Consider the following 72,089-nt stretch of genomic DNA (forward strand, 5'->3'; position numbering starts at 1 on the left):
CGGATCATTTACCCAGGTTCGGGCCGCAGAGATGCGTAATACCCCAGTCCTTCTTGGATGTGTATATCTGTGTTCTTGAGGAGCTCGAACTAGCTACAAGGGGCGTAAATTGTCCAAGAGTCAGAATCCTTCTCCTGGATGCCTTGGGTCTCCTTTTATAGGCGAAGGGATCACCACAGTGGCACCAGGAGGTGGCATCGGGGTACTGTGGTTAAACTTATCGCTAGCTATTACGGGACAAGGCGCATTTAATGCGCCCCTGACGTGTCCCCTCCACTTTACCGCCGCTTCGCCCCGCCTCGACACGCGCCTGGACCAGCGAGGCGGTGGTGCCATTTAGGCAGGCAAGCAGCTGAGGTGGCGCGGTGGTGGAACTTCAGGAAGATCTACATGCCACCACGTAGGCATGTGCTGAGTTGGTGGAGGAGCCTTGCGTCGACACGCAGGTGCCTGCCCGGCTGGTGGGCTGGCAGCTGCATGGGATTGGTGGCGAAAAGCTTGGCGGGTGTGGGCCTGGATACGGCCTTGCGGATGCCCTCGGCAAGGGCCTTGCCAGGGCCCCGGCAAGGGCCTTGCCGGGGCCCCGGCAAGGGTCTTGCCGTGGCGTTGTGGTCGTCCCTGGCAAGGATCTCGCCGGGGGTCTTGTGGGCGTCCTCGGCAAGGATCTCGCCGAGGCTCGCCGTCTTCCACTCTTCCTATTAAGAGTGTTGTTCTTGTCTTCACAAATATCTGCATACCACCATGGAGGTGCCTCCCGAGCCCTGGCCCAAAGTGGCTGATGGTGTTGGAAACCGTGGGCTCAAGGGTGGCCCGCTCCACTAGCGTTGGACGTGCTCCCCCGGCAAGGGTCTTGCCGGGGCTACTGAGGCTGCCTCGGCAAGGGTCTTGCCGGGGGAGCCCGCTTCATCCCTCTGCTCTTTGTGATCTCGATCCTGGTGTCGTCTCGCTTGTCTTGTGCTTTGGTTCCACCTCGGTTCACCTCCCCTGTCTTGCCAAGTGCGGCCGCGGCGCGTGGCTCCGACTGCCCGTGCACAAGTAAAGGGGTCAAAAGGAGAGCCCCTACTTTTGTACACCAACAGGAGCCCCTGGGCATGGGCCACACATAAGTGCAACACGTTGTTGGGCCAGGCCCAAAACGGTGCGCGGGCAGGCGGGGTCGGTCTTTACCGTGGTAATTTTCCGTCCGCTTCTCTTCCCCACGACCCGCGTTTGAACGCGTGACGTGGGGGTCATGCATGGGGCGGTTCCCGCATGCATGCGTCACGTCGCAGTTAATGGGAAAGGAGGCGGCCCACGCCTTCCCTGTAAAAAGGAATAACTGCAGGCGCGCTGCTCACTTTACCCCTTCTGCATCCTCTTCCGATCTCAGAGCCGCCGCCCCCTTCTCCTTCCTCCCTAAGCTTCGTTTTCGCTCGCCGTCGTTGCGTTTCCGCCTCCCTCTGTCTCTCGCGTCCCCCCTAGCCGCTATGGCACCCAAATCCGTCAAGGGCAAGGGAGTGGCCAAGGACGCCGGTGTGACGGAGCCGCCGGAGAGTGCGTTGGCGGTGCTGCGGGCGCAGCTCGCCTACTTCCCCTCGACCGTTGACATGTTCGAGCTCTGGGAGGCCTTCAAGCCCCTATGGGGGGTGAAGACGGGGGAGAGACGACAGGGCATCCAGCCACACGCGTCATCCCCGCGAACTGCGTCAAGGCTGCCCCAAATCGGTACCCCTTCTTTGTTGATTACTTCTCCTGCGGGCTCTGTCCCCCCTTCTCCGATTTCTTTTGTGATGTCATGCACACCTATGGCTTCCGCCTTCTGGATTTTACTCCAAATGCGGTGGCGTGCATGGCCCTTTTCGCGCACCTCTGTGAGGGCTTCGCCGGGGTGCACCCCAACACGGCGCTCTTTCGCCATTACTTCTCCCCTCGAATCCAAAAGGGCGGCGCCATCTCTGGTTGCATCGCCTGGATCCCGAGGTCCAAGGGGGCATACCCGGAGGGCGGCGCGAAGGAGAGGTGGGAAGAATGGCGGAGCCGGTGGTGCTGGATTGAAGAGAAGGACCCGCCTGCCTTTTGTCGGGTCTGCGACGCGCCGCCGATTCGCCGGAGCGACTGGGGCGACCTCGACGCTGACGATGCGAGGCTCACGGTCGCCACCACCAGGATCCTTCGCCTCACCGAGGCCGGGCTCACCCTTGAGATGATCGGGGCGGATTTTATCCGCCGCCGGATTGCTCCGCTGCATAACAAGGGGAGGCCGGCCTGGCTCTTCACGAACCCCACCAACATCATGCGGCCTCGCCCCGGCCTCGATCACAACTTCACGGTGCTGGGGCACGCTCATTTCTGTCAGCGGCTCTTCCAGCTCGACGTGAACAGCGACGGCGAGGTCGAGCGGACCGGCAAGGCCGCGAGGGCCGCTGCGAAGGCCGGCAAGGTCACCAAGGGGCCCCTGTTCAAGCTGCCGATGGGAGTGGTCCCGCTGTGCAATAACTCGCGCCGGACCGAGATCATCGCCATGATGCCGGACTGTAACGCGCATGGCCCTGACCCGAACTAGGTCGAGCCGGAGGACATCGAGGTGTGGCAGTTCTTCGACACCCTGCACGAGGGATACGTCAATGCCGACGCCGAGCGGCTGCTCGTCCAAGACACCACCCAGGCGGAGCTCGACTACATCGCCACCAGGGCGAGGGAGGTGCAGCTTGCCGAGGAGGCCGGCAGCGCCGGCGGCGTGGAGGACAAGGATGCGATGGCCGCGGAGGAGGAGGAGCTCGCCAGGTGGGCAGAGGCCGCCGGGGAGGCCAGCAGCGCCGGCACCGGGGCTCCTCTTGTCGAAGACGCGGCCGACGAGTCATCGGAGGAGGAGGCCGGGGCTGCCGACCCTCCAGTCTCAGGAAAAAAATGAGTCCTGTGTCGGGCCGCTTCCGGTGAGCCGGTCCGCCCCGTTAAGGCCGCACGGCGGCCAAAATCTCCAGAGGAGTCCGCGCGTCGGAAGAGAGCCGCGGCGGCAAAGAAGGTAGTGAAGGCCGCGGTGGCGAAGAAGAAAGCATCTGCTTCCTCTTCGTCCAGGCGTGCGCAGACCCCGCCTTCCTCTCCTTCCCCGGCAGATGTCGGCGCGCGTCTCTCCTTTGACCTCGAATCTCTCAGCCTGAGGAGGAAGACGAAGGCAACAGAGGAGGAGGTGGACGAGGAGTAAGCATCCCGCTCTTCCCGTCATCTCCGTCCCCTCAATCAGTACCGCTGTTCTTGACTTGTCTTCGTCTTTGCAGGGACGCTGGCCCAGAGAGTGAAGAGGGCCAAGGCCTCGGCTGGCGGCCAGCCCCCGGCTGGTACTTCAAGGGCGCCACTGGTGGTGTTAAGCAGCCCGGACAGCAACCCCCAGCACAGCCCCCAGCGTAAGTTCATTACTCTCCCCTCGTCGACATGTGTTAGGGGTATGACACTCTGGGGCTGACCTTGCCGGGTGCGCAGGAGGAGAGCAGCAGCAGGAGGAGCCGCAGAGGGCTACTCCCAACACGCCGCCCCCGTCGACCACGCCGCCCCGAGGGGTGTCTCTGGTAAGGGCGCCAAGCGCCGAGCCCACGCACATGGAGGAGGAGGAGGAGGAGAACTTGGGCGCTGGCTGCTTCGCCTTGACGCCAAATGTTGGCGTGGAGGGGACTTCTGCTTCTCAGCCTGGCACTGGTAAGTCGCTCGCCCTTCGTCCCTGCTTTTTCTCTTCTTTTTGAATCTTTGAACTTGGCTTTACCCCCACCCTCTTCGTGATATCCAGATCCTCTCTCGACGGACCGGGAGGACCTGGACACCGTCATTAAGGATGTGGCCAAGAACGCTGCGGCGGAGGCCGAGAAGATTGCCGCCGAGGAGGCTGCCAGGGGCGCTGCTGAGGACGCCGCAAAGGGGCCTGCCGGGGAGGCCGGCCAGGCCACCGCTGAGGGGGGCGGCAAGGGGCCTGCCAGGGAGGCCGGCACGGCCACTGCCGAGGAGGAGGAGGAGGTTGCTGATGACCAGACTTCTTCCTCTGCTACTTCCGGCTTTGGCAAGTACCTAAGGGTGAGTGACGACTTGTTCGTCTACCTCCCAGGCACGTTGAGCACCAGGACACCCGTCGAGGGAGAGGAGTTCGGCAACGAAGTGCTTGCCGCCGCCGGGCTCGAGGTCGTCGGCGAGCCGAGCGTTGGTGGCGACGGCCCCCAGGAGGAGCGGTTGCTCCAGGCCATGGGCGCCAGCTTCCGGAAGCTCCAGGTGCTCTAGCGCGCTCGTTTGGACAAGGTTAAGTCCAGGGCGGCGGTGGTGGAGAAGGCGGAGGCAGACCTCCAGAAGCGCGTCGCCGAGACGCAGGACTGGTTCCGCCAGGCTCGCGACGAGCTGAAGGCCGCCCAGGGCGAGCTGGCCAAGCGTGACGTGGAGCTCACCATGAAGCTGGCCGACGTCGAGAAGGCCCAAGAGACGGCGAAGAACTTGGCCGCCGCCGCCGAAGCCGCCCGGACTCAGCACGAGGCCGCACTAAACTCCCAGGAGGAGGACCTTGCCGCGCGCGAGGAGAGGCTCGCCGCCACGCTCCGCGGCAAGGATGAAGAGGTGAAGAAGCTTGTCTTGCAGCGGACCCAAGAGCTGGAGCAGAGGCACGGAGAGGCGCTCGATGCCCAGGCTCTGGTTCATGCCGGCAAGGTGAAGGAGCTGGAGACGGAGCGGGATGGGCTGAAGGAGCAGGTCCTAAAGCTGTCCCAGGAGAAGGATACGCTCAACGGCGCCCTGATACGTCTCCAACGTATCTATAATTTTTGATTGTTCCATGCTATTATATTACCTGTTCTGGTTGTTTATGGGCTTTACTTTACACATTTATATCATTTTTTGGGACTAACCTACTAACCGGAGGCCCAGCCCGTATTGTTGTTCTTTTGCCTATTTCAGTATTTCAAAGAAAAGGAATATCAAACGGAGTCCAAACGGAATGAACCCTTCGGGAGCGTGATTTTTGGAACGAACGTGATCCAGAGGACTTGGAGTGCACGTCAAGAAGCAATCGAGGAGGCCACGAGGGTGGAGGGCGCGCCCCCTGTCTCATGGGCCCCTCGGGGGTCCACCGACCTATTTCTTCCTCCTATATATACCCACGTACCCCAAAACCATCAGAGGCGACGACGAAAAACTATTTCCACCACCGTAACCTTCTGTATCCGCGAGATCCCATCTTGGAGCCTTCGTCGGCGCTCCGCCGGAGGGGGAATCGACCACCGAGGGCTTCTACATCAACACCATAGCCCTTCCGATGAGTTGTGAGTAGTTTACCACAGACCTTCGGGTCCATAGTTATTAGCTAGATGGCTTCTTCTCTCTCTTTGAATCTCAATACAAAGTTCTCCTCAATCTTCTTGGAGATCTATTCGATGTAACTCTTTTTGCGGTGTGTTTGTTGAGATCCGATGAATTATGGATTGATGATCAAGTTTATCTATGAGAAATATTTGAATATCCTCTGAATTCTTTTATGTGTGTTTAAGTTATGTTTGCAAGTCTCTTCGACTTATCAGTTTGGTTTGGCCTACTAGATTGATCTTTCTTGCAATGGGAGAAGTGCTTAACTTTGGGTTCAATCTTGCGGTGTCCTTTCCCAGTTACAGCAGGGGCAGCAAGGCACGTATTGTATTGTTGCCATCGAGGATAAAAAGATGGGGTTTATATCACATTGCATGAGTTTATCCCTCTACATCATGTCATCTTTCTTAATGCGTTACTCTGTTCTTTATGAACTTAATACTCTAGATGCATGCTGGATAGCGGTCGATGTGTGGAGTAATAGTAGTAAATGCAGGCAGGAGTTGGTCTACTTGTCACGGACGTGATGCCTATATACATGATCATGCCTAGATAATCTCATAATTATTCGCTTTTCTATCAATTGCTCGACAGTAATTTGTTCACCCACCGTAATACTTATGCTATCTTGAGAGAAGCCACTAGTGAAACCTATGGCCCCCAGGTCTATCTTTTATCATATAAGTTTGCTATTTACTTTTATTCGCATCTTTAAATTTCCAATCCATATTATAAAATACCAAGAATATATTTATCTTATCATGTTATCTCTATCAGATCTCACTTTCGCAAGTGGCCGTGAAGGGATTGACAACCCCTTTATTGTGTTGGTTGTGAGTTCTTTGTTTGTTTGTGTAGGTGTGTGGGACTTTTTGGGGAGTCTCCTACTAGATTGATACCTTGGTTCTGAAAAACTGAGGGAAATACTTACGCTACTGTGCTGCATCACCCTTTCCTCTTCAAGGAAAACCAACGCAAGCTCAAGACGTAGCAAGAAGGATTTCTGGTGTCGTTGCCGGGGAGGCTTCCATCAAGTCAAGTCAAGTCAAGATTCGATCTCCCACCAACATGCGATTTCTAGCACCGTTGGAGGTCTTCGCTCAAGTCAAGACATACCAAGTACCCATCACAAACTCATCTCCCTCGCATTTACATTATTTTCCATTTGCCTCTCGTTTTCCTCCCCCCCCCCCTACTTCACCCTTGCCGTTTTCTTCGCCCTTCTTCCGTTCAATCTTATGTTTGCTTGTGTCTCCGTGTGCCTTCTTTTTGCTTGCATCTTCGATTGCTAAAAGTTTATGGATCCTCATCCACTTGCTAATCTCTTTAAGAGATCCAATTATGATGAACCAATTGCTAGTGAATTTTGTGCACTAGATTGTCTTTATGAAGCTTTGCTTGAAATTTGTGAATCTGAAAATTATGATGAAGAAATTTATGAAGAGATTCACGATAACTCTTTAAATGAAAAGCATGATTGCAATGATGTTACTATAAATTCTCTTGATGTCAATTGTACTAATAATATGCAAAGCCCTAAGCTTGGGGATGCTAGTTTCGCTATGTCTACTACTTGTTGCAATGATCATGATTGGGGTGATTCTTCTTATGATCTTGAAAATTTATTTAAGCCCCATGATAAATATGAGATTGATAATAGTGTTTGAAATAATATTGAAAGTGGGTTTGGAAGAGTGTCAACTTTAGATCCCACATATTTGGAGTATGTTCAACCTTATGATATTTTTGATAAAAGTGGGTTTGGAGAGGTCATGACTTTAGTTAATATTAATCCCACTATTTTGGAAGAGTGTCAACTGTGCATGCATAAGGATCGTGTTGAGAATATGTTATGTGATAGCTATTTTGTTGAATTTGCTTATGATCCTACATGTAATTATTATGAGAGAGGAAAATATGGTTGCAGGAATTTTCATGTTACTAAATTACCTCTCTTCATGTTGGGATTGCTATCATCTCTTTGTTCCTCCTTGCATATGCTAGTTTTTGCTTGCCTTGATAATTTGTTTTCTTACAAGATGCCTATGCATAGGAAGTATGTTAGACTTAAGTGTGTTTGTCACATGTTTTATGATGCTCTCTTTGTGCTTCAATTCTTGTCTTTCATGTGAGCATCATTGAAATCTCAATGCCTAGCTAAAAAGGCTTTAAAGAAAAGCGCTTGTTGGGAGACAACCGAATTTTTTTTCCTTGCTGTTATTCAATAAATTTATCATCTACCTTCTGTTTAGATGTGTTTTTATGTTTTAATTAGTGTTTGTGCCAAGTAGAACCTATAGGATTTTCTTGGATGATAACTATTTGATCTTGCTGAAAATTCCAGAAACTTTCTGTTCACGAAAACAAATGTTTAAAATCACCAGAACGTGATAAAATATTGATTCCAATTGCAGTAGATCAATAAACAAATTATCTAGATCGTCCTATTTTGGTAGAATGTTTTGAGTTCCAGAAGTTTGCGTTACTTACAGATTACTACAGACTGTTCTGTTTTTGACAGATTCTGTTTTCCGTGTGTTGTTTGCTTATTTTGATGCATCTATGGCTAGTAAAATAGTTTATAAACCATAGAGAAGTTGGAATACAGTAGGTTTAACACCAATATAAATAAAGAATGAGTTCATTACAGTACCTTGAAGTGGTGTTTTGTTTTCTTTCGCTAACGGAGCTTACGAGATTTCTGTTGAGTTTTGTGTTGTGAAGTTTTCAAGTTTCGGGTAAAGATTTGATGGACTATGGAATAAGGAGTGGCAAGAGCCTAAGCTTGGGGATGCCCATGGCACCCCAAGATATTCAAGAATAGCCAAAAGCCTAAGCTTGGTGATGCCCCGGGAAGGCATCCCCTCTTTCGTCTTCGTTTATCGGTAACTTTACTTGGAGCTATATTTTTATTCACCACTTGATCTGTGTTTTGCTTGGAGCGTCTTGTATGATATTAGTATTTTCTTTATAGTTTACCACAATCATCGTTGCTGTACACACCTTTTGGTAGAAACCCGCATGATTTTAATTTATTAGAATACTCTATGAACTTCACTTATATCTTTTGAGCTAAATAGTTTTTGCTCTAGTGCTTCACTTATATTTTTTAGAGCACGGCGGTGGCTTAATTTTTAAGAAATTGTTGATCTCTCATGCTTCACTATATTATTTTGAGAGTCTTTTAGAACAGCATGGTATTTGCTATGGTTATAAAATTGGTCCTAGAATGGTAGGCATCCAAGTTGGGTATAATAAAAACTATCACAGAAAGTGAATTGGATGCTATGATCAATTTGATACTTGATAATTGTTTTGAGATATGAAGGTAGTGATATTAGAATCATGCTATTTGGGCGATTATGAATTTAAAGAATACTTGTGTTGAAGTTTGTGATTCCCGTAGCATGCATGTATGATGAACCGCTTTGTGATGAAGTCGGAGCATAATTTATTTGTTGATTGTCTTCCTTATGAGTGGCGGTCGGGGACGAGCGATGGTCTTCTCCTACCAATCTATCCCCCTAGGAGCATGCGCGTAGTGCTTGGTTTTTGATGACTTGTAGATTTTTTGCAATAAGTATATGAGTTCTTTTGACTAATGCTGAGTCCGTGGATTATACGCACTCTCACCCTTCCACCATTGCTAGCCTCTCTTGTGCCGTGCAACTTTCACCGGTACCATACACCCACCATATACCTTCCTCAAAACAGCCACCATACCTACCTATTATGGCATTTCCATAGCCATTCTGAGATATATTGCCATGCAACTTTCCACCGTTCCGTTTATATGACACGCATCATCATTGTCATATTGATCTTTGCATGATCATGTAGTTGGCATCGTATTAGTGGCAAAGCCACCTCCATAATTTTCATACATGTCACTCTTGATTCATTGCATATCCCCGGTACACCGCCGGAAGCATTCATATAGAGTCATATCTTGTTCTAAGTATTGAGTTGTAAATAAATAAAAGTGTGATGATGTTCATTATTAGAGCATTGTCCCAGTGAGGAAAGGATGATGGAGGCTATGATTCCCCCACAAGTCGGGATGAGACTCCGGACTTTAAAAAAAAAGAGGCCAAAGAAGCCCAAATAAAAAAAAGAGGCCAAAGAAGCCCACCAAAAAAATGAGAGAAAAGAGAGAAGGGACAATGCTACTATCCTTTTTACCACACTTTTGCTTCAAAGTAGCACCATGATCTTCATGATAGAGAGTCTCCTATGTTGTCACTTTCATATACTAGTGGGAATTTTCATTATAGAACTTGTCTTGTATATTCTAATGATGGGCTTCCTCAAAATGCCTTAGGTCTTCGTGAGCAAGCGAGTTGGATGCACACCCACTTAGTTTCTTTTGAGCTTTCATACATTTATAGCTCTAGTGCATTCGTTGCATGGCAATCCCTACTCACTCACATTGATATCTATTAATGGGCATCTCCATAGCCCGTTGATACGCCTAGTTGATGTGAGACTATCTTCTTTTTTTTGTCTTCTCCACAACCACCATTCTATTCCACATAAGTGCTATGTCCATGGCTCACGCTCATGTATTGCGTGAAAGAATGAAAAGGTTTGAGATTACTAAAGTATGAAACAATTGCTTGGCTTGTCATCGGGGTTATGCATGATTAAATACTTTGTGTGATGAAGATAGAGCATAGCGAGACTATATGATTTTGTAGGGATAACTTTCTTTAGCCATGCTATTTTGAGAAGACATGATTACTTTGATTAGTTGTAACACCCCGGATGTAACTTTCCATAATTGTAACTCCAACTCTTGCCATTTTCGGCCATGTGTTATGATATTCCCTCCGTGGTCGGGTTTTTTTTTTCGTTTTGCATTTTGTTCATGTCATGCATTTCATATCATGTCATCATGTGCATTGCATTTGCATACGTGTTCGTCTCTTGCATCCGAGCATTTTCCCCGTTGTCCGTTTTGCAATCCGGCACTCCCACCTCCTCCGGCGCAACCCTCTTGTTTTCTTAGTGAGCAGCTGTTGAACGTTCTCGGAATGGACTGAGGATTGTCAAGTGGCCTTGGTATACCACCGGTAGACCACCGGTCAAGTTTCGTTCCATTTGGAGGTCGTTTGGTACTCCAACGGTTAACCGGGCAACCGCAAAGTCCGTTTGTGTGTGCAGCAAAAACCCCTCTCTAACCAGCCCAAAAAACCCTCTAAATCAATTCCATACTCTAGGTCGTTCAATCACGATCGTGTGGGCGAAAACCGCACCTCATTTGGACTCTCCTAGCTCCCTCTACCTATATATTTGCACCTCCCCCTGAAATCTCGCAGTCCAAAACCCTAAAATTCGCCCTCCGGCGCCGCCGGATGAACACGCCGCTGCCCCGAGCCAATCGGCAGCCGCCACCTGTCGCCGCAGCGCCGTCCCCGCCGCCGGCCCTCCCGGGCCGTACGCCGCTGCGCGCCCTGCCCGCGCCTCCTCCGCGCCCCGAGCGCCTCCCGCGGGGGCCCCGCGCCGCCGCCGCCCTCCGCCGCCGTCGCCGTCGCCTCGCCGTGCCCCGCCGCGGCCGCCTCGCCGTGCCCCGCCGTCCCCGAGCCGCCGCCGCCCTCGACGCCGGTCGCCGCCGCCTCCCCGCGCCGCTCCGCCTGCTCGCCCGACGCCGGCATCCTCTGCTCCCGCAGCTCCGACGAGCTCCCTCGAGCCCGAGCCCCGACCTGGATCCAGAGAACGACAGAGTTGACTTTTTCTCTCCCCCCCCCCCCCCCCGAAATCTCCAAGTCCCAGTTTCTCACAATATGTGCACATGTTCATTGCATCATAACTCTCTGCATATAGATCCGTTTCGCGCGTGTGATATACCGAAATGTTCGTCTCGTGATGCTCTTCACATTGTTCCATTGCACCATGTTCATTTGAGTCCATCTTGATGCCCAAATCTCTGGTGCAAGAGTGCTAGTTGCTATTATCTGCTGTTACTTATCAGAACTTGGTGATTTGTTATTTTTGTTGCATTTAATCTGTGCATCTTATGAGTATGAGCTCTACATGTGTTTTGTTGTATGCCATGCCACCTTTACAGAGGTGTATACCATGTATTTTTGTGATCTCTGTGGTGACTAGCACAAGCATGAAAACTAGGCTTCGTGATGTTTCTGATTTCAGGGACTTAGTAATTTCTCTAAGTCTTTGTCTGCTGTTATTTTGTTGCCATGTAAACTTGATGCTACAGAGAGATCCATGCTTATTTTGGTGTTGTTCAGTAAGGATATTTTGTAGATATTGTTGTCATTGATCCATTCCTGCCCTTGTTTGAAATTATGGAGTGACATAGCATGACTCAATCTTGCTCTACTTTTGCTGTAAAATATTTCTGGCAGATTGTTTACATGTTATTCAATGTTGCCAAGCTTGTTGTAGTTGATCCATCCATGCTATATATTTGTTCTTGCCATGGTTAGCTTCATAAACATGCCATCTTGCTGTAGGTATGCTTGTTTTGTCATGTGGTGAGTGCATCAAGCTCACCAAGATGCCTTCATATTATTGTTTCTGCCATGCTCTGTTTTCTGCTAAGTCTGGAACCTGTTAACGAAACTTGCTATGTTTACATGGTTGCCATCATATCTTCTGGTCCTTTTTGGCTTATGGTCAGTAAGGTACTTTTGTCATATGCATTTGGTAGAATACTGGCATGCCTCGTTTTGCCATGTTAAGTTCCTGTAGCATGTTGATTTCGTGCTCTAAACATTGCTACCTGATGTTGTTTCAGTCATGTCCAGTAATTTCTCCGAGTCTGTGAACCTGTTATCTTTTGCACTTTTGCCATGCTTGTTTGAGCTTGTTATGTTGTGATCTAGCCGTAGCTCAGTGTTCATCTTTTGTCAAGCATCTCCTCTATATTACTACCATATGTTTCGTTGCTATGTTGGGGTGCTGTAGCATAGCTTCTTGTTGCATTCTAAGTGCTATCATGCTGTTAATCGCAGATTCGTGTCATTCTTGTTTTGCTTGCCATTTGCAAACCGTGCATCCGTTTCCGGTGATCTTTATATCGATTTCGACCGAAATCATCTCATATTTCCAGTGGCATGCTTGGTTTGCCAAGTTACTGCCTTGTTCATCACTTTCCTTCCGGAGCACGCATATGCATCGCATATCATATCTTGCATATCATTCATGTTTTGCATCATGTTGCTTGTGCATTTCTCGTGGTCGATTATGGTTCCGTTTGCTTGTGTTCTTGTTTGGGTAGAGCCGGGAGACGAGTTCGTGAACGAGGAACCTGTTGAGTACGCTTACGAGGATCAAGCTTTCGACAACTCTGAGAACCTTGCAGGCAAGATGACCATACCCTCGAAATCATTTCTATCTTTGCTTTGCTAGTTGTTCGCTCTATTGCCATGCTACGCTACCTACCACTTGCTATACCATGCCTCCCATATTGCCATGTCATCCTCTAACCATCCATTTTCCTAGCAAACCGTTGTTTGGCTAAGTTATCGCTTTTGCTCAGCCCTTCTTATAGCGTTGCTAGTTGCAGGTGAAGTTGAAGTTGTTCCATGTTGGAACATGGATATTTTGGGATATCACAATATCTCTTATTTAATTAATGCATCTATATATTTGGCAAAGGGTGGAAGGCTCGGCCTTATGCCTGGTGTTTTGTTCCACTCTTGCCGCCCTAGATTCCGTTATACCGGTATTATGTTCCTTGAGTTTGCGTTCCTTACGCGGTTGGGTGATTTATGGGACCCCCTTGACAGTTCGCCTTGAATAAAACTCCTCCAGCAAGGCCCAACCTTGGTTTTACCATTTGCCACCTAAGCCTTTTCCCCCGGGTTTTCGCGAGCTCGAGGGTCATCTTTATTTTAAACCCCCGGGCCAGTGTTCCTCTGAGTGCTGGTCCAAAATAGAGCCACTTGCAACGCCACCTTGGGGAAACTCGAGGATTGGTTTTAGTTGTACGTAGTGTTCATCCGGTGTGCCCTGAGAACGAGATATGTGCAGCTCCTATCGGGATTTGTCGGCACATTCGGGCGGCTTTGCTGGTCTTGTTTTACCATTGTCAAAATGTCTTGTAAACCGGGATTCCGAGACTGATCGGGTCTTTCCGGGAGAAGGTTTATCCTTCGTTGACCGTGAGAGCTTATGATGGGCTAAGTTGGGACACCCCTGCAGGGTATTATCTTTCGAAAGCCGTGCCCGCGGTTATGAGGCAGATGGGAATTTGTTAATGTCCGGTTGTAGAGAACTTGTCACTTGACCCAATTAAAATACATCAACTGCGTGTGTAGCCGTGATGGTCTCTTCTCGGCGGAGTCCGGGAAGTGAACACGGTTTGAGTTATGCATGAACGTAAGTAGGAGTTCAGGATCACTTCTTGGTCATTACTAAATGACGACCGTTCCGTTGCTTCTCTTCTCGCTCTCTTTTGCGTATGTTAGCCACTATATATGCTTAGTGCCTGCTGCAGCTCCACCTCATTACACCATCCTTTCCTATAAGCTTAAATAGTCTTCATCTCGCGGGTGTGAGATTGCTGAGTCCTCGTGACTCACAGATTCTACCAAAACAGTTGCAGGTGCTGACGATGCCAGTGCAGTTGATGAGATCGACCTCAAGTGGGAGTTCGATGAGGAACGTGGTCGTTACTATGTGTCTTTTCCTGATGATCTGTAGTGGAGCCCATTTGGGACGATCGGGGATCTAGCATTTGGGGTTATCTTATTTTCATTTGGATTTTCACCATAGTCGGTCTATGTGTGGATTTTGGATGATGTATGAATTATATTTATGTATTGTGTGAAGTGGCGATTGTAAGCCAACTCTTTATCCCATTCTTGTTCATTACATGGGATTGTGTGAAGATGACCCTTCTTGCGACAAAACCACAATGCGGTTATGCCTCTAAGTCGTGCCTCGACACGTGGGAGATATAGCCGCATCGTGGGCGTTACAAGTTGGTAATCAGAGCCATCCCCGACTTAGGAGCCCCTTGCTTGATCAAATCGCTGGCGTTGTTGAGTCTAGAGCAAAATTGTTTTGAGTCTTAGGATTATATATATCGGAGAGTAGGATTCTTTTTACTCCTCAGTCCCTTCGTCGCTCTGGTGAGGTCTCCTGACGTAGAAGTTTTGACTCTTCTCTCCTCAAATTTCACTAAAAAAATTTAGATCACGCGGGTATCTTGGAATCGTTCCGATGGTTTTGTGACGAGAACATTGTTCTTGGTGCCTCCTGACATTTAGGGGTTGTGGCAGTGTCCCGGGGAGTTGAGCTCCGAGGTGTTGTCGTCACAATTTTATCGTTGCAGTTCTGGAATACCTGACTTTCGCCGACATCGAAATCTCTTTTATGCATTTATTGGTGAGATCACCTCGACGCCACCCAGTACTGGGGCGGGAGTTCGGGTGTATTGCCATAACTCGTATAACGGATGTTTTTCGAAGGTTGAGATACACGATTTCCGAAGGTTTCTTGGTTATGTGTTGACGGATGGATACAGCTGGATCTAGGGATTGCTAGTTTGGGTGATATATTTTGTGTCCCCTGTATCCCCAACACCAGATTGCATAACCAGAAAGTTTCGGGAGTTTATAAGTGGGAATTCAAGTAGCTCCTAGGATATATCTTTCCGACAGACGCATGATATGAGATTGGGGTTCGACGTCTAGTGGTCCGCCTTTCCACGGTTGGTTTTACAGTGGTCTCGTAGTGTCTTAAAGAGTCCTTGGCTATGCCGACTCGGGGACGCTTCGTATGTCATGTGCACAGCCTTGTACATGATGGTGCTGTACGATCGAGCCCGTATGGGCCCCACCACGAAAACTTCGGACGAAATCTCTATCATATGGTTGTTCCGGCTTATTCTGCAAGCCAATACTTTGTTTTTGTTTTGAATTGTGGTATTCGAGTTGCTTCGAAGTCAGATGTTGATTCCATACTTTTTTTCTAAGTGGCTTCTCAACTTAATGGAAGTGTGATGATTTACTATGGAATTCATTCGTTCATCCTCGTTCGAATGTTTATTGTGAAGACTATATGTTGCAATTCTATCCGTTGATTCTACTTGCCTATTTGTCTATCAAGATGCTAACGGATGTCACCCTCTTCAGGATGGCTCCGCCAACGCGTCAGAATCCGGATCGCAATGAAGGGAGTCAAGCGAACCCTCCGCCACCACCTCCGCCTCCGGAGGCATGGCAAGCTATCATGGCAGCCACCAACGCCAATGCTCAGATGATTCTGCAACTCTTGCAAGAACGCACCCAAGGGCAAGGCAATCAAGGAAATCATGGTCAAGGCAACAATCAGCCTCACTTCGCTACCCTCAACCAGTTTCTCGCAAATCAACCCAAGTCTTTCAGCTATTGTGCCGAGGCCACGGATGCCGATGATTGGCTCGTGGACATCAACAAGCATTTTGAATGTAGCAATGTCAAGCCTGAGGACTATGTCAAGTTCGCTTCCTTTCAGCTCAAGGACCAAGCTGCTGATTGGTATCAACAATACAAAGATTCCAGAGGAGGTCGTGTGATCACTTGGACTGACTTCTGTCGGGATTTCAAAGCGCACCACATTCCACAAATGTTGTTGAGAGCAAGCGTGAGGAATTTCGCAATCTTAAGCAAGGCAACATGTCTGTGTATCAATTCAACATCCAGTTTCAGAAACTTGCTCGCTTCACTAAACAAGACGTTCCTGATGAAAAGAGCATGATCTATCACTTCAGAGGTGGCCTTAGAGAGGATCTGCAGTTAGCTCTCGTTCTTATTGAGCCTACTCAGTTTGATCAATTCTACAATATGGCACTGAAGCAAGAGGCTGCTCAGCTCAAGTGTGAGGCTTCTAAGAAGAGAGTCAGGGACACAGTTCAGTCTTCTTCTTCCTCACTTGTGGCAGCTAAGCAACAGAAGTTCTGGTTGCCTCCTCCTCCTTCGTTTCGTCAGCCTTACCAGCAGAAGAACAAAGGTGGCCATGGATCTTCCCACTCTTCCAACTCTGGCTATCAGAACAAGTCTCAGAATCAAGCTCCAAAGTCGAATGCTCCTTATCATCGTCCACTCTCAGAGGTGACTTGCAACAAGTGTCAGCAGAAAGGTCACTATGCTAACAAATGCTTCAACCAAAGGCGTCTTCCGCCTCCTCCTCCTGTTAGATCTTCCAGCAATGCAGTGGTCAAGCATAATCCCAAGTCTGCAAAGGTGAACATGATGAATGCAGCTCAAGCGGAGGAATCTACTGATGTGATAATGGGTAATCTCTCAGTTAATGATATTCCTGCAAAAGTTCTTTTTGATACTGGTGCATCTCTTTCTTTCATTTCAAGACCTTTTGTTGCCAAGCATGAGTTTGTGACGGAAAAGATTCCTATCCCGTTGAAGTTTGTGTCTCCGGGCAAGCAAATGACATCTAATAATTGTGTCCCGGATGTTTCTATCAAGATGGGGAACTATAAATTTCTATCTAAACCAATTGTTCTTGGTGACTCGGATATTGATCTTATTCTCGGGATGGACTGGCTTTCTAAGCACAAGGCTCAACTTGATTGTGCGGCCAAGGAAATTCAATTGACACACTCTTCTGAGGATGTGATTATTTATGCCGCTCGTGATGAAACCATTCGGTTGTTTTCTCTCAATGAGAAGGGCGAATTGAATGCCATCTCTCAGATTCCAGTCGTTTGTGAGTATCAAGATGTCTTTCCAGAAGAGCTTCCAGGTATGCCTCCTCACCGGCCAGTTGAGTTCGTTATCGATCTTGAGCCCGGCACTGAACGCGTTTGCAAGCGTCCATACAAGCTTGGACCCAAGGAGCTGAAGGAATTGAAGAAACAGCTCGACGAACAAGAGCGTCTGGGTTTGATTAGACCGAGTTCATCTCCATGGGGTTGTGGTGTTCTTTTTGTCCAGAAGAAGGATGGCACGGACCGACTTTGTGTCGACTACCGTCCATTGAACAAGAAGACAATCAAGAACAAGTATCCACTTCCCAACATCAATGAGCTATTCGAGCAACTCAAAGGTGCTAAAGTATTCTCCAAGCTTGACCTTCGTATGGGTTATCATCAGATTCGCATTCGTGAAGAAGATATTCCCAAGACAGCATTCAGAACAAGCTTTGGTTCTTATGAATATACTGTCATGTCTTTCGGCCTTGTCAATGCTCCTCCAACATTCTCTCGGATGATGAATTTCATCTTCAACCCCTATACCAATGAATTCGTCCTGGTGTATCTCGATGATATCTTGGTCTTCACCAAGAATAAGAAGGATCATGCCAAACATTTGAGATTGGTGCTCGACAAGCTCAGAGAGTATCAATTCTATGCGAAGTTCTCAAAATGTGAGTTTTGGTTTGATGAAGTTATTTACCTTGGTCACATCATCTCTACCAAGGGCATCGCCGTTAATCCCGAGAAGGTGTCCGCAATTGTGAGTTGGGAACCTCCTCAGAATGTCAAGCAGCTCCGCAGTTTTCTTGGTCTTGCAAGCTATTGCCGAAGATTCGTTGAGAATTTCTCTAAGATTGCAAAGCCTCTTTCCAACCTCCTCCAGAAGCATGTGAAGTATGTCTGGTCTCCTGAGTGTGACATTGCTTTCAACACTCTCAAAGAGAAACTAGTCACAGCTCCTGTCTTAACTCCTCCTTACGAATCCAAGCCATTTGAAGTTTTCTGTGATGCTTCTCTTCAAGGTCTCGGTGCTGTGTTAATGCAAGAGAAGAAAGTTGTGGCCTATACCTCTCGTCAGTTGAAGCCCAACGAAAAGAAGTACCCCACTCACGATCTTGAGTTGGCGGCAGTTGTCCATGCATTAATAACATGGAGACATCTCTTGTTGGGAAGAAAAGTGGACATATTCACCGATCACAAGAGTCTCAAGTACATCTTCACTCAGCCCAACCTCAACCTCAGGCAGACTCGATGGGTCGAAATGATTCAAGAGTACAATCCGAGTATTGAATATACTCCAGGCAAGGCCAATGTCATTGCAGATGCTTTGAGCAGGAAGGCTTAGTGCAACAGCTTAATCCTCAAGCCATTCCAACCGGATCTTTGTGAAGCTTTCCGCAAGCTGAATCTTCAAGTTGTTCCTTAAGGCTTTCTTGCCAACCTCATAGTCTCTCCTACTTTGGAAGATCAAATTTGTGAGGCGCAACTCCTGGATACAATGGTGAAGAAGGTGAAACGTGGTATCGACAAGGGTCTTTCCAAATACAAGTGCTATCGCATTGATGACAGAGACACTTTATTCTTCGAGGACCGGATTGTGGTTCCTAAAGGTGATCTAAGGAAAGTCATTATGAACGAGGCGCACAATTCTCTTCTTTCCATTCATCCTGGAAGTACGAAGATGTACCATGACCTCAAGCAGTCGTATTGGTGGACTCGAATGAAGCGAGAAATTGCTCAATTCGTGAATGAATGTGATGTCTGTCGAAGAGTGAAAGCAGAACACCAACGACTAGCTGGTCTCCTCCAACCTCTTGCTATCCCAGAGTGGAAGTTTGATCATATCGAAATGGACTTCGTGACTGGTTTTCCCAAGTCCAAGCCTGGAAATGATGCTATCTTCGTTGTCATCGACAAGCTTTCTAAAGTGGCTCATTTCCTTCCAATCAAAGAATCTATCACAGCAGCTCAGTTGGCAGAGCTATACACCTTCAGGATTGTCTCCTTGCACGGCATTCCACAATTGATTTCTTCAGATCGTGGAAGCATCTTCACTTCTAAGTTCTGGGACTCCTTCTAGAAGGCCATGGGCACCAACATTCGTTTCAGCATAGCTTTCCATCCTCAAACTAGTGGCCAAGTCGAGCGAGTCAATCAAATTCTTGAAGATATGCTCAGGGCTTGTGTCATTTCCTTTGGCATGAAATGGGAAGATTGTCTTCCATATGCCGAATTCTCCTACAACAACAGCTTCCAAGCAAGTTCGGGCAAGGCCCCATTCGAGATCCTCTATGGCGGAAAGTGCCGTACTCCTCTCAATTGGTCAGAGACTAGTGAACGCCAACTTCTTGGCAATGACTTAATCACAGAGGCTGAAGAAATGTGTAAAGTTATTCGTGAAAATCTCAAAGCCGCGCAATTGCGCCAGAAGAGTTACTATGATAGTAAGCACCATGATGTGGCTTTCGAGATCGGAGACCATGTCTACCTCCGCGTCTCTCCAATGAAAGGCACTCGTCGCTTCGGTATCAAAGGGAAGCTTGCCCCTAGATACGTGGTTCCTTTCAAGATCATTGGCAAAAGAGGCGACCTCGCCTATCAACTTGTGCTTCCTTCCAATTTCGCGAACGTGCACGATGTGTTCCACGTGTCACAGCTTCGCAAGTGCTTCAAGACGCCTGAGCGCACCATCAACTTCGAAGAGATTGACCTCCAAGAAGATTTGTCTTATCATGAGCACCCCATTGCTATTCTTGAAGAAACTGAGCGCAAGACTCGCAACAAGTCAATCAAATTCCTGAAAGTGAAGTGGTCGCACCATTCCGACCGAGAAGCCACCTGGGAACGCGAGGACCATCTCCGTTCCGAATATCCGGAGTTCTTTCAGTCCTAGATCTCGGGACGAGATCCTCTCGTAGTGGTGGAGTGTTGTAACACCCCGGATGTAACTTTCCATAATTGTAACTCCAACTCTTGCCATTTTCGGCCATGTGTTATGATATTCCCTCCGTGGTCGGGTTTTGTTTTTCGTTTTATATTTTGTTCATGTCATGCATTTCATATCATGTCATCATGTGCATTGCATTTGCATACGTGTTCGTCTCTTGCATCCGAGCATTTTCCCCGTTGTCTGTTTTGCAATCCGGCACTCCCACCTCCTCCGGTGCAACCCTCTTGTTTTCTTAGTGAGCGGGTGTTGAACGTTCTCGGAATGGAGCGAGGCTTGTCAAGTGGCCTTGGTATACCACCGGTAGACCACCGGTCAAGTTTCGTTCCATTTGGAGGTCGTTTGGTACTCCAACGGTTAACCGGGCAACCGCAAAGTCCGTTTGTGTGTGCAGCAAAAACCCCTCTCTAACCAGCCCAAAAACCCCTCTAACTCACTTCCATGCTCTAGGTCGTTCGATCACGAACGTGTGGGCGAAAACCGCACCTCATTTGGACTCTCCTAGCTCTCTCTACCTATATATTTGCACCTCCCCCCGAAATCTCGCAATCCAAAACCCTAAAATTCGCCCTCCGGCGCCGCCGGACGAACACGCCGCCGCCCCGAGCCAATCGGCAGCCGCCACCTGTGGCCGCAGCGCCGTCCCCGCCGTCGGCCCGCCAGGCCCGCTGCGGGCCCTCCCGGCCCGTTCGCCGCCGCGCGCCCTGCCCGCGCCTCCTCCGCGCCTCGAGCGCCTCCCGCGGGGGCCCCGCGCCGCCGCCGCCGCCTCGCCGTGCCCCGCCGTCCCCGCGCCGCCGCCGCCCTCGACGCCGGTCGCCGCCGCCTCCCCGCGCCGCTCCGCCTCCTCGCCCGACGCCGGCGTCCTCTGCTCCGGCGAGCTCCCTCGAGCCCGAGCCCCGATCTGGATCCAGAGAATGACAGGGTTGACTTTTTCTCTCCCCCCCCCCCCCCCCGAAATCTCCAAGTCCCAGTTTCTCATAATATGTACACATGTTCATTGCATCGTAACTCTCTGCATATAGCTCCGTTTCTCGCGTGTGATACATCAAAATGTTCACCTCGTGATGCACTTCATTTTGTTCTATTGCACCATGTTCATTTGAGTCCATCTTGACGCCCAAATCTCTGGTGCAAGAGTGCTAGTTGTTGTTATCTACTGTTACTTATCTGAACTTGGTGATTTGTTATTTTTGTTGCATTTAATCTGTGCATCTTATGAGTATGAGCTCTACATGTGTTTTTTTTATGCCATGCCACCTTTATAGAGGTGTATACCATGTATTTTTTTTATCTCTGTGGTGACTAGCACAAGCATGCAAACTAGGCTTCGTGATGTTTCTGATTTCAGGGACTTAGTAATTTCTCGAAGTCTTTGTCTGCTGTTATTTTGTTGCCATGTAAACTTGATGCTACAGAGAGATCCATGCTTATTTTGGTGTTGTTCAGTAAGGATGTTTTGTAGATATTGTTGTCATAGATCCATTTCCTCCCTTGTTTGAAATTATGGAGTGCCATAGCATGACTCAATCTTGCTCTACTTTTGCTATAAAATATTTCTGGCAGATTGTTTACATGTTATTCAATGTTGCCAAGCTTGTTGTAGTTGATCCATCCATGCTATATATTTGTTCTTGCCATGGTTAGCTTCATAAACATGCCATCTTGCTGTAGGTATGCTTGTTTTGTCATGTGGTGAGTGCATCAAGCTCACCAAGATGCCTTCATATTATTGTTTCTGCCATGCTCTGTTTTCTGCTAAGTCTGGAACCTGTTAACGAAACTTGCTATGTTTACATGGTTGCCATCATATCTTCTGGTCCTTTTTGGCTTATGGTCAGTAAGGGACTTTTGTCATATGCATTTGGTAGAATACTGGCATGCCTCGTTTTGCCATGTTAAGTTCCTGTAGCATGTTGATTTCGTGCTCTAAACATTGCTACCTGATGCTGTTTCAGTCATGTCCAGTAATTTCTCCGAGTCTGTGAACCTGTTATCTTTTGCACTTTTGCCATGCTTGTTTGAGCTTGTTATGTTGTGATCTAGCCGTAGCTCAGTGTTCATCTTTTGTCAAGCATCTCCTCTATATTACTGCCATATGTTTCGTTGCTATGTTGGGGTGCTGTAGCATAGCTTCTTGTTGCATTCTAAGTGCTATCATGCTGTTAATCGCAGATTCGTGTCATTCTTGTTTTGCTTGCCATTTGCAAACCGTGCATCCGTTTCCGGTGATCTTTATATCGATTTCGACCGAAATCATCTCATATTTCCAGTGGCATGCTTGGTTTGCCAAGTTACTGCCTTGTTCATCACTTTCCTTCCGGAGCACGCATATGCATCGCATATCATATCTTGCATATCATTCATGTTTTGCATCATGTTGCTTGTGCATTTCTCGTGGTCGATTATGGTTCCGTTTGCTTGTGTTCTTGTTTGGGTAGAGCCGGGAGACGAGTTTGTGAACGAGGAACCTGTTGAGTACGCTTACGAGGATCAAGCTTTCGACAACTCTGAGAACCTTGCAGGAAAGATGACCATACCCTCGAAATCATTTTTATCTTTGCTTTGCTAGTTGTTCGCTCTATTGCCATGCTATGGTACCTACCACTTGCTATACCATGCCTCCCATATTGCCATGTCAGCCTCTAACTATCTTTTTTCCTAGCAAACCGTTGTTTGGCTAAGTTACCGCTTTTGCTCAGCCCTTCTTATAGCGTTGCTAGTTGCAGGTGAAGTTGAATTTGTTCCATGTTGGAACATGGATATTTTGGGATATCACAATATCTCTTATTTAATTAATGCATCTATATATTTGGCAAAGGGTGGAAGGCTCAGCCTTATGCCTGGTGTTTTTTTCCACTCTTGCCGCCCTAGTTTCTGTCATACCGGTATTATGTTCCTTGAGTTTGCGTTCCTTACGCGGTTGGGTGATTTATGGGACCCCCTTGACAGTTCGCCTTGAATAAAACTCCTCCAGCAAGGCCCGACCTTGGTTTTACCATTTGCGACCTAAGCCTTTTCCCCCGGGTTTTCGCGAGCCCGAGGGTCATCTTTATTTTAAACCCCCGGGCCAGTGTTCCTCTGAGTGCTGGTCCAAACTAGAGCCACTTGCAGCACCACCTTGGGGAAACTCGAGGATTGGTTTTAGTTGTACGTAGTGTTCATCCGGTGTGCCCTGAGAACGAGATATGTGCAGCTCCTATCAGGATTTGTCGGCACATTCGGGCGGCTTTGCTGGTCTTGTTTTACCATTGTCGAAATGTCTTGTAAACCGGGATTCCGAGACTGATCGGGTCTTTCCGGGAGAAGGTTTATCCTTCGTTGACCGTGAGAGCTTATGATGGGCTAAGTTGGGACACCCCTGCAGGGTATTATCTTTCGAAAGCCGTGCCCGCGGTTATGAGGCAGATGGGAATTTGTTAATGTCCAGTTGTAGAGAACTTGTCACTTGACCCAATTAAAATACATCAACTGCGTGTGTAGCCGTGATGGTCCCTTCTCGGCGGAGTCCGGGAAGTGAACACGGTTTGAGTTATGCATGAACGTAAGTAGGAGTTCAGGATCACTTCTTGGTCATTACTAGATGACGACCGTTCCGTTGCTTCTCTTCTCGCTCTCTTTTGCGTATGTTAGCCACTATATATGCTTAGTGCCTGCTGCAGCTCCACCTCATTACACCATCCTTTCCTATAAGCTTAAATAGTCTTGATCTCGCGGGTGTGAGATTGCTGAGTCCTCGTGACTCACAGATTCTACCAAAACAGTTGCAGGTGCCGACGATGCCAGTGCAGTTGATGAGATCGACCTCAAGTGGGAGTTCGATGAGGAACGTGGTCGTTACTATGTGTCTTTTCCTAATGATCAGTAGTGGAGCCCAGTTGGGACGATCGGGGATCTAGCATTTGGGGTTATCTTATTTTCATTTGGATTTTGACCGTAGTCGGTCTATGTGTGGATTTTGGATGATGTATGAATTATATTTATGTATTGTGTGAAGTGGCGATTCTAAGCCAACTCTTTATCCCATTCTTGTTCATTACATGGGATTGTGTGAAGATGACCCTTCTTGCGAAAAAACCACAATGCGGTTATGCCTCTAAGTCGTGCCTCGACACGTGGGAGATATAGCCGCATCGTGGGCGTTACATTAGTATGCTTGAAGTATTACTACTTCTTATGTCAATATGAACTTTTATTTTGAATCATTTGGATCTGAACATTCATGCCACAATAAAAAAAATACATTGAGAATTATGCTAGGTAGCATTCCCCATCAAAAATTTTGTTGTTATCATTTACCTACTCGAGGACGAGCAGGAATTAAGCTTGGGGATGCTTGATACGTCTCCAACGTATCTATAATTTTTGATTGTTCCATGCTATTATATTACCTGTTTTGGATGTTTATGGGCTTTACTTTACACACTTATATCATTTTTTGGGACTAACCTACTAACCGGAGGCCCAGCTCGTATTGCTGTTTTTTTGCCTATTTCAGTATTTCGAAGAAAAGGAATATCAAACCGAGTCCAAACGGAATGAAACCTTCGGGAGCGTGATTTTTGGAACGAACGTGATCCATAGGACTTGGAGTGCACGTCAAGAAGCAATCGAGGAGGCCACGAGGGTGGAGGGCGCGCCCTTCCCTAGTGGGCGTGCCCCCTGTCTCGTAGGCCCCTCGGGCGTCCACCGACCTACTTCTTGCTCCTATATATACCCACGTACCCCGAAACCATCAAAGGCGACCACGAAAAACTATTTCCACCATCGTAACCTTCTGTATCCGTGAGATCCCATCTTGGAGCCTTCACCGGCGCTCCGCCGGAGGGGGAATCGACCACGGAGGGCTTCTACATCAACACCATAGCCCTTCCGATGAGTTGTGAGTAGTTTACCACAGACCTTCAGGTCCATAGTTATTAGCTAGATGGCTTCTTCTCTCTCTTTGAATCTCAATACAAAGTTCTCCTCGATCTTCTTGGAGATCTATTCGATGTAACTCTTTTTGCGGTGTGTTTGTCGAGATCCGATGAATTGTGGGTTTATGATCAAGTTTATCTATGAGAAATATTTGAATCTCCTCTAAATTCTTTTATGTGTGATTAAGTTATCTTTGCAAGTCTTTTCGACTTATCAGTTTGGTTTGGCCTACTAGATTGATCTTTCTTGCAATCGGATAAGTGCTTAGCTTTGGGTTCAATCTTGCGGTGTCCTTTCCCAGTGACAGCAGGGGCAGCAAGGCACGTATTGTATTGTTGCCATCAAGGATAAAAAGATGGGGTTTATATCACATTGCATGAGTTTATCCCTCTACATTATGTCATCTTTCTTAATGCGTTACTTTGTTCTTTATGAACTTAATACTCTAGATGCATGCTGGATAGCGGTCGATGTGTGGAGTAATTGTAGTAGATGCAGGCAGGAGTCGGTCTACTTGTCATGGACGTGATGCCTATATACATGATCATGCCTAGATAATCTCATAATTATTCACTTTTCTATCAATTGCTCGACAGTAATTTGTTCACCCACCGTAATACTTATGCTATCTTGAGAGAAGCCACTAGTGAAACCTATGGCCCCCGGGTCTATCTTTGATCATATAAGTTTGCTATTTACTTTTATTCGCATCTTTACTTTTCCAATCTATATTATAAAATACCAAAAATATATTTATCTTATCATATTATCTCTATCAGATCTCACTTTCGCAAGTGGCCGTGAAGGGATTCACAACCCCTTTATTGTGTTGGTTGCGAGTTCTTTGTTTGTTTGTGTAGGTGTGTGGGACTTTTTGGGGAGTCTCCTACTGGATTGATACCTTGGTTCTCAAAAACTGAGGGAAATACTTACGCTACTGTGCTGCATCACCCTTTCCTCTTCAAGGAAAACCAACGCAAGCTCAAGACGTAGCACGCCCTGACGGAGGCGCGGGGCGCAGCCATCAGCAAGGCCGGGGAGCTCTCCGAGGCCAACAAGTCCATCAAAGACCTCACGCTGAAGCTGGAAGGCCTCGAGGAGATGCTCACGAAGGCCAAAGCCCGGGAGGGGACCCTGGCCAAGGAGCTGGAGACCGAGAAGCAGCTGCGGAAGGATGAGGCCGCCACCCACAAGGATTTCGTGGATGGTCAGAACCGCTGGATCGGCCGCTTCGAGGACGTCGCCGGCAGGATCACCGCGCAGCTGGCTACCGTGGGGATGCCAAATGCGAGGTACGCCCCAGAGCGTAGCGGGACCACCAATGCCAAACTGGCCCTGTTCTTCGAGGTTGTTCTCGGGGCCTTGGAGCAGGTCAAGTCCAATTGGGCAAGCTCCTTGGCCGACGAGTCCCACCTAATTTGCCAGGGCGCCATGACCAAGGTCCTCACCCAAGCTGGCCTCCTGGAACCCCGACCTCGATTTGGACGCCGGGCTGGACAGCTTGCAGGGCGATGCGGACCTCTTAGGGATCAAGGAGCGCATTGAGCCCGTCATCAGCCGCATCGGCGGAATCTGGAGGGTGGAGGGCCAGCGCCGGGACTAGGTGCCCCGTTCCTTGTTGCCGCTGCGAGTTCATGACCAAGACAATTCATATCTTTAGTTAGGACCGCAGCAACAATTGGTGTAATATAACTCTGCAGTACTTTTGATATCATGCATGTTATTTTCCCGTTCGATTTCCCTTTGTATGTCCACCCTACGTTAACTGGGTAGGCTTGCTGGCGCGTAAACCCAGGGCGGCGTCTAGGGGATGGATCCCCATTGGCATGCCGGGTGCGCTTGCTGCCGGGTGAACCACCTTACCACCCTCGATGCGGCCGCTCGATCTGTCGAGCTTGACTCGATTCAGAATTGAGAGCATTGCCAATTGCGGAAGGTTACCCTGCCACTCTCAACGCGGCCGCTTGAGCTGTTGAGGGGACTCAAAACAGAACAAGGGCGTCACCAATCGCGGAAGGGCCCCTTTGCATGCAGGCTTTCATACATAGGGCAGGATCTTCGAGGACAATAACCTCACATATAAAAAGGGAATTGCTTAAGGTTTCGCATGACTTAGCTCTTTTGTTGCCGCGCTGGCGTCCTACGCATTCGCAGGCGGCGTCTTTTTCTTCTGGCCCTCTCCTTCTTGGGAGCCATGGTGATGCAGAACTGTGCCACTGGCTGCAAAACCAGATGCTCACTACTGCGCCCCCACCTGGTGTGCCAAAGATGTCGGTGGGAAACGACACCTATGGGACCACGAGGATCCCTTCTGCGGTTGCGGGGCGCTGGGTGGTGAGGAGAGCAGGATCAGAAGTCCGTACAAGCACGCGGATCGTTTACCCAGGTTCGGGCCGTAGAGATGCGTAATACCCTAGTCCTTCTTGGATGTGTATATCTGTGTTCTTGAGGAGCTCGAACTAGCTACAAGGGGCGTAACTTGTCCAAGAGTCCGAATCCTTCTCCCGGATCCTTATAGGCGTAGGGATCGCCACAGTGGCACCAGGAGGTGGCATCAGGGTACTATGGTTAAGCTTATCGCTAGCTATTACGGGACAAGGCGCATTTAATGTGCCCCTGACGTGTCCCCTCCACTTTACCGCCGCTTCGCCCCGCCTCAACACGCGCCTGGGCCAGCGAGGCGGTGGTGCCATGTAGGCAGGCAAGCAGCTGAGGTGGCGAGGTGATGGATCCTTCGGGAAGATCTGCATGTCACCACATAGGCATGTGCTGAGTTGGTGGAGGAGCCTTGCGTCGACATGCAGGTGCCTGCCCAGCTGGTGGGCTGGCAGCTGCATGGGATTGGTGGCGAAAAGCTTGGCGGGTGCAGGCCTGGCTATGGCCTTGCGGATGCCCTCGGCAAGGGCCTTGCCGGGGCCCCGGCAAGGGTCTTTCCGTGGCGTTGTGGTCGTCCCCGGCAAGGATCTCGCCGGGGGTCTTGTGGGCATCCTCGGCAAGGATCTCGCCGAGGCTCGTCGTCTTCCACTCTTCTGATTAAGAGTGTTGTTCTTGTCTTCACAAAGATCTGCATACCACCATGGAGGTGCCTCCCAAGCCCTGGCCCAACGTGGCTGATGGTGTTGGAAACTGTGGGCTCAAGGGTGGCCCGCTCCACTGGCATTGGACGTGCTGCCCCGGCAAGGGTCTTGCCAGGGCTGCTGAGGCTGCCCCGGCAAGGGTCTTGCTGGGGGAGCCTGCTTCGTCCCTCTGCTCTTTGTGATCTCAATCTTGGCGTCGTCTCGCTTGTCTTGTGCTTTGGTTCCACCTCGGTTCTCCTCCCCTGTCTTGCCAAGTGCGGCTGCGGCGCGTGGCTCCGACTGCCCGTGCACAAGTAAAGGGGTCAAAAGGAGAGCCCCTACTTTTGTACACCGACACACAAAAAGAAGCTACTATCTCAGAGTCAAGTCCACATTTAGCGCTAAATCCATGAAAAGCATCGGTATCTGTCGTGGAATTGTCACGGAAGATGTCCTAGTGTAAGGACTTAGTCGCGAGGCCAATGCATCTATGTGGTAGCTTGAAGGGGTTGAGCGGAATCGAGAGACGCAACACATAAGATGAGGATTTAGACAACTTCGGGCCCCGGGAAACATCATCCGGTAATAACCCTACATGCTGTTTGTGGCTAGGTCTCATTATGATCATGAAGGAGTCGCCGTAAGCCGGCTCTCCTCTTTCTGTCTAGCCCTAGATATTGTTTCTTGTCTCTCCTCCCTCTTGGGGAGCCCTGCCCCTCCTTATATAAGTTGAAGGGGCGGCTTACATCTAGAGTCCTAGTAGGACTAGGACTAGTCTATCTTTTCTTACAAGTTGAATACAAGTCCAGGTCTTGCTTCCTTTGTAGGAGAATATTCCTTATGCCTTTCCTCTTAAGCCGGCCTACCATAACGTAAGCCGGCCTTCTGGGCCTTGAGCCTCTTGGGCCCCCGGGTCTTGTCGCTCCTCTGATCCGCTTGCCAGGTCACCCATAAGTCGCCAGACTCGGGCGAGTCACTTAGTGAGTCGTCCAGTCAGGGCGGGTCATTATTACGTCGCCAAGTCCGGCCGGGTTAAACATCCGGCCGGGTCATACCGCTGGGTATATCCCCGACATTAGCCCCCAAGTTTAATTTGGATTTATCCATGTTAAACTGATCTGCAACATAAATACAAGAACAAATTGACAGGTTGTACTCCGGGTTAAATATTCTTGTAAGCCGGCACTTGATCATCCTTAAGTCCTTGATACATGCCCATGAACTTATAGCAAATCTCCTTTAGTAGATATGTTCCAACTTTTGTGAATGCAAAAAATCCAGATACTTCTTTTGAGAAATCCGGGTCAATAGGCCAGCTTCAGAGTCAATTTGCTGGCATTGGTCTCTTGTAGAGAAATATTGTAAGAAATAATCCACTTGAATCGGCTTCCAAAGCGCTGGCTTAAAACATATTGGTCTTGAAATACTCATCTGACTTTCAGCCGGGTTGAAGAAGTAAGACTTGCCGGTTTATCAAAATTGCCGGCTTGTAAATATTGATAGCACCGGGTCATAACTGTTGCCGACATCGGGTCATAATTATTGGTGACGCCGGATCATGATTGTTGCAAACACCGGGTCAATTTGATCCTCCTGACTTGCTCAAAACTGATAATTTGAAGATTCTTCTCCCTTATATCCATATTACCTGTAGCCCCCAAGTCTTGAGCAGAACAAAGTGATGTTTAAGACTTGCTCCAATAAATGTTGCAACCTTGAAGAAATCCGGTTTATTCATCTCAATCGTATAAACTGAATATTCCACACATGTAGCCCCCAAGTGCCGGGTTGTCATGCTTGCAGCAACCAGGGACTTGTAATTGCTTTATGCTTATGAAAACTTCAACCAGTGTAGCCCCCAAGGGTCGGGTCATTATGCATAATGAACAGGGACTTTTGAAAATATGATCATGTAGACTTTAACAGCAACGTGTAGCCCCCAAGGGCCGGCTCAATAAGATATTACTGAGCTAGGACTTTGTATATGATTCATTGATAATACCATCAAATGATGTAATCTCCACCATGGGGCTTGAACCCACGTCCACAAGGTTAAGATCTTTGTACTCTACCAACTGAATAATGGATCTTTCAATATAATGGATTAAGGCTTGTGTACCTTGAATTTCCGACAGGAGCAATTGGTAGCCCCCAAGGGCCGGCTCACTTAAAATGTGATGAGTCGGGTCTTCAATAAGTTGAGCAAAAAATGACTTTGCATTAGCCCCCAAGTGCCATGGTGCATGCTGGCAGTGACATGGGACTTGTATATTCGATGTAATCTCGATTTGAACAATGTAGCCCCCAAGTGCCGGGTCGTAAGTCTGTAGCGACTCGGGACTTTTTCCTCCATTGTAAAATAAATCATGCCCATTGATAAAAATAATAGCCGTTGCGCTAAAGCGACATTGAAAACCTCAATCATAACACTGGTTATTGATAATCACAATAGAAATCCAGCCATGTTGGCTATTCAAGATTCGAATAATATAATCCGGTATGAAAACCTCAATCATTCAATATCATCATGAAAATTCAGCCAGTTTTGGCTATTAAAGATTTGAATACCTCATCGGTTGACAAGTAAACCCGGAGTTTAAATACCTGGCGGCTCTTGGCCAATGACGACTTAATGCGCCTTCATTGTAAGCCGGAATTTTTGTAACTCGGTGGCCTATAGCCCTTGAGAAAACCAATAATTGATAACCCTTTTGAGACACCAATTTCAGTGATGAGCTTGGACTGAAGCATTTATATAAGTCATAGTTCTGCAAATCCTGCACAGAGTTTAAACAACATATGCCCTGGCGACTTAACGTCAAAAGCCAGGGCGGGTTACCACCCAAATGTAGTCTTACCCTGCACACAAGTAGATCACAAGAACCCTTGGCGGTTTGCCGCAGGGCGGGTCATATAAAAAACCCGAAAAGAATCATAAATAGACAAGCCGGTTATCAATCATGATGTTAAGACACAATTGATGTTATCATACTTATGATCCTTTGGATGATACCACCGGTTTACGTGACCCGGAGGGTGAAGTTGATAACGTAACCCTGTAAAAGCCGGCACATATGATATTTGTGACGACTCAAATACTTGTGATTGTATAAAATAGATAAAAAAAATTAAGGCTTCTGATTCGAATACAATCAGTAACCGTTCCAAAGGGGTTAAGCTAAGATTCGAATACGATCATATAGCCCCCAGTGGCGTTGGCATTGCCGATCAAAGTGGGTATCGACAGCTATGTTCTCTTTGGTTCGAATACGACCTATGTTTGAACAGGAAGCCCCCAAATGACCTTAAGAGTTGTTTAGCGACGCTGATTCGAATACGATCCACGTTGAATCCCAAAGGGGTTGAGCTATGATTCGGATACGATCAAGAAGCCCCCAAGTAGGTTCAGCAGTTTGCTAATCAAAAGGGTATCGACAGCTATGTTCTCTTTGGTTCGAATACGACCTATGTTTGAACAGGAAGCCCCCAAGTGACCATATAAGTTTTGGCATTGCGCCGATCAAGAGGGTACTGATAGCTATGCTCGATGAGCGGGAAGCCCCCAAGTGATCATAATAAGATAAGCCGTAAGGCAGGATACCCAAGTTTGAACCACGCATCATGGCAGCAAGTTCTTTGGCAACCTTTAATTTTTCTGAGAACTCGAACTTGCGAGAGATTAATTCTTTTTGAACCAGAAGTTTAAACCGGATGTGAAAGCTTCAAAACTTTGTGAGAGATAAATTTACCATGAGCCGGATTTGAATCGGATTTGAGAGCTTCAAAGCCTTGTGGTAAATAAATTTCCCTTGAACCGGTTTTTAAACCCGATATTAAGAGCTTCAGTGCTTTGTTGGAGAGAGATGTTTCTTGAACCGGATTTTAAACCAGAATCCTTCTTTTTAAACCGGAAATTTTCTGACAGCCTTTAAATTTTTCACTAATATAGCGGTAGCCTCCGGAACCGGGTTACCTTCCCTCCAATGACCCGGAGTTCTTGAATTCACTAACACCGGCCAATTTTGCCGAGTCATGTCATTGTAGCCCCCGAGTCTCAAGACGACTCGAGGAGTTGGCTTGAGATTCTCCATATTGGACCAGAGCAGAAGGTGTATATCATCAGCGCATTGATAGCGTGATGTGAACCCACAGAAGGTTGAAGTGACTGCGGCGGGATATAAATGATCCCGTATGAGTCGTGTCAGCAACTCGGCCAATGGCTCCTTCCAACTGGTTGTTCGAAGTTAACCAAACTGTAGTGGCGGTGACTCGTGCGCCTGCCCATTGAACCATCCAGTGCAGACGACGGCTGATAATATATGATAATTTGCCTCTAGTTTATTGGAAGAAAACCGGGCTTCCCAAGTAGTGACTTGCTCATAATCAATAAACAACTCATCCAGACAAGTGCGGCCTGATATGTTGATGTAGACCAGGCCGCGAGAGACGGACGGTAAAGACGACAGTAACATCAGAGGCGGCATAGACAGATGAGTCGGCTGTGGCATTGTAAGCCGGTGCGGACGGGTGAGTTGTCCTCCTTGTTGTAAGCCGGCATGGTCGCGAGAGACGGCCACGGTGTTGTAAGCCGGCGCGGGTGCGAGAGACGGCCACGGCGTTGAAGCCGGTGCGGGAGCCCGTTGAGTAACGACGACCACCTGTGCCAAAAGATGTTGGCGTGCCTCAGTCACCGCGGTATAATATCACTTTTTGTCATAAATAATTGCCCTGCATAAACAATATTGCAGACCAAGGCAAAGATAAACTTGCTCTTTGACAAAAACAACATGTGCTAATAAAACAAACTTGGATGGATATCACCTGATTTGTTTGGACGACGTTTATCGAGATAGAGCTGGCTCAATATAGTTCCGGCGGCTTAGGCAGACCGGCGACTTATATAACCCCGGCGGCTCAAAGCGGCAAGGGCGGCTCAATATAGCCCCAGCGGCTCAACACGGCAGAGGCGGCTCAGCGCGGCCCCGGCGGCTTAGCACAGCGGGGGCGGCTCAATAGGGCAACTCACCACCACAGGAACGGCTCAACGCGACCTCAGCGGCTCAATAAACGCTAGTGCAAAAGTGATATTGGTACGCACCTTATGCGACACCTGCGAAAAAATATCACAGACCAACGTAATTGTTCTCAAACAATTTAATATGCTTGACAAAATACATAAAATGATAGTACCTGGTGATTTGTCGGATGAGCACAGACATAATGCATAATGCTGGCCTCCACGTGGGATAGTAGCACCAATAAGTAATTAAAAAGCCTTGTCGTGATTGATCCAGTAGTACTTTGCTTCTTGCTTTGACTAACTTTGACTGTCATTGATCTGCTGGAAATTTGATAGTTGTACTTGCCCACTGGGACTCCTGCCCAGGGCCAGGGATCAACCATGACAGCTGGGTGCAGGGAAACGATAGCAAGGTAATAGCCACTTGCTCCTTGTCCTCCAACCTCGTCTCCCTGAAGCAGCTGTGGCGGAAGTAACCCGCGGTGAGCCTGGCGGAGCCGGTCATTTGGCCGGGCCAGACCGGGTTGGAGACCGCAGGTGGGCGGCTCAGCAGCGCCCCGGCGAGTCCGCGGCGGAGGGACACCGGCGAGGCAAGGCGCGGCGAGTGACTCGGCAAAAGCGGCTCGGAGAGGTGGAAGTGAGGTCGCTCAGCCAAGGCCCAAGGGCGACTCAGCGCAGCTCCTAGCAGAGGATGGAAACGACACGGTGGGTCTCAGCCGCGACCGCTCAGTGCGTGGCGGCGGCGGCTCAAGCAAAATTGCAGGGCGACAACAGCGGCCTAGCGCGGTCATGGCAAAATCCGACTCTGTGCGATCCAATCCTTCTCCGGGTCGTGGTCACATCCACGGTAGTAGCGGAGTCCCGTCGCGACGGCGGCTCCGGAAGTGGCTTAGAGGTGTGCCCACGGCCACAACAGCAGAGGCAGTAGATGATCAAAAACGTGGGCGTGGGCCTCAACGGCGGCTTAGCGGAACCGGCTTGATGCGGGCCGAACCACAATCACACTGAGCGACGGCGCAGACGACTCGGAGGCGCACCGGCGAGTCCACGGTGGCGAGGCGGAGTCTGAGTCTGTGGCCGCATCAGCGGTGTCATGGGCAACTTCCTCTTCTTCTTTTTTAATCCTCACATGACACCCAATAGCTTAGCACTGTAGTACTACTTGCAACCACATAGCAGATCGTCTCGGATTCCTTCACGCAAGTAATAACAACAGTGATCTATCAAATCTCCTGGTCAATTGCTGTGTTGTTGTTGCTTCAAAACTTTCGCCAGCGAAAATTGGATGACAGCGTAATTGGACAGGTCTCGAACTCCCATGCTGTGCGAAAAAACAGTAAGATTCGGCGACTCGGAAAATTGCCTGGTCGCGTGCGGAAACACAACAGAGAGTTGAACTCGCCGGAACATCTGACCACGCGTGCGGCGGCGCACGCAATCCTAATCTTCTCGATTTCAGATTTTGTAAAAAAGATTTCTTCTCGTCCATGAGATGTAATAGATGAACAATGAACTTGCCGATTCTTTTTTCTTCAGCACATCACAAGCTTCTCGATCCCTGAAGAGATCCCTCCAAGAACTCATCACCACCGTGCGCAGGCCCCACGGTGGGCGCCAACTGTCGTGGAATTGTCACGGAAGATGTCCTAGTGTAAGGACTTAGTCGCGAGGCCAACGCATCTATGTGGTAGCTTGAAGGGGTTGAGCGGAATCGAGAGACGCAACACATAAGATGAGGATTTAGATAGCTTCGGGCCCCGGGAAACATCATCCGGTAATAACCCTACATGCTGTTTGTGGCTAGGTCTCATTATGATCATGAAGGAGTCGCCGTAAGCCGGCTCTCCTCTTTCTGTCTAGCCCTAGATATTGTTTCTTGTCTCTCCTCCCTCTTGGGGAGCCCTGCCCCTCCTTATATAAGTTGAAGGGGCGGCTTACATCTAGAGTCCTAGTAGGACTAGGACTAGTCTATCTTTTCTTACAAGTTGAATACAAGTCCAGGTCTAACTTCCTTTGTAGGAGAATATTCCTTATGCCTTTCCTCTTAAGCCGGCCTACCATAACGTAAGCCGGCCTTCTGGGCCTTGAGCCTCTTGGGCCCCTGGGTCTTGTCGCTCCTCTGATCCGCTTGCCAGGTCACCCATAAGTCGCCAGACTCGGGCGGGTCACTTAGTGAGTCGTCCAGTCAGGGCGGGTCATTATTACGTCGCCAAGTCCGGGCGGGTTATACATCCGGCCGGGTCATACCGCTGGGTATATCCCCGATAGTATCCATAAAAGATTTCACACAATCAAACTTAGGTGTCATACCTGAATCCTCACCATCGTCGGAACCCCAATCTTCAGAGTTGCGTTTAATTCTTTCCAATAAGTCCCACTTAAATTCAATAGTCTTCAGCATATAAGAACCAGCACAAAAAGTATCGAGCATGGTGCGATCATTGAGAGAAAGCCGAGCATAAAAATTTTGAATAATCATTTCTCTTGAGAGCTCATGATTGGGGCATGAATATAACATTGACTTAAGCCTCCCCCAAGCTTGAGCGATGCTTTCTCCTTCGCGAGGCCAAAAATTATATATGTAATTACGATCAGGATGAACAAGATGCATAGGATAGGACTTCTGGTGAAATTCCAACTTCAATCGTTTATAGTTCCAAGATCCCGTATCATCACATTGAAAGTGCAACTATCCCTAGGTGGTTTTGGTAATTCCTAACAACATATAGCTCATTGAGCTAATGCTATTTCAAGATAAATATTTTCAGGAAAGCTCAATGATTGGCATGGCATGGATGAGAAAAGTGGACCCCTCAAAACGCTAAGGACAAAAGGATTGGCTCAAACTCAAAGCTCAAGACTCTACATTTTATATTTTAGTGATCCAAGATCACATTGAGTCTATAGGAAAAGCCAATACTATCAAGGAGGGATGAGGTGTTGCTTAATGGCTTACTTGCTCAAAGTGCTTAGTGATATGCTCCAAAGCCCTCAACTAGTTTCTCACATCCACATATGACCTAAACCACAAGTCAAACTCGGCCCCACCGATTCTTTTTATCCGGCGCCACCGAGTTCAGATGTCATAGCCACTGCCACAAACCCTAGGCAAATCGGTCTCACTGATAGGGATCTCGGTCTCACCGAGATGGGATTGTAATCTCTCTGTTTCCCTTCGTAACGTTTCGGTACCACCGAGATGAGCGATCGGTCCCACCGAGATTGCAATGTAAACTCTCTGTTTCCCTTTCGTAACATTTCGGTCTCACCGAAATGAGCGAACCGGTCCCACCGAGTTTACCTGACCAACTCTCTGGTTACCTTATTACCAAAATCGGTCCCACCGAGTTTGTGTAATTGGTCTCACCGAGATTACGTTATGCCCTAACCCTAACCATATCGGTCCTACCGAGTTGCATGTCGGTCCCACCGAAAATCCTAACGGTCACTAGATTTGCTAAATCGGTCAGACCGAGTTTCTCAATTCGGTCCCACCGAGTTTGGCAAGTTGTGTGTAATGGTTAGATTTTGTGTGGAGGCTATATATACCCCTCCACCTCCTCTTCATTCGTGGAGAGAGCCATCAAAACGAACCTACACTTCCAACTTATATCTTCTGAGAGAGAACCACCTACTCATGTGTTGAGACCAAGATATTCCATTCCTACCATATGAATCTTGATCTCTAACCTTCCCCAAGTTGCTTTCCACTCAAATCTTCTTTCCACCAAATCCAAATCCTATGAGAGAGTTGAGTGTTGGGGAGACTATCATTTGAAGCACAAGAGCAAGGAGTTCATCATCAACACACCATTTGTTACTTCTTGGAGAGTGGTGTCTCCTAGATTGGCTAGGTGTCACTTGGGAGCCTCCGACAAGATTGTGGAGTTGAACCAAGGAGTTTGTAAGGGCAAGGAGATCGCCTACTTCGTGAAGATCTACCGCTAGTGAGGCAAGTCCTTCGTGGGCGACGGCCATGGTGGGATAGACAAGGTTGCTTCTTCATGGACCCTTCGTGGGTGGAGCCCTCCGTGGACTCGCCCAACCGTTACCCTTCGTGGGTTGAAGTCTCCATCGACGTGGATGTACGATAGCACCACCTATCGGAACCACGACAAAAACATCCGTGTCTCCAATTGCGCTTGAATTCTGCAAACCCTTCCCTTTACTTTCTTGCAAATTGCATGCTTTACTTTCCGCTGCTCATATACTCTTTGCATGCTTGCTTGAATTGTGTTGAGATTGCTTGGATTGTGCTAAGTTAGCTAAAATCTGCCAAAGACTAAAATTGGGAAAAGGATAAGTTTTTATTTGGTCAAGTAGTCTAATCACCCCCCCCCCCTCTAGACATACTTTCGATCCTACAAGTGGTATCAGAGCTTTGGTCTCCATTTGCTTTGATTTCCATAGCTTTTGGTAATCATAGCCTTGGTTTCACAACCTAGGAGAGTATGGCGTCTAGCGAGGGAAACTATCACCGTAGAGGTCCTTACTTTGATGGTACTAATTTTGCTAGTTGGAAGCACAAGATGAAAATGCATATTCTTGGACATAACCCCGCCGTTTGGGCTATTGTGTGTATTGGCTTGCAAGGTGAATTCTTTGATGGGAGAGAACCGAACCATGAAGCTAGCGCGGAAGAGTTGAAGATGCTACAATACAACGCTCAAGCTTGTGATATTCTCTTCAACGGATTGTGCCCCGAAAAATTCAACAAAATCAGCCGTCTTGAGAATGCAAAGGAAATTTGGGATACTTTGATTGATATGCATGAAGGTACCGACTCCGTCAAGGAATCCAAGTTGGATGTGCTTCAAAGTCAACTTGAGAAGTTCAAAATGAAGGATGGTGAAGGCGTCGCTGAAATGTACTCTAGGCTTGCTCTCATCACAAATGAGATTGCCGGCTTAGGAAGTGAAGAGATGACCGACAAATTCATCATCATGAAGATCCTAAGAGCGTTGGACGGAAAATATGATACCGTGTGCACATTGATCCAAATGATTCCCAATTACAAAGATCTCAAGCCAACGGAAGTCATTGGAAGAATTGTTGCTCATGAGATGTCACTCAAGGATAAGGAGGAACTTCACAACAAGTCAAGTGGTGCTTACAAAGCCTCATGTGAAGCCCCCACATCATCAAGTGAGAAACAAACCTTCAATGAAGAATTGAGCCTAATGGTGAAGAACTTCAACAAGTTTTACAAGTGTAGAAGCAAAGAGAGAAGCTCCAAGTCAAGGTCCTACAATGACAAAAGATCTTCTAGTCGAGAGCGAAACTGTTACAATTGTGGAAGACCCGGACACTATTCCAATGCGTGTACGGCATCCTACAAAAGAAGAGAAGAATCACCTAAGAGGAGAAGTAGAAGAGAGGAATCACCACCAAGAGAGAGAAGGAGTAGAGATGATCGTTATGAACGAAGAACATCCCGGAGGAGCAAGGATTCGGAAAGGAAGGACAAGTCATCAAGGAGCTACCCAAAATGAAGACATCAAGCTCATGTTGGTGAATGGGTATCCGGCTCCGACTCCGACAATCACTCCGAGAGAAGTTATCACTCCGACTCCGAATATACTCAAGATGAAGGTGTTGCCGGTCTAGCACTTGTGTCAACCAACTCCTACGACATATTTGATTCACCAAATGAAGGACTTGGAAGATGCTTCATGGCTAAAGGCCCAAAGGTATCACACCCCGAGTATGTTGATTTCAATAGTGATGAAGATGACTCGCTAGGTGATGATGATTTACTTGTTGACAACTCTAGTGATGAATATTATGATGAAACGTCAATTAATCATGCTAATCAAGATAAAACGAATGAAAATGATAAGGAGAAGATTGAGCTTCTAACTAAAGAACTAAACACTCTTAAGTTAGCTCATGAAACTATCTTAGAAGATCATCGAGAACTTTTAAGGACTCATGAAAAGTTACGCTTTGAAAAGCTCAACCTTGAGCAAGAGCATGAGTTCTTAAAGGCAATCAATGATGATCTTCGTAAGAAAAGTTCTTCTACATTGCCAAGCGTTTACTCTTATCTACTTACATGCCTCAAGTCAAATCTAATAACAAGAACAAGAAGGATTCTTCCTCTAGTAGTAACAATAATCATACTAAATCCAATGTTGTTGCTTCTAGTAGTTCTCTTGATTCCACTAATGATTCTCTTAGCCAAGTTACACTTGAGCAAGAAAATAGCTTATTGAAGGGAATTATAGAGAAAGGTGTTTACAAGAGCCTTGCCGGGAGTAAGCAATTCGAGGAAATTGTACGCAAGCAAGGAAGGCACCGGAAGAACCAAGGTGTTGGTTTTGAACGAAAGTTCAATGCCAATGGAGTTGAGTGGGAAGAAGATCAATACCCCAAGACGAAGTTTGTTCCTCAACAAGAGAAGTATGATCCTACTTCCTTCAAAGGGACACAAGCTCAAGATGATCTTCCACCACAAGACCACAAGAAAAAAGGCAAGGATAAGCTTCAAGAGGAGATTGATGCATTTGAAGAAGCTCCTAAGGCCTTGGTCAAGTGGGTTCCCAAGACTACGTCAAGTTCTACTTCATCAAGTACGACTACAACTCCAAGGATTCCCATCAAGATGATATGGATCCCGAAGAAGAAGAACTAAAGAGTTCTTGAGGGTGACTCCGCCAACATACTTCACTCTTATCATTTTGGCAAGGACAAGTGCAATCAACTTCCACATCTTGCACTAGTTCAAGGAGTCACAAACCCTCTTGTTGGTAAGACAACGGACAAGGTAACCTAATGCCTTCATAGACATCATCTTGTGTGTGCATCACTCTATGTCTATGGATATCCTTGTTTGTTCCTTGTGGGACTAACCCGTGTAGGTATTGAATGTGAAAATCACTCCAAAGGATTGCTCCAAATGATCTACATCAACATTGAGCATCCACATCTTCAACACCTACATGAAGTCATCATCGACAAAACCCAAGGTTAGTTCATCCCTCTTAGGGGGGATCTCACATCTAGGGGGAGCTTTACTCTAAGAATTGAGTCAAAGCAACTCTAATGATATGAACACAACAATGCTTTATGTAAAAGTGGTAACCCCACTTGATCTTAAACGATGAGTATGACCTATGATCAAATGTTCTCATTTGACTCCTATGTCAATATACTCATATATAGATGACCTAGTCATCGCCAATTGCTTGATAGATGCTAGTATTGGTTGTGCATGCTTTGCCACATATTCCATTTGCTATTTTATTGTGTGAGCATGTTGGTTGCATATTTTACTCATTTGAGGACATCCACTTGTTGTTTTGATTGTTTGGTTTCTTTTTCTTTTGCCAAGTGGATGGACAAGAATGCCTAAGAACCTTCTCTAGCTATCTATGCTTTTCTCGTCTCAAACTCTATTCATGCTACATCACAAAATTTGATCAAGTCAGATTCGAACCACTCTGTGTGAGGAGCACTCGGAGTCCCCGATTCGTCGTAGACTTAAACTTCCAAAACTTCTTTGTGCATTTCGGTCTGACCGATTCTTCCACTTCGGTCATACCGAGATCACTAAGTCGATCTAGGTTTTCAATCTTGGTGCAACCGATTTGAACTTTTCGGTCACACCGAGTTGCTGTAACTGCTTGCAGTTATGCATCTCGGTGCCACCAAGTTGTTCCACTCGGTCACACCGACAGGGTCAGGCTATATATATCCACGGGTCAAATTTTGGAAATTTCTCCAAACTCTTTCGCCCGCGCTCAGCCTGCTCTGCCTTCCTGGGTATCCGGATCGTCCTCCTCATCGCCAGCTGCCTCCTACCGCTGGTCTCCGCCGCCATCAATGGGAATCGTCTCCGCCGTTGCCGCCGTAGCAAGTCCATCGCCGAACTAGGGTATGGACTTGATCTTTGTGCTATTCCTAACTCCGAATTCCTAGCACGTTGTTTTGCCATTAATCTTGCCACGATTGAGATCATCTTATCCACCGAAAACACTCCGTAGATTAGATGTGAATTGAAAATTTAGGGTTAGGTTTCCGCCGAAACCATCTCGGACCAACCGAGTTGTAGAACTCGGTTCCACCGATTCGGCTAAGGCCATTGCACATGTGATTCTCGGTCTGGCCGAGAATTGCAAATCGGTATTACCGAGTTCAGAACTTCATGAAATCCTAGCAGTCCCGGTGCCACCGAACTGTGACTCGGTCTAACCGAGTTCACTAGTTTAGGTTCCAAAAGCTGCTTCGGTATCACCGAGTTTACAAATCGGTAGATCCGAAATGCTTTCTGTGGAAAACTAAAACTAAGTTTTTGACTCATTCTTTTGCAAAAACCTCTGTATTTTGTGATGCTCATCTATTCTACCTCATCTATATCAATTCACAGGGTCTGCTGTCAGTATTTGCATCATGTCAGATCAGAGTGACAGTCAGAACAAGTCTGAGGAGCAGGTTCACATGAGTGAGGGCACTAGTCCCTCTAGCATCTATGATGAAGGATGCAGGAGCACACCCAGCAACTTACCCAAGGCAGCCACCAGGGCCAGAAAGAAGAGAACCTCAGATTCTGAGGATGAAGACTATGTGGCTGTTGAGGATGAGGCCACTTCCAAGAAGAAGGTGCTCAAGAAGGAATATGGCACAACTGCTGCCACTAAGCCTGGTATGAAGACCAAAGCACCTGCAAAGATAATTCCCATGTCCAAAGCCAGAGCCTCTACTCAAGTACCTTTGGAATCTGAACCCAAAGAGGCTGCTACAGAAGGGAAGAAGAGGAAGGAAAGGGTCAAGAAGACCATGGCCAGGGTTATTGGAAAGCCTTCCATGATGGAAGAAGCAGAAGAGGAAGAGGTTGCTGCACCAGCACCCAAAGCTCAAAAGCTTATGGGTGATGCCATCAGGTGAGGGGCTGCTTCATCAAAGCCCAAAGAAGCTCCTAAGGAAGTTGCTCCAAAGCCCAAATCTGCACCCAAGAGGAATACAAGGAATATTCCTGCTGGAGAGAAGAACAAGGCCCAGTGCCTGAAGCTGCTATTGAAGAAGAAGATGATGAGGAACATGTCTTGAGAAAGTTGAAGCCCAAAATTCCAGATCACAATGATGTTCATCATGTAGCTGACGATATGAAGCTGGGGAAGGATGCAGGTCTCAGGCAGTGGAGGTTGGCTGATCCCTATGCAGTCAGGAGGAGAACTGCTGTGGACTATAGGTTCCATACAAAGGAACAGCAAGACTTCTATGAGACAGTGTTGCTTGACAAGAAGCCAATTGTTTGTGATATGAGATGGGTAGACTGGGAGTAAATCAGGAAAAATGAAGAGCATTATCCAGGTGTTTATGACAGTTTCAATGCTTGTGGAGTGGATGGCTTTGTTGGGCAGAAGCTCACAAAGTGGAATGATGAGCTCATTACGCAGTTCTACTCCACAGCTCACTTCTACCCAGATGGAAGGATTGTCTGGATGTCTGAAGGTACTAGGTACCAATCATCAGTTGAAGAATGGGCAAAGTTGATCAATGCACCTAAGGAGAATGAAGATGACTTGGATGTCTATGCCAAGAAGAAGAAGGATCACAACTCCATGGCACATATGTACAAAGAGATCCCAGATGCTGCTCTTGAGACACACAAATTTGGATCAGTACATTACCTTCTGTCAGGTTTGCCAACAATCAACTGGATCCTCAGGCACACTCTTTTGCCTAAGTCTGGAGATCACAAGATGATCAGAGGCCATGCCATCAACCTACTTCACATATTTGATGTGCCTCAAAAGTTCAAGGTCATGAGCCTCATAGTGGAAACTATCAAAAGGACTGCTGCTGATCGGAAGAGAAGTTGTGGATATGCCCCACAGATCCAGGAGCTAATCAACTCCAAGATGGGCACTGGCACATACCTCTTGGACAAGGAACACATGCCCATCTATCCAGATTTTGAGGACAACACAGTGGTCATGGATGAAAATGAACCATCTTCTGTGCAAGCACAAGAGAAGAAGGAGAAGGCAAGGGCTGAAAAGGCTGCTAAGATGCCAACTGCTGAAGAAGCATCTCAGATCCTCCTGAAGAGCAAGCAAGATCAGCTTGGCTACTTGATTGCCTCCACTCTGAGGATTGAGAAGGGCTTGGCCACCCTAACCCAAAACCAAGAGAGCTTGGAGAGAATCATGGAGCAAAAGTTCTATGCTCTTGATGTCAAAATTACTAAGGTCCAAACCACAGTTGAGCAACTTCAAGAGGAAGTGGAGGAGAAGAAGGGCAAATCAACTACAGATGCGTTTTCTAGAGTGCCCAGAGGACAGAGATCAGCCGCAGTGCCTGTTCCAGACACCAGAGCTACAACATCAGCACCAGCAGCAACAGCTCCAGTTCCACCTCCAGCACCTACTCCACCAGCTCCAACTACATCATCTGAAGCCTTCATCCTTGGAGTCATCTCTACACCAACCCATGAAAACCAAGCCTGAGTGTCGATCTAGCACCATGCATTTTTTATGAACTTTTTGGTAACTTGTTGCCAAAGGGGGAGAAAATGTATAGATCATAGGCTTCGAGAGACAGAGTTGCTTTTGGTCTCTCTTGTCTTTTTTGGTTGAACTTTATTTGCTTGATTGAGATACTTCATTTTATTTTGTGTGATACTTGGTTGATCATGTGTTTGATCATATACTATGCTACATTAATGCTTGTTGGATGACATTATCCTTTTTATATCTCTATATGATCATTCACTTTGCTTGGTGATGAGTGCATGTATTTAGTTATTATCATTTTGAGAGCTCCACCAAGATGTATGTGACATGGAAGAGTAACCCATGATCCTAACTCATTGTGCATTTGCAGTTCAAAGCAAACCTTAAACTATGCACAAATTTAGGGGGAGCTCATGCTTTTCACATACTTCTCAAAGCGACAATGTTTTTCAATCTTATTATCATTTGTCGAAGCTTTGATCTATATGTTGTCATCAATTACCAAAAAGGGGGAGATTGAAAGTGCAACTATCCCTAGGTGGTTTTGGTAATTCCTAACAACATATAGCTCATTGAGCTAATGCTATTTCAAGATAAATATTTTCAGGAAAGCTCAATGATTGGCATGGCATGGATGAGAAAAGTGGACCCCTCAAAATGCTAAGGACAAAAGGATTGGCTCAAACTCAAAGCTCAAGACTCTACATTTTATATTTTAGTGATCCAAGATCACATTGAGTCTATAGGAAATGCCAATACTATCAAGGAGGGATGAGGTGTTGCTTAATGGCTTACTTGCTCAAAGTGCTTAGTGATATGCTACAAAGCCCTCAACTACTTTCCCACATCCACATATGACCTAAACCACAAGTCAAACTCGGCCCCACCGATTCTTTCTATCCGGCACCACCGAGTTCAGATGTCATAGCCACTTCCACAAACCCTAAGCAAATCGGTCTCACCGATAGGGATCTCGGTCTCACCGAGATGGGATTGTAATCTCTCTGTTTCCCTTCGTAACGTTTCGGTACCACCGAGATGAGCGATCGGTTCCACCGAGTTTACCTGACCAACTCTCTGGTTAGCTTATTACCAAAATCAGTCCCACCGAGTTTGTGTAATGGGTCTCACCGAGATTACGTTATTCCCTAACCCTAACCATATCGGTCCTACCGAGTTGCATGTCGGTCCCACCGAAAATCCTAACGGTCACTAGATTTGCTAAATCGGTCAGACCGAGTTTCTCAATTCGGTCCCACCGAGTTTGGCAAGTTGTGTGTAACGGTTAGATTTTGTGTGGAGGCTATATATACCCCTCCACCTCCTCTTCATTCGTGGAGAGAGCCATCAGAACGAACCTACACTTCCAACTTATATTTTCTGAGAGAGAACCACCTACTCATGTGTTGAGACCAAGATATTCCATTCCTACCATATGAATCTTGATCTCTAGCCTTCCCCAAGTTGCTTTCCACTCAAATCTTCTTTCCACAAAATCCAAATCCTGTGAGAGAGAGTTGAGTGTTGGGGAGACTATCATTTGAAGCACAAGAGCAAGGAGTTCATCATCAACACACCATTTGTTACTTCTTAGAGAGTGGTGTCTCCTAGATTGGCTAGGTGTCACTTGGGAGCCTCCGACAAGATTGTGGAGTTGAACCAAGGAGTTTGTAAGGGCAAGGAGATCGCCTACTTCGTGAAGATCTACCGCTAGTGAGGCAAGTCCTTCGTGGGCGACGGCCATGGTGGGATAGACAAGGTTGCTTCTTCGTGGACCCTTCGTGGGTGGAGCCCTCCGTGGACTCGCCCAACCATTACCCTTCATGGGTTGAAGTCTCCATCGACGTGGATGTACGATAGCACCACCTATCGGAACCATGACAAAAACATCCGTGTCTCCAATTGCGCTTGAATTCTGCAAACCCTTCCCTTTACTTTCTTGCAAGTTGCATGCTTTACTTTCCGCTGCTCATATACTCTTTGCATGCTAGCTTGAATTGTGTTGAGATTGCTTGGATTGTGCTAGGTTAGCTAAAATCTGCCAAAGACTAAAATTGGGAAAAGGATAAGTTTTTATTTGGTCAAGTAGTCTAATCACCCCCCCCCCCCTCTAGACATACTTTCGATCCTACACACATAGACTATACCATGTCAATGCGTCTCCCTTCAAAGATAAAGGGAAGACCTTCCTCTTAACAACATCATCGGGAATACCTGCAAGCTTAAATAATCCACAAACTTCATCCACGAGGATAAGGTGTAAATCGGGATGCAATGTTCCATCTCCTGCAAAGGGATTAGCTAGCAGTTTCTCTATCATACCCGAAGGAATCTCAAAGTAAACATTTTCAATAGGTTCAGTAGGTTGAGGAGAAACTCTTTGCTCTGCTGGTCGGGGCGAAGATGCCCCAAACAAGCCCCTCAAAGGATTAGTTTCCATAGTAACAAGTGACAGAAAATTTTAGCACACGATATAAATGTTTCCTTACCAAGTTCCACTCACTAAAGGCGCTTCACTCCCCGGCAACGGTGCCAGAAAAGAGTCTTGATGACCCACAAGTGTAGGGGATCTATCGTAGTCCTTTCGATAAGTAAGAGTGTCGAACCCAACGAGGAGCAGAAGGAAATGACAAGCGGTTTTCAGTAAGGTATTCGCTGCAAGCACTGAAATTGTAGGTAACAGATAGTTTTGTGATAAGATAATTTGTAACGGGTAACAAGCAATGAAAGTAAATAAAGTGCAGCAAGGTGGCCCAATCCTTTTTGTAGCAAAGGACAAGCCTGGACAAATTCTTATACTGAGTAAATCGCTCCCGAGGACACATGGGAATTATCGTCAAGCTAGTTTTCATCACACTCATATGATTCGCGTTCGTTACTTTGATAATTTGATATGTGGGTGGACCGGTGCTTGGGTACTGTCCTTTCTTGGACAAGCATCCCACTTATGATTAACCCCTATTGAAAGCATCCGCAACTACAAAAGAAGTATTAAGGTAAACCTAACCATAGCATGAAACTAGTGGATCCAAATCAGCCCCTTACGAAGCAACGCATTAACTAGGGTTTAAGCTTCTGTCACTCTAGCAACCCATCATCCACTTATTACTTCCCAATGCCTTCCTCTAGGCCCAAACAATGGTGAAGTTTCATGTAGTCTAAGTTCACATAACACCACTAGAGGAGAGACAACATACATCTCATCAAAATATCGAACGAATACCAAAATTCACATGACTACTAATAGCAAGACTTCACCCATGTCCTCAGGAACAAACGTAACTACTCACAAAGCATATTCATGTTCATGATCAGAGGAGTATTAATATGCATTAAGGATCTGAACATATGATCTTCCACCAGATAAACCAATTAGCATCAACTACAAGGAGTAATCAACACTACTAGCAACCCACAAGTACCAATTTGTGGTTTTGATACAAGATTGGATACAAGAGATGAACTAGGGTTTTGAGAGGAGATGGTGCTGGTGAAGATGTTGATGGAGATTGACCCCCTCCCGATGAGAGGATCGTTGGTGATGCCGATGGTGATGATTCCCCCCCCCCCAGAGGGAAGTTTCCCGGCAGAACAGCTCCGCCGGAGCCCTAGATTGGTTCCGCCAAGGTTCCGCCTCGTGGTGGCGGAGTTTCGTCCCGAAAGCTGGCTTACGATTTTTTTCAGGGTAAAAGCCTTCATATAGCAGAAGAGGGGCACCGGAGGGCCACCAGGGGGCCAACGAGACAGGGGGCGCGCCCAGTAGGGGTGGGCGTGCCCCACACCCTCGTGGACAGGGTGTGGGCCCCCTCTGGTACTTTCTTTGCTCAATAATTCTTAATAATTCCAAAAATTACTTTCATGGAGTTTCAGGACTTTTGGAGCTGTGCAGAATAGGTTTCCAATATTTGCTCCTTTTCCAGCCAGAATCCAAGCTGCCGGCATTCTCCCTCTTCATGATAAACCTTGTAAAATAAGAGAGAATAGCCATAAGTATTGTGACATAATGTGTAATAACAGCCCATAATGCAACAAATATCAATATAAAAGCATGATGCAAAATGGACGTATCATGGAGCTTGCACACTTTGTTAGCACCTTTTGGATCGACAAAACCTTCTGGTTGCATCATATACAATTCTTCTTTAAGAAATCGATTAAGGAACGCAGTTTTGACATCCATTTGCCAAATTTCATAATCATAAAGCGCGGCAATTGCTAACATGATTCGGACAGACTTAAGCATCGGTACGGGTGAGAAGGTCTCATCGTAGTCAACTCCTTGAACTTGTCGAAAACCTTTCGCAACAAGTCAAGCTTTGTAGACAGTAACATTACTGCCAGCGTCAGTCTTCTTCTTGAAGATCCATTTTTTTATGGCTTGCCGATCATCGAGCAAGTCCATCAAAGTCCACACTTTGTTCTCATACATGGATCCCATCTCAGATTTCATGGCCTCAAGCCATTTCGCGGAATCTGGGTTCATCATCGCTTCCTCATAGTTCGTAGGTTCATCATGGTCTAGTAACATGACTTCCAGAATAGGATTACCATACCACTCTAGTGCGGACCATACTCTGGTTGACCTATGAGGTTTGGTAGTAACTTGTTCTGAAGTTTCATGATCATCATCATTAGCTTCCTCACTAATTGGTGTAGGAATCACTGGAACCAATTTCTGTGATGAGCTACTTTCCAATTCGGGAGAAGGTACAATTACCTCATCAAGTTCTACTTTCCTCCCACTCACTTCTTTAGAGAGAAACTCCATCTCTAGAAAGGATCCATTCTTAGCAACGAATGTCTTGCCTTCGGATCTGTGATAGAAGGTGTACCCAACAGTTTCCTTTGGGTATCCTATGAAGACGCATTTCTCCAATTTGGGTTTGAGCTTACCAGGTTGAAGCTTTTTCACATAAGCATCGCAGCCCCAAACTTTAAAAAACAACAGCTTGGGTTTCTTGCCAAACCACGGTTCATATGGTGTCGTCTCAACGGATTTAGATGGTGCCCTATAATGTGAATGCAGCCGTCTCTAAAGCATAACCCCAAAACAATAGCGGTAAATCAGTAAGAGACATCATAGATCGCACCATATCTAATAAAGTACGGTTACGACGTTCTGACACACCATTACGATGTGGTGTTCCAGGTGGCGTGAGTTGCGAAACTATTCCACATTGTTTCAATGAAGACCAAACTCGTAGCTCAAATATTCGCCTCCACGATCAGATCGTAGAAACTTTATTTTCTTGTTACGATGATTTTCCACTTAACTCTGAAATTCTTTGAACTTTTCAAATGTTTCAGACTTATGTTTCATTAAGTAGATATACCCATATCTGCTCAAATCATCTATGAAGGTCAGAAAATAATGATACCTGCCACGAGCCTCAACACTCATCGGACCGCATACATCGGTATGTATTATTTCCAATAAGTCATTAGCTCGTTCCATTGTTCCGGAGAACGGAGTTTTAGTCATCTTGCCCATAAGGAATGGTTCACAAGTATCAAATGATTCATAATCAAGTGATTCCAAAAGCCCATCAGCATGGAGTTTCTTCATGCGCTTTACACCAATATGACCTAAACGGCAGTGCCACAAGTATGTTGCACTATCATTATCAACTTTGCATCTTTTGGCATCAATATTATGAATATGTGTATCACTACGATCGAGATTCAGTAAACCATTAACATTGGGTGTATGACTAAAGAAGGTTTTATTCATGTAAACAGAATAACAATTATTCTCTATCTTGAATGAATAATCGTATTGCAATAAACATGATCTAATCATATTCATGCTCAACGCAAACACCAAATAACATTTATTTAGGTTCAACACTAATCCCGAAAGTATAAGGACTGTGCGATGATGATCACATCAATCTTGGAACCACTTCCAACACACATCGTCACTTCACCCTCAACTAGTCTCTGTTTATTCTGTAACTCATGTTTCGAGTTACTAATCTTAGCAACTGAACAAGTATCAAATACCCAGGGGCTACTACGAACACTAGTAAGGTACACATCAATAACTTGTATATCAAATATACCTTTGTTCACTTTGCCATCCTTCTTATCCGCCAAATGTTTGGGGCAGTTCTGCTTCTAGTGACCATTTCCTTTGCAGTAGAAGCACTCAGCTTCAGGCTTGGGTCCAGCTTTGGGCTTCTTCCCGAGAGTGACAACTTGCTTGCCATTCTACTTGAAGTTCCCTTTCCTTCCCTTTGCCCTTTTCTTGAAACTAGTGGTCCTGTCAATCATCAACACTTGATGCTCTTTCTTGATTTCTACCTTCGTCGATTTTAGCATCACGAAGAGCTCGGGAATCATTTTCGTTATCCCTTGCATACTATAGTTCATCATGAAGTTCCAGTAACTTGGTGATGGTGACTAGAGAACTCTGTCAATCACTATCTTATCTGGAAGATTAACTCCCACTTGATTCAAGCGATTGTAGTACCCAGACATTCTGAGCACATGCTCACTAGTTGACCAATTCTCCTCCATCTTTTAGGCGAAGTACTTGTCAGAGGTCCCATACCTCTCGACACGGGCATGAGTCTGAAATACCAATTTCAGCTCTTGGAACATCTCATATGCTCCGTGGTGTTCTAAACGTTTTTGAAGTCCCGGTTCTAAGCCGTAAAGCATGGTGCACTAAACTATCAAGTAGTCATCATATTGAGCTAGCCAAACGTTCATAACGTCTGCATCTGCTCCTGCAATAGGTCTGTCACCTAGCGGTGCATCAAGGACATAATTCTTCTGTGCAGCAATGAGGATAAACCTCAGATCACGGACCTAGTCTGCATCATTGCTACTGTCATCTTTCAACTTAGTTTTCTCTAGGAGCATATCAAAAACATAGGGAAGCTACAACGCGAGCTATTGATCTAGAACATAATTTGCAAATACTATCAGGACTAAGTTAATGATAAATTAAAGTTCAATTAATCATATTACTAAAGAACTCCCACTTAGATAGACATCCCTCTAGTCATCTAAATGATCACGTGACCCATATCAACTAAACCATGTCCGATCATCATGTGAGATGGAGTAGTTTTCAATGGTGAACATCTCTATGTTGATCATATCTACTATATGATTCACGTTCGACCTTTCGGTCTCAGTGTTCCGAGGCCATATCTCCATATGCTAGGCTCATCAAGTTTAACCCGAGTATTCTGCACGTGCAAAACTGGCTTTCACCCATTGTATGTGAACGTAGAGCTTATCACACCCGATCATCATGTGGTTTCTCGGCACGACGAACTGTAACAACGGTGCATACTCAGGGAGAACACGTATACCTTGAAATTTAGTGAGGGATCGTCTTATAATGCTACCGCTGTACTAAGCAAAATAAGATGCAAAAAAGATAAACATCACATGCAATCAAAATATGTGACATGATATGGCCATTGTCATCTTGTGCCTTTGATCTCCATCTCCAAAGCACCGTCATGATCTCCATCTCCAAAGCACCGTCATGATCTCCATCGTCACCGGCTTGACACCTTGATCTCCATCGTAGCATCGTTGTCGTCTCGCCAACTATTGCTACTACGACTATCACTACCGCTTAGTGATAAAGAAAAGCAATTACATGGCGATTGCATTTCATACAATAAAGCAACAACCATATGGCTCCTGCCAGTTGCCGATAACTTTGTTACAAAACATGATCATCTCATACAACAATTTATATCGCATCATGTCTTGACCATATCACATCACAACAAGCCCTGCAAAAACAAGTTAGACGTCCTCTACTTTGTTGTTGCAAGTTTTACGTGCCTGCTACGGGCTTCTAGCAAGAACCGTTCTTACCTACGCATCAAAACCACAACAATTTTTTGTCAAGTGTGCTGTTTTAACCTTCAACAAGGACCGGCCGTAGTCAAACTCGATTCAACTAAAGTTGGAGAAACAGACACCCGCCAGCCACCTGTGTGCAAAGCACGTCGGTAGAACCAGTCTCATGAACGCGGTCATGTAATGTCGGTCCGGAACGCTTCATCCAACAATACCACCGAATCAAAGTAAGACATTGGTGGTAAGCAGTATGACTATTATCGCCCACAAATCTTTGTGTTCTACTCGTGCATATCATCCACGCATAGACCTGGCTCGGATGCCACTGTTGGGGAACGAGAAGGGGAGAGTGTGTCCACGTACCCTCGTAGACCGAAAGTGGAATTGTTTTGTTAACGCGGTAGATGTAGTCGAACGTCTTCACGATCCAACTGATCTAGCACCGAAAGTACGGCACCTCCGAGTTCAGCACACGTTCATCTCGATGATGTCCCTCGAACTCTTGATCTAGCAGAGGGTCGAGGGAGAGCTTTCTCAACACAACGGCGTGATGGCGGTGTTGATGATGTGATCCGCGCAGGGCTTCGCCTAAGCACTACGATGATACTATCGGAGGAGTAAACGGTGGAGGGGGGCACCGCACACGGCTAAGACAATGTTGTGCCTTTGGGGTGCCCCCCTTCCCCCGTACATAAAGGAGGGAGGGAGGAGGCGGCCGGCCTAGAGGGGGAGCGCCAAGGGGTAGTCCTACTAGGACTCCCAGTCCTAGTAGGATTCCCCCTTCCTTTCCGGAGATGGGGAGAAGGGGAAAGAGGTGGAGGAGAAGAAGGAAAGGGGGGCCGCGCCCCCCACCCCTAGTCCAATTCGGTTTGGGATTGGGGGGGCACGCGCCTCCACCTGGTCGTTGCATCCTCTCTTCCACTAAGGCCCATGAAGGCCCAATAGTCCCCCGGGGGGTTCCGGTAACCTCCCGGTACTTCGAAACCTATCTGATACATCCCGAAACCATTCGGTGTCCGAATATAACCTTCCAATATATCAATCTTTACCTCTCAACCATTTCGAGACTCCTCGTCATGTCCGTGATCTCATCCGGGACGAACAAACTTCGGTCACCAAAACACATAACTCATAATACAAATCTTCATCGAACGTTAAGCGTGCGGACCCTACGGGTTCGAGAACTATGTAGACATGATCGAGACACATCTCCGATCAATAACCAATAGTGGAACCTGGATGCTCATATGGGTTCCTACATATTCTACGAAGATCTTTATCGGTCAAACCGCATAACAACGTACGTTGTTCCCTTTGTCATCAGTATGTTACTTGCCCGAGATTCGATCGTCGGTATCTTCATACCTAGTTCAATCCCGTTACCGGCAAGTCTCTTTACTTGTTCTGTAATGTATCATCCCGTAACTAACTCATTAGTCACATTGCTTGCAAGGCTTATAGTGATGAGCATTACCGAGAGGGCCCAGAGATAACTCTCCGATACACGGAGTGACAAATCCTAATCTCGATCTATGCCAACCCAACAAACACCTTCGGAGACACCTGAATCAACTTTCACCCAAATCAACCCAAAGGCCTTGCTTGGCACAAACACTAATTTAAACTACAAAAACAGATCTAACCAGAGGTATAATTTGGTGCTTTATTGAAAACAGCAAGAAAACCAAAAAGCAAAAAGATACAAGTTGGGTTGCCTCCAACGAGCGCTATCGTTTTACGCCCCTAGCTAGGCATAAGATTTCAATGATGCTCACATGAAGATAGTAATTGAAACACGGAGAGAGCATAATAAAACATGTGATGAACACATTTAATTCTAACATACTTCCTATGCATAGGTATTTCATAAGAGAACAAATTATCGAGACAATAAGAACTTGGCATATGCAAAGAAGAAGAAAGAAACAAAAGCAATCTCAACATGAAGAGGGGTAACTTAGTAACATGGAGATTTCCACAACCATATTTTCCTCTCTAATAATAATAAGGGATAGATCTGAAAATAAATGCAAAGGAAAATAGATCGCAAAGGCAAATATGATGAGAAGAGACCCGGGGGCCGTAGGTTTCACTAGTGGCTTCTCTCGAGAAAAACAGCAAACGGCGGAAAACAATTATTGTTGGGCAATTGATAGAACTTCGAACAATCATGACGATATCCAGACAATGATCATTATATAGGCATCACGTCCAAGATTAGTAGACCGACTCCTGCCTGCGTCTACTACTATTACTCCACACATCGACCGCTATGCACCATGCATCTAGTGTATTAAGTTCATGGAGAAATGGAGTAATGCAATAAGAACGATGACATGATGTAGACAAGATCTATTTATGTAGAAATATACCCCATCTTGTTAACCTTAATGGCAACGATACATATGTGTCATTTCCCCTTCTGTCACTGGGATCAAGCACCGTAAGATCCAACCCATCACAAAGCACATCTTCCCATTGCAAGATAAATAGATCAAGTTGGACAAACAAAACCCAAATATCGGAGAAGAAATACGAGGCTATATAAGAGATCAAAGAAGATTCAAATACCTTTCATGGATAAAAACATAGATCTGATCATAAGCTCAAAGTTCATCAGATCCCAACAAACACACCGCAAAAAGGCTTACATCATATGGATCTCCAAGAGACCATTGTATTGATAATCAAGAGAGAGAGAGAGGAAGCCATCTAGCTACTACCTACGGACCCGTAGGTCTACAAAGAACTGCTCATGCATCATCGTAGAGGCGCCAATGGAAGTGGTGAACCCCTCTATGATGGTGTCTAGATTGGATTTGGTGGTTCTGGACTCTGCGGCGGCTGGAATTGATTTTTGTCGACCCCCTAGGGTTTCTGGAATATTGGGGTATTTATAGAGCAAAGAGGCGGTTCAAGGGGCACCCAAGGTGGGCACAACCCACCTGGGCGCGCCTGGGCCTCCAGGCGCACCCTGGTGGGTGATGCCCTCCTCAAGGCACCCCCCAGGTGCAGCCCTGGCCCACTGGATGTCTTCTGGCCCAAAAAAATCCTCAAAAAGTTTCGCTGTGTTTGGACTCCGTTTGGTATTGATTTCCTTCGATGTAAAAAACATGCAGAAAACAGCAACTGGCACTAGGAACTATGTCAATAGGTTAGTACCAAAAATGATATAAAATGACAATAAAATGATTGTAAACATCCAAGAATGATAATAAAACAGCATGGAATAATCAAAAAGTATAGATACGTTCGAGACGTATTAAACATGGTATTGAGAATCAAAGAGAGAGAAGAAGCCATCTAACTACTAGCTATGGACCCGTGTCTATGGTAAACTACTCACGCTTCATCAGAAGGGCAATAGAGTTGATGTAGAAGCCCTCCATGATCGAATCCCCCTCCGTTAGGTGCCGGAAAAGGTCCCTAGATGGGATCTCATGGGTAAAGAAGGTTGCGGCGGTGGAAAAGTGTTTTCGTGGATGCCTCTGGTGGTTTGGGGATATTTGGGAATATATAGGCGAAAGAATTAGGTCGGTGGAGTCACGGGGGGCTCAAGGGTGGGGGCGCGCCCTCCGTGTTGTGGCCGCCTCGTGGCTCCCCGCTCCAAGTCTCCTGGTTGTCTTCTGGTCCAAGAAAAATCATCGCAAAGGTTTCATTCCGTTTGGACTCCGTTTGGTATTCCTTTTCTGCGTAACTCTAAAACAAGGAAAAAATTGGAACTGGCACTGGGCTCTAGTTAATAGGTTAGTCCCAAAAATAATATAAAATGGCATACTAATGCATATAAGACATCCAAAACAGATAATATATTAGCATGGAACAATCAAAAATTAAAGATACGTTGGAGACGTATCACCTGGATATCGTCATAATTATTTGAGGTTTTATCAATTGCCCAACAGTAATTTGTTTACACACCGTATACTATTTTCTCGGGAGAAGCCACTAGTGAAATCTACAGCCTCGGGGTCTATTTTCTCATCGTATATCTTCAGATCTATTTTGCTATTTGCATTTTTATTTATTTGCATCTTCTAATTTCAAATCTATATTATCAAAAACCCAAAAATATCTCACTGAATTTTATTTGCCTTTATTCTATTTGCATCTATCAATCTATCACTTTACCAATCTTCTAACCGGGAGGGATTGACAACCCCTCTTTTGCGTCGAGTTGCAAGTATTTGTTCTTTGTGTGCAGGTACCATATACATAGTGTTGCTTTGTTCTCCTACTGGTTCGATAACCTTGGTTTCATAACTGAGGGAAATACCTACCTTTGTTGTACTGCATCATACCTTACTCCTTGGGGAAAACACTAACGCATATACAATACATCAAGAAAGGATCAAGAGGATTTCTGGCGCCGTTGCCGGGGCGACATCATCAACATCTATCAGGTTCCTAATCACAAATCTCATCTCCTTGCAATTTACATTATTTTCCATTTTCCTCTCGTTTCATCTCCCCCACTTCACAAAAAATTTCCGTTTTATTCGCCCCTCTTTTTCGTTCACCTTCTTCTTGTCAAATCTCTTGTTTACTTGAAGCAGTCATCATGAGTGATTTTGGTATGGCAGAAACATATGATGGCCTAAAATTGGACGATCGGGAAATCTGGATGCTAAAACCTTTGTTTTGGGGCAAGGGAATCTTATGGGAAAAGAACATATCCAAGAATTTTTCAAATATGTTGGAAATTTAAATATTGATGATATTCCTATACTTAAAATAACTAAATCTTATGTGGAAGCTACTTCTGTTGGGGAACATAGCATGCAATTTCAAAACATTTCCTACGGTCATGCAAGATCTATCTAGGATATGCATAGCAACGAGAAGGGGAGAGTGTGTCCACGTACCCTCGTAGGCCGAAAGCGGAAGCGTTATGTTAACACGGTTGATGTAGTCGAACGTCTTCACGATCCAACCGATCTAGCACTGAACGTACGGCACCTCCGAGTTAAGCACACGCTCAGCTCGATGACGTCCCTAGAACTCTTGATCCAGCAGAGGGTCGAGGGAGAGTTTCGTCAGCACGACGGTGTGATGGCGGAGTTGATCATGTGACCCGCGCAGGGCTTCGTCTAAGCACTACGATGATACTATCGGAGGAGTAAACGATGGAGGGGGGAACCGCACACGGCTAAGATAATGTTGTGCCTTTGGGGTGCCCCCCTGCCCCCGTATATAAAGGAGGGAGGGAGGAGGCGGCCGGCCTAGAAGGGGCGCGCCAAGGGGGGAGTCCTACTAGGACTCCCAGTCCTATTAGGATTCCCCCTTCCTTTCTGGAGAAGGGGAGAAGCGGAAAGAGGTGCAGGAGAAGAAGGAAAGGGGGGCGCGCCCCTACCCCTAGTCCAATTCGGTTTAGGCTTGCGGGGGCGCGCGCCTCCACCTGGCCGCTGCCTCCTCTCTTCCACTAAGGCCCATGAAGGCCCAATAGTCCCCCGGGGGGTTCCGGTAACCTCCCGGTACTCCGAAACTTATCCGATACTTCCTGAAACCATTCCGGTATCCGAATATAACCTTACAATATATCAATCTTAACCTCTCGACCATTTCGAAACTCCTCGCCATGTCTGTGATCTCATCCGGGACTCCGAACAAACTTCGGTCACCAAAACACATAACTCATAATACAAATCGTCATCAAACGTTAAGCGTGCGGACCCTACGGGTTCGAGAACTATGTAGACATGATCGAGACACATATCCGATCAACAACCAATAGCGGAACCTGGATGCTCATAATTGTTCCTGCATATTCTACGAAGATCTTTATCGGTCAAACCGCATAACAACATATGTTGTTCCCTTTGTCATCGGTATGTTACTTGCCCGACATTCGATCATTGGTATCTTCATACCTAGTTCAATCTCGTTACCGGAAAGTCTCTTTACTCGTTCTGTAATGCATCATCCCATAACTAACTCAGTAATCACATTGCTTGCAAGGCTTATAGTGATGAGCATTACCGAGAGGGCCCAGAGATACCTCTCTGATACACGGAGTGACAAATCCTAATCTCGATCTATGCCAACCCAACAAACACCTTCGGAGACACCTGTAGAGCATATTTATAATGACCCAGTTACGTTGTGACATTTGATAGCACACAAGGTGTTCCTCCGGTATTCGGGAGTTGCATAATCTCATAGTCAGAGTAACATGTATAAGTCATGGAGAAAGAAATAGCAATAAAACTTAACCATCATTATGCTAAGTTAACGGATGTGTCTTGTCCATCACATCATTCTGTAATGACGTGATCCCGTTCATCAAATGACAACACATGTCGATGGTCAGGAAACATAACCATCTTTGATTAACGAGCTAGTCAAGTAGAGGCATACTAGGGACACTTTGTTTTGTCTATGTATTCACACATGTACTAAGTTTCCGGTTAATACAATTCTAGCATGAATAATAAACATTTATCATGATATAAGGAAATATAAATAACAACTTTATTATTGCTTCTAGGGCATATTTCCTTCAGTCTCCCACTTGCACTAGAGTCAATAATCTAGATTACATAGTAATGATTCTAACACCCATAGAGTCTTGGTGATGATCATGTTTTGCTCGTGGAAGAGGCTTAGTCAACAGGTCTGCAACATTCAGATCCGTATGTATCTTGCAAATCTCTATGTCTCCCTCCTTGACTTGATCACGGATGGAATTGAAGCGTCTCTTGATGTGTTTGGTTCTCTTGTGAAATCTGGATTCCTTTGCCAAGGCAATTGCACCAGTATTGTCACAAAAGATTTTCATTGGACCCGATGCACTAGGTATTACACCTAGATCGGATATGAACTCCTTCATCCAGACTCCTTCATTTGGTGCTTCCGAAGAAGCTATGTACTCCGCTTTACACATAGATCCCGCCATGATGCTCTGCTTGGAACTGCACCAACTGACAGCTCCACCATTCAATATAAATACGTATCCAGTTTGCGACTTAGAGTCATCCGGATCAGTGTCAAAGCTTGCATCGACGTAACCATTTAAGACAAGCTCTTTGTCACCTCCATAAACGAGAAACATATCCTTAGTCCTTTTCAGGTATTTCGGGATGTTCTTGACTGTTGTCCAGTGATCCACTCCTGGATTACTTTGGTACCTCCCTGCTAAACTTATAGCAAGGCACACATCAAGTCTGGCACACAGCATTGCATACATGATAGAACCTATGGCTGAGGCTGTAACATCCCAAATTTTCAACTTGGAATGTTATACATAGATCATCCATGCATATCATGTTTTATTGCATTTTGATTTGCGATCCACAAAATTCTAAGCACCTCAAGGACCCACGGAGAGAGTTGGGGATTTCACAATTTTCATATTTGAGTTTCATCAAATATTGAAACGAGGATCATGTGTTTTAATTGTTTTTCTCTCTAAAATTATTTTCATATTTAAAATATATGAGAGGGGATAATATGGCTTCCCCAAAAATAATGAAATATTTGAGGAAAAATATTAAAAACAAATAAATATTTTTATTTGGGATTTTATTGCTATTTTATTTGCATAGGAAAAATACGCGTTTTTCAAATTTGCATTTTAGGCCCAAATAAATGTTCACCTTGTCTGGCTTATTTTTAGAGGACAGGCAAAATTTATTTCATGATTTTTGGAGTCTGTTAAGTATTTCTTTTCTTTCTTTTTCTGCACGTCGCAATTATTTAAAAAAAGGTAAACCGACTCCGGGCCGTACCTTAGCGGGACTCCGCCCAGGGAGGCTTTATAAGCCAGGGCCCCCTGCCCCGCAGCCCACACCGCCGCCCAGCCCACCCACGCCCCCAAACCCTAGCCGTCGCCCGCGCCACCGCCGCCGCCGGACCCCGCCGCCGCCGAAGACGCTGTCGCCGCCGCCGGAGTTGACCGCCGCCGCCGCCGGAGTAGCCCGCCGCCGTTTTTTCGGTTTATTTCGGTAAACCCTAGATCTAGATCCTTTTTTTGAAATTCCGGTTTATTTTTTTGTTAGATCGGTTTTTCCTTCGGTTTATTTATTTTGCGGACGTTCGTCCGTACGTTAGTTTTAACGAACGGTTTTCACCGATTAGCCACAGACAGTGAACATTCGTTCATTAGCCTGTTCATCAGTTTTTCTTTTTCTCGGGTTTTTCGTGATTATTCTCGATCCCGATTTCTGATCCGATTTTCGATCTAGTATAACTTTCGCTCGTTTATCGGGATCAGGCTTCAAACGCCTAGAGTTTCATCTCGAAACCCTCTTTCTGTTTAACCAACTTGAACAAGATTTTGGTACAGTAAAAATTGACTTAGCTCCAGATTAGTAAATGAAGCTTGTTTCTTTCGCAGTTTGAGTTTCGTTGCTTCGTTCGATTTGATTCTTTTTGCAAACCGGAGTTCTTAAGTTAAACTTTCTGGTTAGATCTCTTATTTGAGTTTTACCCGTGTGTCTTTGCTTGATTGCTTATGTATGTCATTGTTTGTTTGCGATAGAGTACCCGGAGTGCGCAGCGTGCTACTACGAGTCTCTAGGTTTCACGGATCATCAGCAAGGCAAGTAACACTTTGATCATATCCCTTTCATACCCAGTTTTTATGCATTAGTTTCAACCCTCGAACATTGCATGAGTAGGATCTCTTAACTTGTGGGTTTGGGAAGTACTAGATGAGGTAGTACCTATTACCTGTTTTATTATCAAACCCTTGGGAGTTACTTCTACATTTGCTTATGTTGCTATGCTATGCTTGTAGACGTGGATTGGGTTTGAGTGATTCCATGACAGATGTGAGATTGTTAATTAATGGTTAACTTAAGGTGGCTACTTAAATACACATCTGGGTGGATTGAGGCACCTGGGGAACCTAGTGTTGCCTGTATTTTTTGGAAATCCCAGGGTACCGTGTGATTCTCCTATGGACTGCCACCCAGGCTCAAAGGGATCATGAGACTATTCATGCTAGAAACTTCCGTGTGCAGCCACAAGCTATTATGGGCTCTAGCATAGTTGATTAAGTCGTGGTAGACTAGCAGATGTAGGGGATGTATACAGTGGTAGACTAGCAGATGTAGGGGATGTAGGTGGTACGGTCTACCCATCGTAAGGTGCTAACGCTTCTGAAAGACTGTGTCTCGGTCATCCGTTTCTCAAACACCATGTAGTGCGAGAAAACCAACGGAGGAGATCGACTCTTGTGGGGAAAAGTGCACAAACCTCTGCAGAGTGTACAAACTAATCATGGTTAGCCGTGTCCCCGGTTATGGACGTCTTGAGTATCTAGTTCTTGGATTATCATGTGAATCTCATCATGTTACATAATTAAATTTGTTGGGTTTAATGTTGATGCTTAATTGGGATTGAGTTGGGTGAACCTTCTCAATGTTTAAAAACCACCATGATAGTTAAATAAATTTATTCCTTTGTTGTAGGGAAAAATTGGCTTTTCGCAAAACTGTAACCATGGAGCTTTCCACCAGCCAAATTGCATGTAGTGATAGCATTATTCTGTTCATTACTCTCTATGTGTTACATTGCCAGCATATTCCATGTGCTGACCCGTTTTCGGGCTGCAACGTTCATGTTGTAGACTTTTAAGACGACGAGTAAGGTGCCATAGGTCGTGGTCTTCTACTCAGTGATGCTGTTGGAGTTGATGGACTCACTTTATCTTCCAAGCCTTCCGCTGTTATCGTTTTAGATGGCCTTAAGCCATGTTTATTGTAATAAGTTCTCTTTTGAGACTATTCGATGTAATAAGTGTGTGATTGCTACTCTGTTATAAATCCTTCAAGTACTGTGCGTGTCAGCATTACTGATCCAGGGATGACACTGATGCACAGAGATCGGACTGTTTGAGGTCTGGTCGCTACAAGATGGTATCAGAGCACATGTTGACTGTAGGACACGACCACTAAGCTAAAGCCCTAGAACACTACTCATTTCTGACTCCTCTCCTTTCTTCCACTCTTTTAGGATGGCGGATGCAAGGAACAAGTTCACGCAACTGGATGAAGACATGCCTTTCGGACGCCATTTGAAGGAAGTTACTAGATACCTGAACATCGGACTACCAAGCTTCACCGGGACCTACAACGCCACACTACCGGAAGAAGAGCGTTGGATGATTCAAGTTCAAGTTCCAGGAAGGACGTTCATGCCAGTCACTGAGCCCATAGAGTTTTCCTTTGATGCACCAACCTAGAGTCTAGGAAAGAGCATGGCAGCCCACATCACATGGGCGCATTGGAGAAGTGTACCACAAGGATCTCAAGGATACTATCTACCAGATTTGTGGGCGCTGAGACGAGCAATGGGAGATGATCAGCACCAGGAAGGATAGATCAATTGCAGCGTTTATACAAGAGTTAAACCAGCACATTCGTCGCCAGGAGAATCAGATGTGCGCAGGCATGACGGATGTAAAGAAGGCAATGACCAGATCACGAAGCTTGAAGAAGAACTCAAGTCTACGCGCGATGGATATGAAGAGGAAATCGCAACCTTATTGGAGAAGAATGACGACCTGATAAAGAAGATCGGAGTATTCATAGGAGACCCAGCGCCAGGAGGAGATGACGACGACCCTACCTGCCCGGAGAACTACATCATCATAGACGACACCGATTCGGACCCCAGTGATGATGATTTGGAGGATGAAGCTGGAGCAGATATCATGGAGTCTTCGACTGATCAAAATTTCTAGTAGACCACCATAAAAGTAGTAGTATTTCCCCCATGTATATAGTATAGTCCGAGCACTTTTGTAACGATAGTTAGACCGTTGTATGCCCTTGTTTGAATTGATTGGAGTGATATGATTGTGTTTGTCTCATGTGCATATGGGTAGTGTTTTCCCCCTAGATCTCATTCTATTCTATTATCTCATCTTTTCTAAACCCATCAGATGCCTCCGAGACGCGACACCGGATTTGTTTTTCCACCGGAGATCACTCAGTTGATTCAGCAGCAGAATGCCCTGATGCAAGTGTTAGTTCAGAACCAAGGCAGCAACAACAACCCACCACCACCACCTGTTGATCACTTAGCCCGTTTCTTAAGGCTGGATCCGCCGGTGTTTTCCAGCAGCACCGAGCCGATTGTTGCAGATGATTGGCTCCGCAAGGTTGGAAGGGAGCTGACCACTGCAGGATGCACAAATGCGGAGAGAGTGCATTTTGCCGCACATCAGCTTGATGGACCCGCAGCATCATGGTGGGAGAATTACACAGCCACTCACCCCATCAACACTGTCACATGGGATCAGTTTCAGCAAGCTTTCCGCACTGCCCATGTTTCAGCAGGAGCTATGGCCATGAAGAAGCGTGAGTTTCGCAACTTACGCCAAGGAGGACGCACCATTGGCTAGTATGTGGAAGATTTTAGTAAGCTAGCACGTTATGCCCCAGATGACGTTGCTACAGATGCAGCCAAGCAGGAGAAGTTTCTGGAAGGACTGAATGATGAGCTGAGCATGCAGTTGATGGTGGCAACCTTCAACAACTACCAGGAGTTGGTAGATAGAGCTCTCATGATTGAAGGGAAGCAGTAGCAGATTGAAAGCCGTAAGAGGAAGTATGGACAAGGGAAGTACAATTCTGGAGCTCATCAGAAGCCTCGTTTTACCCCAAACTTCGGAGGACCTTTTCAGCATACCCATGGAGGTCACGATCACAATGGAGGGAGTTCGCACAACCATAGTGGCCCCAAGAATGGAAATGGCAATGGAAGCTCTGGGAAGAAGCCTAACCCTTTCAACAGGGGACAGGTGAACCACGTTAGTGTGGAGGAGGTTGAAGCCCAGCCAGATGCAGTAATAGGTAAGTTTTTGGTTATGTCATTTACTGTAATCGTTCTTTTTTATACTAGTGCATCGCATTCATACATATCAAGGGGATTTGTGGACAAGTATAAACTGCCAACCCAAGCCCTTAGGTCACCCATGTTAGTAACCTCGCCAGGAGCTTAGTATATGGCTAGCCTATGGCGTGATCGGTTACCATTAAGGATTGGTAACTACGTGTTTCCCTCAGACCTAATAGTATTGGAGTCACAGAGACTGGATGTGATATTAGGCATGGATTGGTTATCGAAGTATGGAGGGAACATTGAATGCGCCAGTAAGTCAATTTTGCTTACCACCCCAGAAGGAAGAAGGATCAAGTATGTATCCCGGCATGTGCCGAAGAGGACTCAAGTGAATTTCTTACCAGGAGTTGTACAGGAGGAAGTACCAGTGGTGAAGGATTTCCCTGATGTATTTCCAGAGGAGTTGCCAGGCATGCCACCGGATAGAGACATTGAATTTTTTATTGAGCTTTTGCCAGGCACAGGGCCAATATCTAAGAGACCGTATAGGATACCCGCAAAGGATTTGGAGGAAATTAAGAAGCAAATTAAGGAGTTACTGGATAAAGGTTATATTCGCCCAAGTTCGTCACCTTGGGGATTGTGACGCCCCCGATTCAATCATACACTAATCATGCACGCAAACGTGTACGATCAAGATCAGGGACTCACGGGAAGATATCACAACACAACTCTAAAAGTAAAATAAGTCATACAAGCATCATAATACAAGCCAGGGGCCTCGAGGGCTCGAATACAAGTGCTCGATCATAGACGAATCAGCGGAAGCAACAATATCTGAGTACAGACATAACTTAAACAAGTTTGCCTTAAGAAGGCTAGCACAAACTGGGATACAGATCGAAAGAGGCGCAGGCCTCCTGCCTGGGATCCTCCTAAACTACTCCTGGTCGACATCAGCGGCCTGCACGTAGTAGTAGGCACCCTCGGTGTAGTAGAAGTCATCGTCGACGGTGGCGTCTGGCTCCTGGGCTCCAACATCTGGTTGCGACAACCAGGTAGAAAGGAAAAGGGGGAAAAGAGGGAGAAAAGCAACCGTGAGTACTCATCCGAAGTACTCGCAAGCAAGGATCTAAACTACATATGCATGGGTATATGTGTAAAGAGGCAATATCGGTGGACTGAACTGCAGAATGCCAGAATAAGAGGGGGATAGCTAGTCCTATCGAAGACTACGCTTCTGGCAGCCTCCGTCTTGCAGCATGTAGAAGAGAGTAGATTGAAGTCCTCCAAGTAGCATCGCATAGCATAATCCTACCCGACGATCCTCTCCTTGTCGACATGTGAGAGAGTGATCACCGGGTTGTATCTCGCACTTGGAAGGGTGTGTTTTATTAAGTATCCGGTTCTAGTTGTCATAAGGTCAAGGTACAACTCCGGGTCGTCCTTTTACCGAGGGACACGGCTATTCGAATAGATAAACTTCCCTGCAGGGGTGCACCACATAACCCAACACGCTCGATCCCCTTTGGCCGGACACACTTTCCTGGGTCGCCCGGCCTCGGAAGATCAACACATCGCAGCCCTACCTAGGCACAACAGAGAGGTCAGCACGCCGGTCTAAATCCTATGCGCGCAGGGGTCTGGGCCCATCGCCTATTGCACACCTGCATGTTGCGTACGCGGCCGGTGAGCAGACCTAGCAACCTCCATTACAAAGGAAGTTGCGTTACGCGGTCCAACCCGGCGCGCGCCGCTCAGTCGCTGACGTCACGAAGGCTTCGGCTGATACCACAACGTCGAGTGCCCATAACTGTTCCCGCGTAGTTGGTTAGTGCGTATAGGCCAGTGGCCAGACTCAGATCAAATACCAAGATCTCGTTAAGCATGTTATTATGAAGTAACCACGGACGCCGACCAGGGCCAGGCCCACCTCTCTCCTAGGTGGTCTCAACCTGCCCTGTCGCTCCACCACAAAGATCCACACAGATGGCCGTCGGGAAAGTATGTCCTTTCCGCCCCCAATCCGTGAATCAACCGCGGGTACTCAACGAGCCGACCCGACTTTAGTCACCACAAGTATCACACATAATGTATAAAAGTAATATACCCGTGATCACCTCCCGAGTGATCACGGCCCGAAAGTATAGCATGGCAAACGGACAAGAATGTAGGGCCACAGATGGAATACTAGCATCCTATACTAGCATGTAGGATTGTAGGTAAGGTAACAACAGTAGTAGCAAGGATAGGCTATGCATCAGAATAGGATTAACGGAAAGGAGTAACATGCTACACTACTCTAATGCAAGCAGTAAAGAGTAGAATAGGCGATATCTGGTGATCAAGGGGGGGCTTGCCTGGAAGCTCAGCAGAGAAGGAGGGGTCGTCAACAACATAGTCGAACTGGGGGCCGCCGGCAGTCTCGGGGTCTACTGGAAAGAAGTAACGGAGGGGGAACACAATAAATAACAGAGCAATCAAAGTATCACAAAGCGTAGAATGGCAATACGCAGGGCCAGAGGTGACCTAACACAGTACTAGGTGATACCAGCAAAAAGGGGGGAAACATCCGGAAAGTATTCCCGGTGTTTCGCTTTTTCGGACAGATGAACCGGAGGGGAAAAGTTGCGTGTTCGCTATGCTAGGGATTTGTGGCGGACGAACGGGCATCATGTCCGGATTTGTCTCATCGTTCTGAGCAACTTTCATGTACAAAGTATTTTCATCCGAGCTACGGATTATTTTATATTAATTTTCAAAGTTTTCTACATTTTCTGAATTTAATTTAAATCGAAAATAAAAGTAGAATTACTATGGCTACACAGAAGTGTACCCACACATGTGCGACTAAGACTGACATGTGGGGCTAGGGGTTGAGTCAACCCAGTCAACTATTGTCCAGTTGACTGGTCAACAAAGTCAAATGGGCCCGGGGGGTCCCACCTGTCACTGACTAGGAGTGCATAGTCAGCAGAGTTGACTAGACAACTAGGTCCAGCGGGACCTAGTAGTCAGTGACTGTTTATAATAACAGGTTCTAAATAATTTAATTAAACAAATTATTATGTGGGCCAGGTTGTCAGTGACTACTCTAATAACAGTATTTATTATTTTTAGCTAACCTAATTAGAGGCAGGGGGCCCACACGTCAGTGGGGTTAGTGGTTAATACCCGTGGGGTCCACTTGTCGGTGGCCCACGGGGCATTTCGAACGGCCAGCGTGCCTGTAACCAAACCGACGGCGGCCACACGACGGAGCGCGTCGGAAAACCCGTACCAGGCACCATTTTGGATGTGACCAGATGCGTTCGAACGCACGCAGTAGCGCGCGTCGAACGGGGGCTCTACCTCGACCGGAGATGGTCGGCGACGACGACGGCGACGAACTGAGGCGGCAACCGGAGCGGGAGCTCAGTAGAAGCGGGCTACGCGAGGGAGTTAACCGAACAAACGGCACAGGCGGCCTCTACGGAGCTCCATCAACGTGTTGGTGTAGCGCATACGAGCAGAGGGGTGGGGTTTCGGGAGCGTGGTGCTCGTCGCCCATGGCGGCGGCCGGAACTCGGTGCTCAATGGAATGATGGCTAGGCGGCGGAATCGAGCACGGGGGGAGAGGGATTTCGCGGCGGAGCTCACAGTGGAGCCGTAGGGCATGGCAGCAGGCTCGAGGGAGGCTTGGGGCAGCCGGAGTCGGCGGCGGCGTGCGGCGGCCCGAGGAGAAAGCCAAGCGCTGGGCGTCGTCGTGGGGGTGTCGTACGCGTGGTCGGGGGCGAGGAAGTGGTCGACGACGAGGCATGCGACGAGCTCCTAGGCGGTGGGGCGCATGGTGGCCGCGGTGGGACGAGGGACGTCGGGGTCGGGCGCTCCGCCCAGATCCAAAACGGGGAATGAGGAGGAGAGGCATGTGAGGAGTGGGGATCGTGGGGGGGATTAGGTTACGGCGGGGGGGTTAGCGGGGCCTTAGTAGGCCAGGCGAGCGGGATGGTCGGCTGGGCCAGGTGGGTCGGCCAGCTGGGCCGTCTGGTCCAGTGGGAGGGGTCTTTTACTTTGTTTTGTTTTATTCTAATCTTGTTTAGTCCTTTCTTTTATTTATTTATTCTCTTGTTTCTGTTTTCTTTTACTTATGTAATATTTTATAGTTTTACAAAAAGTGAAACCCATACCTAAAATAGAGTTACAATTATAACTACTGCCACAAAAGGTTTTAACCCTGAACAAAATAGTATAGTATTTTATAAAATCCAAAATGCATTTATTTAATTGTTTTACCTACTATTTTAATTACTTAAGTGCATTTAAACCTTTTATAAAAATGTGGTTTCTCCATCATAATTACCTATGCATTATTTGACACAACCCAAATAATTTAGTTTTAATATTTGAAAACTTTTGTTGTTTGCCTTTATTTTGAATTTGAATTTCGAATCGGTTTTGAACTAACACGAGATTTAACAACAGTAACCGAGGTGACGTGGCATCATTAGTAGAGGGTTACTGTAGCTTAATTATCCGGGCGTCACAATTCTCCTCCACTACAAGAAATCTCGTCCCGAGATTTAAGAGGGGAAGTGAGGGGGAAGGGATTTGGTTACGAAATTCTAACAAGCGTTATGAATCTTGGTTGCTCTTCTCGAAGCGGTCGATCCATTATGTTGATGTCTTCATTTCTCTGCTTCAGGTCATCATGATGTAGTACACATCCTTTCTTCGGGATCTTCATCGTACTTACAGAAAGAATAAAGGGTGGGCATTCCGGGAGAATGGACCTCTGCAAGGTCGACTATCTAGTTGATAACATCGAGCAAGATGGCAGAAGTAACTCTTGAATTTAAACTTAAAAAAATATCAAGAGCAAAGTAAGGAGGTATCATGTGAAGTTTCGAGCGGGCAGGCAATCGTTTGATGCCTGAAACAGGGCGTGAAAGGGGTTCAAAGCAATGGGGATAAGTATTGTGTCCGATACCAGAATTGATGATCTCTCGGAAGGTGGCTCGTGAATCACATACGAGGCCAAGTGCGAGGAACAACCTTAAGAACAGGGGGTGTATAGGAGAGTCAGGTTTCGATCCTGTGGAACTATGGGTTATGGGCCCACCATGTGGGTTAAAAGTAGGAAGGCAGTGATGTCTTGCACGATCATGCAAGTAAGGCATGTCAGAGGGTAGCCTGTCAATTATATGTTAGCAACAACATCGGTACCAAGGGCGAGGGACGAAGAGAACCATTTTCCTGCTCGTTGAAACGAGGCGGACCAATAGGCAAAGTTCTCGTCCATCGGTGGTTACCGGAATGTCATCAACAATAGTAACAGGGTCTTACTGACAGAGTTTTACACCGATGTGTTTGCACAAGCAGGGAATTATTACTGCTTATATCATATAGATCATAGAAAGGGTTTAAACAAACCAATGGAAAGGGAAAAGTGTCTATCAGATTTAATCAGAACAATGGAAAGAAAAATGTGTTTAAACACATAATTCAAGGGTATATCCTTCCCAAGGACAAGCAGAGCATGATATCCATGATAGGATATAACGTAGAAAACCATTTAGGTTAGGGGAGAGGTAGTTTATGACATCACCGAAACAACGGTGTTTGAAAAATTGATAAAGGAAATTTAGCATGATGCTTCAAATGTTCTTATCGATTATCGGAGTACCACAGACATGCTTCGAGATAGCATTGACATGGTATTTAAGCAAAGGTCAGACTTTGGACACACAAAGGATACATCAGGAATAACTTGTAGAATAAGTCTTACAATTTCCTCATGGAAGAATGGATAACCTTGCTGAAAAGGAATCTATAACAATAGGGCCTCCGGCCAGGTGTGCTAGGCACGACATCACCTTACCGGGTCACATAAAGACCAATGTTATAACTCTTGGAAATATGTTCCAACCATCATATCTGACCGAGATTCAATTCTGATTGGTGTCAGGATACCTCAGACTCATGATGCCTGAGAAGGAAAGGTGCAACACAAATTAACGGGATGACATTGTAAGATTCTCGGCAAATGAACTATGGAAGCGAGTTCCGAAACAAGAGTTCATCAGTAAACCAAGGAGAGGATGAAGAGGTGGCTGATGGACACAGCAACAATTCATCGAGAATTTCAAAGGATGGATTTCCACAATTATGTGAACAATGAGATAACATTTGTCAGATCAAATGATATAATGAGATATGCTCGAGGAAAACATACCCAATTAAACATCAGTTGAAAGGTGCACCCGAAATATGGGCTTATGCAGCATGACCGATGTTAGAATGGTGATTCGATAACCAATGGTCTAAGAATGAAATGTCGACCATTAACTTCAACACAATAGGGTTACTAGAAGTTTTGAATTCACACATCATACTTCAATTGTCGGTTTTCCGGTTAGAAATAACACGGGGACCAAGGAATGAACGGATATGTCAAAAGGTATCACCTGCATCAAGAATTCTTAAGAGGTGGTGAAATTCTCACGACATTCTTGACTTAAAAGATGGTAATACTCCAAGGTAAAGAAGAACAAATGCTGGATAGCAAGGATCTCAAGGTATAACACAAAACACGAACAAGTTTGTGTTGAACGGAAGGCAATCGAGTGGTCGATGATAACACAAATCATCGAGGGCAAGGATGGTATTTCTCATCATGAATTCAATTGATATCCTTGAGGAGCTCGGAATGTTGATGATGATCATGACACATTTGTCAAGAGGTTTCATGAAGATATAATCGCTCATCGACGACATCAAGCAAAAGGAAGGATGGAGCGAAAAGTTATTGAAACCACGGATACGACACAAACTCGTTATCAAGCTTGTTGTTCAAGGCGAAATGATATGACGAGGAAAGTCGATGTAAGCTTAGCTCATCATCAAAATTTGTGCTTTGGAAAGAAGGACCCGATAGCACAGTTAAAAAGTTGCACGATAATGATATAGCCGCTCAGGCTAGGAATGACTTGAAGGGTTATTAAATCATAAGCAACGAAAATTACTTAGAGTTATTGAATCGGAGTGCTGTATCGATTCACTTAACGGTGTTCTTGAGTGACTAATAACTCAGAACCCGAGGGAAATTGGAATTGGCGAGAATAATAGTTGATGAAGAACTCATAAGAAGTTATGTAGTTCCGTGGTATTCTTGAGATACCAGAGTATAATGCTCGACGGTATATCAAAGTAACGGTTGGACAGGTGCAATGATCTGCAGAAGACAAGTACTTCAACTTGTCCGAGAAATGGTATTTAAAAGGAGAACTTGGCGGAACAATGATTGCAAAATGCCAGATCCTAGATATAAGATAAACTTATACGAAGGAAATATTTATTTGAAGAGAAGCTTTAATGATACGATCTAGATCGTTTCCATGGGCATGAACACAAAGTTCAAGGTCGACTCCCACTTCTTCAATGCCTGACCTATCATTTACTTCTCGTCTTCAAAGAAGTTGTAGAGCAGAAAATTATCTGGTAAAACACCAGAATGGTATGACTTGTGTAAACTTTCGGGTGCATACGATTTTAGGGAAGGTATAGGCTCATCCCATCGGGGCATCTTAGAAACATATACCACAACTTCAGGAGTAATTTATACAAGCTCTAAAGTAGAGCATTGTTGAGAAAGCAGAGTATACAATCTACCAAAGGCATTATGTATCCGAGGAAAGGCTCACAAGGTTATTGAATAAGAAGGACGCTGTCAGATAAAACCCAACAAAGGATCTGGTGGTCCATGAGGGATCTGATGTGAGCATCGGTACTCAACCAAAAGAAGAATGCAAGGAGATAAGATTATAGAAACAACTGACTAATTCAAAGCTCAAATGCAAAGGAATTATGATTCCCAAATCAAGGGATCAGAAGCAAACGCTCTGATTAAGGATGGATAAGTCGACTAGACTTAGGGGTACAATCGACGACAATTTGATTGGTCGAGAACCAGCTCATGTTCAAAAATGACGCCTGAGCCAGAAGGATGAATTCTACTTGCGACTGGTGATTGCGAGCATCCGCATCATATTGAATCAACGGTCTCAAAATGATAGTGACAAAGGATGTCAATGAATAATGCTAGGCATTTGGAATTAACCAAAACGCAGGCAGACAAGAATTTCTAGAGCCATAGGAACAACTGGGGAGAAACAAATCCTCGGTAAGTGTGAGGATTAATTTGTAGGTGTATTCAGGCGACAAGGAACTGCAAGGCAGTAGGCACAAAGGATTCCCGAAACAACGACGAGTATTTCGGGGTATCTTGTAATAACGAGACCAACTGGGGATGAATGCAAGAATGACAACTGCATGTACTTATCCATAAGGGTTAACGGTGGAAGAGGATTTGCAAACGCGATGAACACAAGTTCTCTGGTTAACAGCGGAGAGTATCTTCAGGGTCTTCTGGTGCAGCAGACGATCATCGGTAATAAGGTGCTCTCCGGGTGAAAGTGATCACGAGATCCTAATGTTAGATTTAGTAAAATTCATTTAACCCGAATAGAAGAGATGTCAGAGTTCCAGAGTAAAGATCGAGGAGTAAAAGATCCTAATACCACCCAAATGGTGACATGGGCCCGTAAGACAGACAACCATGTTAGTAAAAAGTTTTGCAATGTCTAGACTCGACTTCGGCCAAGGAGATTGGAAGGGGGATTCCTACAGGCAGTCGTCTCTGATACCAACTTGTGACGCCCCCGATTCAATCGTACACTAATCATGCACGCAAACATGTACAATCAAGATCAGGGACTCACGGGAAGATATCACAACACAACTCTAAAAGTAAAATAAGTCATACAAGCATCATAATACAAGCCAGGGGCCTCGAGGGCTCGAATACATGTGCTCGATCATAGACGAGTCGGTGGAAGCAACAATATCTGAGTATAGACATAACTAAACAAGTTTGCCTTAAGAAGGCTAGCACAAACTAGGATACAGATCGAAAGAGGCGGAGGCCTCCTGCCTGGGATCCTCCTAAACTACTCCTGGTCGACGTCAGCGGCCTGCACGAGGTAGTAGGCACCCTCGGTGTAGTAGAAGTCGTCGTCAACGATGGCGTCTGGCTCCTGGGCTCCAACACCAGGTAGAAAGGAAAAGG

This window comes from Aegilops tauschii, chromosome 7 (genome assembly GCF_002575655.3).
Source record: "Aegilops tauschii subsp. strangulata cultivar AL8/78 chromosome 7, Aet v6.0, whole genome shotgun sequence".
NCBI classification, from domain to species: Eukaryota; Viridiplantae; Streptophyta; class Magnoliopsida; order Poales; family Poaceae; genus Aegilops; species Aegilops tauschii.